This window comes from Panicum virgatum, chromosome 5K (assembly GCF_016808335.1).
Source record: "Panicum virgatum strain AP13 chromosome 5K, P.virgatum_v5, whole genome shotgun sequence".
Lineage (NCBI taxonomy): Eukaryota > Viridiplantae > Streptophyta > Magnoliopsida > Poales > Poaceae > Panicum > Panicum virgatum.
Genome location: NC_053140.1, coordinates 12,838,762 through 12,908,567, shown reverse-complemented (window position 1 = coordinate 12,908,567; position 69,806 = coordinate 12,838,762). Strand labels below are relative to the sequence as shown.

The 69,806-nt window shown below is 48.9% G+C and overlaps 5 protein-coding genes across 7 annotated transcripts; 2 read left to right on the top strand and 3 right to left on the bottom strand.

The window, feature by feature from the left end:
• Positions 1 to 7,506: 7,506 nt before the first annotated feature.
• LOC120706430 (peroxidase 49-like) lies at positions 7,507 to 9,634 on the bottom strand. Its single transcript, XM_039991078.1, has 2 exons — positions 9,189 to 9,634; positions 7,507 to 8,502 (listed from the first exon to the last, which is right to left on the bottom strand). Exons 1-2 carry the CDS (start codon positions 9,426 to 9,428, stop codon positions 7,729 to 7,731), a joined length of 1,014 nt encoding a protein of 337 aa, XP_039847012.1. The 5' UTR covers positions 9,429 to 9,634; the 3' UTR covers positions 7,507 to 7,728.
• Positions 9,635 to 15,284: 5,650 nt separating this feature from the next.
• LOC120706428 lies at positions 15,285 to 48,976 on the bottom strand. 2 transcript variants are annotated; one of them, XM_039991074.1, is made up of 19 exons: positions 48,665 to 48,976; positions 47,096 to 47,182; positions 46,859 to 46,962; positions 46,731 to 46,769; positions 46,547 to 46,609; positions 45,756 to 45,830; positions 37,915 to 37,980; positions 37,760 to 37,802; positions 37,071 to 37,119; positions 30,356 to 30,449; positions 30,233 to 30,285; positions 28,972 to 29,056; positions 28,112 to 28,214; positions 27,940 to 28,032; positions 19,900 to 19,966; positions 19,570 to 19,636; positions 19,436 to 19,489; positions 19,191 to 19,363; positions 15,285 to 15,512 (listed from the first exon to the last, which is right to left on the bottom strand). In XM_039991074.1, the coding sequence occupies exons 2-18, from the start codon at positions 47,145 to 47,147 to the stop codon at positions 19,229 to 19,231; spliced, it is 1,242 nt and encodes a 413-aa protein (XP_039847008.1). In that variant the 5' UTR covers positions 47,148 to 47,182; positions 48,665 to 48,976; the 3' UTR covers positions 15,285 to 15,512; positions 19,191 to 19,228. The 2 variants fall into 2 exon arrangements, with proteins under 2 accessions (XP_039847008.1, XP_039847010.1); XM_039991076.1 differs by lacking the exon at positions 48,665 to 48,976 and having other exon boundaries at positions 47,059 to 47,182.
• LOC120706429 (peroxidase 9-like) lies at positions 16,030 to 18,666 on the top strand. The gene is made up of 4 exons (XM_039991077.1): positions 16,030 to 16,662; positions 16,855 to 17,046; positions 17,239 to 17,404; positions 18,077 to 18,666. Exons 1-4 carry the CDS (start codon positions 16,366 to 16,368, stop codon positions 18,496 to 18,498), a joined length of 1,077 nt encoding a protein of 358 aa, XP_039847011.1. The 5' UTR covers positions 16,030 to 16,365; the 3' UTR covers positions 18,499 to 18,666.
• A 1,250-nt stretch (positions 48,977 to 50,226) lies between the features above and the next one.
• LOC120706426 lies at positions 50,227 to 59,304 on the top strand. Of its 2 annotated transcripts, XM_039991071.1 has the most exons (8): positions 50,227 to 50,700; positions 51,227 to 51,369; positions 52,071 to 52,124; positions 56,558 to 56,829; positions 57,119 to 57,273; positions 57,401 to 57,663; positions 58,409 to 58,471; positions 58,826 to 59,292. In XM_039991071.1, the coding sequence occupies exons 1-8, from the start codon at positions 50,439 to 50,441 to the stop codon at positions 59,081 to 59,083; spliced, it is 1,470 nt and encodes a 489-aa protein (XP_039847005.1). In that variant the 5' UTR covers positions 50,227 to 50,438; the 3' UTR covers positions 59,084 to 59,292. The 2 variants fall into 2 exon arrangements, with proteins under 2 accessions (XP_039847005.1, XP_039847006.1); XM_039991072.1 differs by lacking the exon at positions 52,071 to 52,124 and having other exon boundaries at positions 50,346 to 50,700; positions 58,826 to 59,304.
• A 133-nt stretch (positions 59,305 to 59,437) lies between these two features.
• Positions 59,438 to 61,100, bottom strand: LOC120706427 (TLC domain-containing protein 5-like). The gene is made up of 4 exons (XM_039991073.1): positions 60,538 to 61,100; positions 60,290 to 60,430; positions 59,929 to 60,144; positions 59,438 to 59,820 (listed from the first exon to the last, which is right to left on the bottom strand). Exons 1-4 carry the CDS (start codon positions 60,778 to 60,780, stop codon positions 59,689 to 59,691), a joined length of 732 nt encoding a protein of 243 aa, XP_039847007.1. The 5' UTR covers positions 60,781 to 61,100; the 3' UTR covers positions 59,438 to 59,688.
• Between the last annotated feature and the right edge of the window lie 8,706 nt (positions 61,101 to 69,806).

The following is a 69,806-nucleotide window of genomic DNA, read 5'->3' as shown; positions in this document are numbered from 1 at the left end:
TTGGGCTTGTTCACTTGTAATGTGCGTGTCATCAAATGGAAGTTGTTCTTCAACCACTCGTTCATCTCGGGCATCATGGAGAGGAGGTGAGGCATCATATTCTTCATCGGATGACTCATCATGGTGATGTGATGGTGTAGACTTGTCTTCATCCTTTGAGTCATCCTTGGAAGTGACTTCAACTTGAGTGGATGAGACTTGTAGCTCTTCTACCTCCTCCTTTGGCTTGACTTGCCCAATAGTAATGTTCTTCATGACTTCTCGAAGTGGTTCATCACCTACATCATCACAAGAGAAAACTTCCCCTTGGGAGCCATTAGTCTCATCAAACTCCACATCACAAGTTTCTTCAATCTTGCTAGTAGCACTATTGAATACTCGATATGCTTTGGAGTTTGATAAATAACCAACAAGAAAACCAACATCACATCTACTTTCAAACTTGTCTAGGTGCTTTATTTTCTTGAATATGTAGCATTTGCAACCAAACACCCGGAAGTAGGAGATGTTGGGCTTCCTCCCAATGAGAAGCTCATAGGGTGTCTTTCCCAAGAAGCGGTGGAGATAAACTCGGTTGGATGCATGGCATGCAGTGTTGATTGCTTCCGCCCAAAATCTTTGTGAGATGCCATAGTCATCCAACATTGCTCTTGCAAGAGTGATTAAAGTCTTGTTCTTCCTTTCTACCACTCCATTTTGTTGGGGTGTGTATGTTGATGAAAACTCATGCTTGATCCCCATGTCGTTGCAAAGCTCTTCTACTTGAGTGTTCCTAAACTCCGTGCCATTGTCACTCCGAACCTTCACAACACTTGACTCAAATTCATTTTGAGCTTGTTTGACAAAAATCTTGAAGATCCCCATAGTCTTGCTCTTGTCCTCTAAAAAGAAAGTCCAAGTATATCTAGAGTAATCATCAACAATTACAAGACAATAGAGATTACCGCCAAGACTTTTGTAGGTGGTTGGCCCAAAGAGATCCATGTGTAGTAGCTCCAAGCTTTTTGATGTTGACAAATAAGCCTTCATGGGATGTGATGATGCAAATTGTTTCCCGGCTTGACAAGCACTACACAATTTGTTTTTGTCAAAAGTAACATCTTTGACACCAACCACCATACCTCGTTTGAAGGTCTTCTTGAGTTGGCTCATGCCAATATGAGCAATGCGGCGATGCCAAAGTCAACCCATGGAATTCTTGGAGAAGAGACATGTCGCCAAACTTGCTTGTCACTACAACCTCACTATCACTAAATGTTACTCCAAACTTGCTTGTCACTCCAAACTTGCTCATGGAATTAGATGAGAAATCAACAAGGTAAATGTTACCATGTCGAAATCCTTTGAATATTAAGCTCTTGTCCTCCTTGCTTGTCACTACAACCTCACTATCACTAAAGGTGCACATTAGTCCTAAATCACAAAGTTGAGCAATAGATAATAAATTGAAACTAACCGACTCAACAAGCAACACATTAGAGATAGAAAGATCCTTGGTAATGGCTACCTTACCCAAACCTACCACTTTTCATTTTGAGTTATCACCAAAGGTGACATGTTCATAATCGCCCACATCTTCATCTAGTGAGGTGAACATATTTACATAGCCGGTCATGTGTTGTGTACATCCGCTATCAAGCACCCAATGCTTGCCACCGGCTTTGTAGTTCACCTACACACAAACGAATCACTTTTGAGGATTGGGAACCCAAGCAAGTTTGGGTCCTTTGACATGAGTTACTAAAGCTTTAGGAACTCATAGTTGGCGTGGTAGCTTTCCCTTCATGTGAGTGCCAATAAACTTTGCCTTAACTTTGCCACTTTTAAGATTGTTTAACAAGAAATGATGTTCATTGAATTGAGACTTGTAATTAGGAGGCAAGGTAGGAGTTGGACGAGTAGGAATTGGACACTCCCTTGTGTGATGCCCGGTGATTTGATAATGTTGACAATATGAGCCAACTTCCTTGTTGAAGCATGCCTTGAGCTCCGGCGACTTGGGACAACTTTCCGGAGGATTGGGAAATGATCCAAATCCATTTGTCCCAAAGTGCCTTGCATTGTGGAAGAGAATCTCCTTATGCAAATATTCTCCCCTTGTCACATTGAACATGCATTTGGTCGTGCTCTCAAGTTCCTCCTCAAGTTGTTTCTCCCTATCATGGTTAGTCTTTGAACAAGAAGGAGAAGTATAATAACAAGTAATAGGGTGAGGCAACTCCACAAGATCATCACAAGAAATAGCTATATTGACTTTGATGACTTTCTTTTGAGTTTCTTTTAGTTCTTCATCCAAGGCATCAAAGGCAAGGTCAATTTCTTGATACATCATACTTAAGTTAGCATAATCAAGCTTAAGCTTCTTGTTGCATGAAGTAAGTGACTTGTTAAGCACAACTACTTCCTCATATTTAACATTCAATTTATCATGCTTAACAATTAGCTTGTCATGCTCCTCTCTAAGTTGCTTGCTAGGAACAATGCTTGTATCATGAGTTTCTATTACCTCATTGTTCCTAACAATCAACTCATCATTTGAGGCCTTAAGCTTGGCATATTCAATTTCAAGAACTTTACATTTTGATTTGTACTTCTTGATCACTTGTTGGTACTCATCTAGGATGTTTTGCACTTCATTAGGAGATAAGCAATGTTCACTTTCATCACTAGAGGAGTCGTCATCACCAGTCACCTTAGAGTTACCTCTTGCCATGAAGCACATGGGTGGTGGAGGTAGAGGTGCCTCATCACCATCATCTTCATCATCATGCATGGCAATCCCCACAATCTTTTTCTTGGATTCTTCATCACTTGAGTCATCACTTGAGGATTCACCATCCGTGATCCATTCTCCAAGGAAAGCCTTGACCTTCTCTTTTCTTGTGAAAGATCCTTTCTTCTTGTGGTCCTTCTTCTCATGACTTTTCTTTGATGCCTTGTGTTGATTGTCATCATCTTCTTGTTTCTTATTGAGCTTTGAAGGCTCTGGACAATCATATGAGAGATGGCCATATTTGCCACAATTGTAACAAATTTTCTTGACATTGTCCTTGCTTTTCCGGGTACGAAACTTGTTTTTCTTGGGGTCATAGTTGTACCCTCTCTTGTTCAACCTTGACATCATCTTGGAGGTCTTCCTCATGAGAAGTGCTAGCTCAACATCACCATCTTCATCACTTGAATCTTCGTTAGCTTCATCTTCGCTTGAGCTTGGTGATGGAACTTTGCACTTGTTCTTTTTCTTGGACTTATGATCACTCTTAGCTTTGAGTGCAAGATCTCTCTTGTCTTGCGGTGGATCAACTTCTCCCAAGAGGAACATCTCATGAGACCGAATCTTCCCAACAACATCACTCACTTCAAGTGTTTCAAGATCCTTCTCATAGAGCAATAAGGTGACGATGTTGTACTTGGGCTTGTGTAGACAATGAAGGATCTTCCGGATGATGTCACTAGTAGACAAAGGAGAAATTTCAAGAGCGTTAATGTCCTCAATAAGCACATTCAATCGAGCATACATTTGTTCAACCAACTCATTTGGAAGCATTTTGAATTCATTAAGTTTTTCCTTAAGCACTTGATATTTTTCTTCACGGAGCTTTTTAGAACCAACATAGATAGCTTCAAGTGCTTCCCAAATTTCATGAGAGGTCTTTTTGCTGTGAACACGAGCAAAAATCTCCTCACTAAGAGCATCAAACAAAACATTCTTCGCTCTAGCACCATATTTGATTTGATCTTCATTCCAAGGACCAACAATAGGTTTTTCCGTGACCGCCCAAGCGATGGGATTAATAGCCTCAAGGTAACCCACCGTGCGAGCTTTCCAATAAGCATAGTTTCTCCCATCGAGTTTGGGTGGACCACCACTCCCCCCGGCCATTCTCTAGGATTTTAAGCCTAAAAAGAGAGCCCTTGCTCTGATACCAATTGTAAGGATCGTGGCCCAAGAAGTGGGGGTTCAATTGGGATTTTTTTCAAATTTATACCTAGTCCTTAACCTAGACTAGTAATGCCCAATCTATAAATTTGAAACCTAGTCACTAGAGCACGCTAGCAAAAGGTCCTTAGGTAGGTAAACACACTATCATGGTCATTTTGTCTAGATGGTTGCACACTAGCAAGATCAAAACCTAAGCAAGAGTTCACACTACCATACAAGTTGTCCTTGTCAATCTATAAGCAATAAAAAGCAAGAATAACAATAAATGGATTTAATTGCTTGAAATAAAAGTAAGAGACACGAGACAACCGGATTTTTTCCCGTGGTATCGAGGAGTTGACGCTCCCCCCTAATCCACGTTGGAGCACCCACACAAGGGTATAGCTCCCTTGCTTCACCAAGGAGCAAGTGATCACTAAGAATGCTCCTTCTCCATCTCCGGAATGGCGAGGTTCACACCGTGTCCAATCTTCTTGTCTTGGGGCTCCCACAAACTCCAAGAGCTCACCAAGAACCTACCGATCACCAAGACCGGTTAGGTGTCGTCAAACACCAAGACTAACAAGCTTCTAAGCCTTCACTTGACCTACACTCAGTTGGCCCTAACTCAAGCACACTTGCTACACTTGCAAAGGTTGAATTCTTCAAGGTTGAAGCACAATCAATGTACTAGATCTTCTCTCTTTTGCTCAAAGCACATCCTCTTCTTCTCAAGTGTGGCCTCGGGTATTCAAGGTGTCAAAGGCACTTCAAATGAGCCAGGGGGTGCCCTTATATAGAGTGGAGAGGGTCACATAGCCGTTGGAAGTTCACTGCTATCGGGTACCACAATTAGGGACACCCTAATCAGGGTACTAAGATCGCCTTAAAACGCAAACACATGCTAAGGCAACTAGGCCCACGAAGGCCCACGGCCTGCTTCCCACTCGAAAGAAAGGAAAGGACTCAAAGAAGCCCAGCATGCGGCCCATTCACATCCCCCTCGAACCCGCGGAACGATCTCCGCCTCGCTCGAGGGTCCCTCTCGGGCCCGCTGGACAATCTCCGCCTCGCTCGAGGGTAGCGGATCTACCCTCGAGCTGGTAAGTCATCTCCGCCTCGCTCGAGGCCACCCCTCGGCACAAGAGACAAACAGCCCTGCTGCCCAACCACTCGCCGTACGAAGGCATTAAAGGCCAGCCACTCCGCCACGGCGCCCAGGACAGGCGGCGTCAGGCCATCACTCCCACAGTAGATGTGACCGGGGTCCCATCCGCCGACTTTGGTCACCGCTCCGCCATCCCGGAGGCTGTAGCAGCACTGTAGGACATGCGATGCGAGACAAGACAGGCTCGGTACTGCTCCCATTACTGTTCTGCCGACACCGACTAGCCGAACTCGCCTCCCACTGGGGAAGGGGTCCGGCGACGTCACGTGTCCCTCCGAGAGGGACGCTCAGCACGCACGGGCGGAGCCCCGGACCTCCCCCCTTGAGGAGTCTGGGACCTCCACGCGTCCCCCGGACCTCCTAGTGTGCACGCCCGCACTCCGACTAGGGGGTCCGGGGCCGCCGCGCGCCCTACTGCCGCTGGTCCATGCAGGACCCTGGTCCGCAGGGCCCACCGAATGCCACCGCGCCGTATATAGAAGACCATACATCAGCGACGACCACGCCACCTGCAGGGACATTGCAGGACGATCGGCGCGATCTTCGCAGGACCAAGGACGATATCCAGGACGATGGCAACGCACGCCGCCTTCCCACAGTGTACTTGCTACAAGTGTCCGACCACTGTACCCCCGCGATTCAGGGGAAAACGACGACTTCCACGCCCACTCATGTGCGCCACCCCTCCTTGTGACTATAAAAGGAGGAGGCGGGCTACCGGTAGACGGGCTCTCGCGCGCTCTTACGCTCTCTCTCTCTCAGAGGGCACTCAAATGCTCCTAGCCGAGATCCATCATCACCAACGCTCCGGCATCCCTATTCGCCCTGTTCAAACCCTCTTCTAGCAGAGACCTGGGAGCCTTCCTCCCTCTTTCGCCTCGCTTGTGTCCCCTACTACAAGCACTCCAGGTGCAAGATAATACAGTGCCCTCGCACACCCCCTTTGCTGGACGTACGGCCACGTGGCCGGAACCAGGATAAACCGTGCGTTACTGTGTTGCCTCTTGCATCATCATCTGGGATGAGGAATCACGCAGCATTTTACTAGTTGGGATCCGGCCCCCCGGGTCGGGACACCGACAACTGCAGAAAAATCGTGACCACCGGAAGAACTGACGGATGACAAAGTTGAGGCGTCGGTTCAACCGGTCTCTCTGTGTCCAATTAGTAGCCGTTTGGGTTTCTAACAAGTATCCAGGCTTGCGTCATTGCACCGGTGCATGCTCCGTAGAGGCGTCGGTTCAACCGGTGCTGAAGAGATTCATTGATCAACTCAAACAAGCTCTCTGGAACATAGTACATCCAATGCACCGGTGATTGATTCTGAAGCGTCGGTTCAAACGGTGCTGAAGACGAGTTGAGGTCCACCAAAACATGCTCTCTGGAACATAGTACATCTAATACACCGGTGCTTTGCTTGGGACCATCGGTTCAACCGGTGCTATAGAGATTGTTGATTTGATTTCTGCTTGCATCCAGAGAGATAGACCGACAGGGGCGTCGGAACTTCCGCCAAGCGTCGGATGCACCGATGCTAAGGCATCGGTTAAACCGGTGCTGCTGTTTTTCTTCGTTTTCAACTGAATCGACTTGGATTTGAATGTAACTTCGATTGTTTCTTCTTCCAAGCGTTGTGTTAACTTCTATTGACCATCTTGGGTTGTTTTTGAGCGAGTGTGCAAGATTTCTAAGGCCAACTTAATTTCAGTCAAGCTACTAACTGATGAAACCCTCTTAATAGTACGGTCAAGAACTAAAAACTACAAACCCTAGCTAAATCAAGTGTCATTCATCTCCTTGTGACACTTGAGACTAGAAAGTTCCTTAATCTTTAAAATTGAGTCCTTGGCACGCATGGTTGTTCCGAATTGAGGGGTCTCCTTTCACATTTCATATGAGACTAGACTAATCACTAATTTCCTTTAAAACACACGTTAGTCGCATACGGTTGTCATTAATCACTGAAACTTACCATTAACATCTATCGGCCTAGATGCGCTTCAAAGTACCTGAAAGTACCCATTGGTACTTTACAATAATTGTAATTCAAAATAAAAAATTATGAAAATATTAGACACAACTACAAGCTACCAAATATTATGAAAATAAAAAAATTGGATCTGAATAACCGAAAAGTATCATGCCAATAGATAGGTTACATTTTTAGAAAACTTTTGATACCCATATCATATTTTTTATCCAAAATGAATTACTTATGAATTTTTGTTTACAATTAAATATTTTTAATTCTCAAAAAATGGAAAACCACCTTGAAAACCACCCAATGGGTCAAATTTGTCCGGTTTCAACAGTTGGATGGCCTTTATTATCCAGTTTTGTAGTTGAAAGTTGAAAATCAAAATTTTGTGATAATTCAAGGGTGTAAACTGGACTTGTTGAACCGGGAAAACAGAAAGGAGCAAGCTTCCATTTCTCTCAGCTTTCAACCCTTTTTTTTACACTTAGAACGACAAGCACTTTAGTTCCACTGTTACATCTATCGGTTGACAGGGTAATCTGGCACTAAGCCGTTCTTGTTTATTTAAGCAAAACATTTGACATGCACCACCATCACATACAAATCCGGCACTCAACACAAATAATAGGGTCAACAGGTCATCAGCAGCCTCAGTAGTGGTTAATTGCCGTTGAGCCTCCTGCAGTTCTTCCTGATCTCCCCCTGCGCTCCGGTCAGCGGCGAGATGTTGCCCATCTTCACCATCGACTGCGCGAAGTGCTGGAAGAAGAGGTCGACGTCGTCGGCGTAGGCCTTGACGAGCGCCGCCGTCTCGGCGCTCTTGGTCAGCAGCACCTCGTCGGAGCTGAGGAGGCCCTTGCCGACGAGGAGGTTCTTGAAGTAGAAGTTGTCGAACCTGGCGGGGCTGACGAAGTCCAGCGGGAAGAGGTTGTCGTCGCCGCCGGAGCGGGGGCAGCCCTGCCTCAGGTGCGCCGCGTAGGAGGCGTCCAGGGTGGCGTCCGCCATGCCGTTGCCCGACTGGTTGTACAGGCGCTGCCGGAAGCTGGTGCAGCGGGAGAGGCCGATGGTGTGGGCGCCGGAGAGCGCGACGAGGTCGACGACGTCGAGGCCCTGGCGCCTGAACTTGGTGGCGATGGTGGGGAGCGTGTTGTTGGGCGCCGGGATGTCGTTGTTGGAGCCCTGGATGCTGGCGCCCAGCGAGTCCCGCCGCCCCAGCGGCACGTCCCAGTACGGCCCGCCGACGAGGACGGTGGAGTCGCGGGCGGCGAGGGCGAGGATGTCGGCGCAGGAGACGGTGCCGGGGCAGGCGGTCTCGAGGGCGACCTTGATCTCGTCGATCACCTCGAACCCTCTGGCTGAGTTGCTGTTGGGGTTGGACCCTTTCTCGCTCACGATGCTGCTGCTGTTGTCCAGCAGCAAAGAGGCGTCGCATCCCTGCACACACACACACACACACACACACACACACACACAAAGAGTAGTTAGGCACATGAGAATATAGCAGTATGTACGTTGTTGTTGTTTAGTAGACTCGTTAGAGACATGACTCTAAAATTGCATAAATTTGGAGACTGTCAATTATACTTTTTAGAATTATTAAGTAGTCGTATTGTTTTCAGAAAAAAAAAGAAATAAATAGTGCATGTGTTCCTCTTGGAAAATGTATAGGTAGGCTATCTTTTGACTGGTACGGTAAAAGAAAAGTTATCCTAGAAACTACAGATATTCTTCCATGCTAACTTTTCCAATACGGCAATACCTAAGAACATATATAGAAAAAAATTGATGTTGTGTAGACTGCACTTTAAGCTATATGTATATGTATGTTTATGCAGTTAGTCAACATGCACAACTCATAATATGTTAGTTTGAAATAATTTTCGTATGGATCATGTTCATCAGTTTAATTTCGTTGTACTAAACACACAACTCATAATTAAACTTTGAGGTACGAAGCACTGCTGATTTGCCGTGCACTGGGGGAAGTACGTTCATCAAAGCGTCACATATAATTAAGTGCCTAATAAATTAAAGCATGCAAAAAATATATGGGACTAGTGCACACAGTATATATATGGAGCAGAGATCTAGCTAGCCAGGAAAGCAGTGTGGAAGGCAACCTGGACGAAGCAGTCGTGGAAATGCAGCCTGACCAGGGACGCCGCCATCCTGGTCTCCCTGGCGACGGCCTGCGCCACGACGGACCTCACGATCTCCTTCGCCTGCGGGCACGAGTGGTCGTAGAACGGCGGGAACAGGCCGCCCCACGGGTGGCCGCGGGCGGCGCCGGCGAGGATCACGACGGGGAACACGAGACACAGCAGGGCGAGGCAGCGGCCACGCGTGGAAGCGGCCGCCATGGCAGTAGTAGCTAGTGAACCAAGTGACCCTCCTAGCTAGTTTCTTTCCTGCACGCTGCTACTGATCGAACTCCCGATGCTGCTTCAATTCGGTCGGCCAGATAAATGAGACGGGCTCTGGGCTCTATATGTAGCCGGAGGGAGGCGTGTGTGCGCGCGACGAATGGAGGGTGTGGTTTGGAGCGAGGCGATGGTGTGGGTTGCGATGCAATGCAAGAGCGAGGCAGCTGGGTTGCCCTTTTTACAAAAGAAAAAGAAGGCAGGAGCACTGCCTGCCGTATCATTTAAGTAGGATATCGAATAAAGTTGAGAATATGTTGTAATTTTATTAATTGTGTAGTAAATTAAATATGAATTGAAAAAATTGTAAAATATTGTATATTATTAGCTCTGTATTGTTTATATCTAGGCTGGAAAAGATATTGATATATTGTTGACTTGACATTTTTACACCCGCAATAATTTATAAACATGTTTATTATATGAGAATTTTTACAATGATTGAAAAAATGAGAGCCGTCGATCTGACAGAGTCGTACGGTGGTCAAGGTAGGAAGTACATGAAAGTACCTAGGCTAAAATATCTGGTGGTACAAAAATGTGAGACCAAATATTAAAAAGAGTGGAACCAAACACTAATTTAATTTAATTTTTTTATAAATCAACTGCCAGAAAAAATTCAAGAGAAAAGTACAAAGTATCATCTGGTACTTTACAATTATTGTAAGAGAACTCTTATTATATTGGTGTCTAAAGTATTTAAATATTACTATTGGTCGGAAAATAATTAAACTTCATAGGCAGTTGTTGGGCGATGCTTATAGAGCAAGTGAAAGCGAATGCGAGAGCTAGGTCGACTCCACGCAGTACTGTTGTCCAACTTCTACAGTAAATTCAACCCAGCTGCAGGTGTGTGTGACTGCTGATGCTTCAGTTTTAGCGGAAACTTTCACGGACAACCACCGAGCTTCAGACCGATCATTCTCCTCCTGGTACAGCGCAGGCCGGCGCAGGCAAAGTGGCAAACCATTGGGGGGCGGCCGGGTCACTGCCATGCACGCGTGCTGGTTGGTTACAGCTCACTGGATGCGTTTCACATTCATCTACCCACATTTCACCTCGCTTGACACTGCTACTGTGCATGGGATGTGAAACCCAAGCAAGCAACCAACAGTTCAGAGAAGCTAGTAGTTAGCCTCGGCGAAAAGCATGGTTTCTCGCTTGGTAGTCCAGCTTCTTCTTTTGTTAGACACAAGTGTCGTTGCGGGTTGAGTTTATTTATTATGGTAATAACGACGACACGAAATAAAGATAGATTACGACATATTACTACCTCCGTTCTTAAATACAAAATATTTAGGATGAGCTAATAAATTATTTGTAGTATAATTAAGTTAATTAGCTTGTGGTAAACGTCATAAATATAAGAGAGCAGGTCGGGTTGCTGTTCAATCCATGGCCAGGGAAGAACTAAAAAACGTCATAAATAATCTAGGACCGTCACATCGGATGTTTGTACAACAATTGCGAGGATTGAATATATGCTAATTATAAAACTAATTGCACAAATGGAGGCTAATTCACAATTAAACCTAATTGATCAATCATTAGCATATGTTTATTGTAGCACAACATGGTCAAATCATGAACTAATTAGATTTAATGAATTCATCTCGTGAATTAGGCTCCATTCATGCAATTGATTATATAATTAGTCTATATTTAATACTCGTTTAATGGGTGCGGAAACATCTGATATGATGGAAGTTTTAATCCTAGACATCCAAACGCGAAAGTACACAGCACATCCAGGCGATGTGATGAACGTACCAACTTTGGGCACATGTTGCGTGATGATTAGCTTGTTTGGTGATCCCATGGCCTACGGATATTCGTGTCATCAGGAGGAGGTTCCTGGAAGGACTCGATGTTGTTGGAAAGATTCCAAACTGGTACGGGTCGAGAGGAGCTCTTGGTTCTTCTGTGCAGCACGTATCGGTGTCCAGTTCCACCGCGTGCTTGTCACTGTCAGTGGCCGTTTCAAAAGTTTATCATGAACATTGACAAAAAAAAAAGAGAGGAAAAAAAGAAATATATAGCAAGTTCTTGGTTTCTTGCATATATATGGTGTTCAAGTAAATTTATATAGCCCTAGCAACTATATGTACAAAATACAATGTCACACGCCTCAAAAGAGACCACAAACATAGCATCGCTACGGCTAACCTCTGGAGGAGACAGAGTGTGACATGGACAAGACTCAAGAGTACCTGCTCATTTGACTTGTGTGCTTTATTACCTACATTTCCCTGGAAGAAAGAAAGAGCAAAAGTTTTAGTAGGTCGCCACACATTATTTTTTAATGCATCAGCTGAAAATATTGTCTATGATTTCTTAGTAAGTCAGTGCAGAACATGAATAATTAATTACTTAACTGACCGGAGAGTTGTTTTATGTATATACTATTATTCTGATATGATGTTCCTTCTACCAACTCGGATCGGGTGTGGTGGCCTGATTTTGTGCGTCCTTCGCATGGATACGCTTGTGATTTGAAAGCAAGCATTGATTAAAAGAAGGCACCCGTAGGCAAATGCCTTTTAAATCACTTTAATTATGTGGTCCAAAACACTTGAATTAATTAGGTTCATATGTGTTGTATATTAGCTAATTTTACTGTTTTAATGAATTTGCCATGGTTATCCATTGATCAGAGAAGAAACGTCAACCAGCAATAATAGACATATGGCTAGACTCTGATGCGATTCTTTCTTTCTTTTTTTTTATGTTGTAAAACTCTTTTTTTAATATATAACCGGTAGGATCTCGCCCCTCCTATTTTATCAAAAAAATATCACCATTTAGCTGGTCAAAAGCTTACCAGTTTCCTCTTGATGTACAGTAGTTATATTTTTAGAAGATACATAGATGACTTTTTGCCTTATTTAATTTTGAATAAATCTATAGTGAGTACATCTTTATCTAACAACGCACTGTTATGCTCATGATGCTAGCTGCATGTGCATAGTTGATCGTTGAAAATGTTGACTACTGGGGGACTACCCTTGGCTTCCAAGGGATGGCTTAATTTCAATTTATATCCATGTGTTTTGTTTGACTTATTGCGAAGGTGGCATTGTGTTCGACAGGACTGTGCTGTTCTGTGAAGTGTGACATATTGTTGCTTAGGGTAGGGTCCAGATGGGTGTTTTTCCTAGGCTTCTGGAAAATCAACATCACTTTACGCAATCTCTTAAGTACGCGATTAACATCAGAAACTGTTTTTACAAGCATGCTATATATGTGATGTGATAATAAATGTACAAGAAAAGTTACAAAATAAATTATTAGATGAGGAAGTCTTTACTTAAAAAGACAGATGGAGCGAATCATAATGTAGAACAAGGGCATAGCTTATTAGGGATGAATAGAAGGATTTAAAACGGAAAATGTTATAAGTTATAATAAACAGCTCTTTCATTACATTAGCTATTCCAAAATGTCCTTTTTAGAAACAAAATCATAAATACCTATCAATTAGCTGAGTGACTTACGTTTATGCTTGGTGCAATTAATGGATGAACAAAATATTTATATATGTACACTCAGCCTATCTCAATGACTAGGTTTCGGTACAGCGCTCTTCTTATCTCTCCCTCCTACTCCCATTAACCAATTCGTTAAACCAAGGACAAAACCAACTCAAAACACATTGAGCCACGCGAGGACACATACACATAAACTAACCTTATCATCATCACCATTTTTATTAAGACAAATCACACCTATCTAGCTATCTACTCCATATATACAATAATAATCATAAATTCCCATAACCCTAAATTCACAAGAAGGAAGAAACACAGCCATGTAATCTCTAATCTCGAAGGATTATCTATAATAAGCAGTACTGTGTTACCAACTACACATGGGACCTGCCTATCGTAACAAACTCTTGCGTCGGCTTCCTCATGGCTGTACGGCCTTTTTCACCTGCCCCCTGAAGTCAACAAATCAGCATCGGCCACGAAATCTGGGCAACCACTCGACTTTTGAGATGGCGTCAATCATATGGGACTTATCTAAGTGGTTACAGAGTTACAATTTTGTTTGATCAGTGCACGTTTCTCATCTCTTCTTGGGTCAAGGTTTATCTTCTTTTGTCTATAGCAGCCTTTCAATGATCTACCACATCATGTTTCGTATGGGGAATTAAGATTACTTTGCAAGCAAAAGATAAACTCTAGTATTTTACTGGTACAATGTAGTAGTCATCATTTTTCTTGTTCTAGTATACATCATCTAATGATCGTGAGCGTGGAACAAACGTATTGATCATAATGCCAGAACCCTGCGGAATTATTGGTACTAGTTGCCATCAACAAGTAACCTAGTCCATCGGATACCTCTTTTCTTTCGGTTAACGCAAAAGTTCATGATGTGACTTTACAAATGGTAGTTAACATATTACACATGTTTGTACATACTATGTCCCCTCGACCCCTCCATCGATCGATGATTGCTGCAGTCCGTCTTGGCACGGTCATGAAAAACAAAGTTTGTTTTTTTCTATGTTTACAGGCTTGGATCTTTGTCCCACTTTGTGATATGAGTCAAGGTCACAGCGTTGAATCCTTGATGGGTGCATAACGAATGAGTTAGCTTGATCCATGAACGGGTATGTCTTAGCACACTGGGAAATGAAGCATGGTAAATAATGGAGTCTTATCCTATCAACATACTAAGAATTTTTTTTTGAAATAAAGGCAGGAGCTCTGCCGCTCAGTTAAGAACTTAAGATAAAAGAATTTACGTACAAGAACACACTAAGAAATTTTACACTCACAGTCACACCCCCCATAAACACCCGCACCCATAGGTCAGTCTGACTGCCATCCCTACACAATAGCACGACACGAGGGGGCCGGGCGTGGGGGAGCGAATGCGCGCTGTGGGGTGGTGCAAAATGCTCTGCTTTGGCTGCTAAGCTTGATCCAGGATTCACACGCTTCCTTTTGACAGCGACGGACGACCACCATCCGTTGACCGAGAAAGAACTCAAAACTAGCCCGTCAGTTACGCCCATGCTAACAACCTCACTCGCCAACCAACTCATCACTAACCCAGCTAGGCCCACTTCTTCCACGGACGGCGAGCAGGTCCCAAACGGTCAAACCTGATCGACGCAATGCTGGGCAGCAGCCAGATCGTACTCGCTGCAAGAGCCTAGGCCTGTGGGCTCGCACCAGGTTCTGCCTGCCCCGCCCAGGTACATCACAGCGTGACGCCGAGTGAGTTTCTGTTCAGTGTTCAGCACCTGTGACCTTTTCCTCCCGTGTGGGTCAAAATGTTTGGGAAGGGCCATTGCCGACAACGCCGGCCGATAACGACGCGACTGGCAGGTTGATGGCGAGAGTGGTTAGGTTGCAACTGCAATCATGCATGCCGCAGCTGAAAATTCCGGCGCGGCCTTAACGCCGGGCGTGGCCGGCCCGGTCGACTCCACTGGCTCCAAAACCAACCGACCATTTGGATCGTAGCCACTGCACACTTCTGCGAGTGACAAACGGCGTGTAACCTTTCGCCCTGACGAGAAAAGGTGTTTGTCAGATAACATGCCACCTCCAGGAAGGAAACTGCAAAACCAAGAACACCAGCTTGGGCTGCTTGGCAGCTTCTGTCATCAACGCAGGCTACCTGCTAGGTGCTAGTAGCTGCTTACTGGGGTTGTCAAGTCATTACTACTACTGACAGAGTGACTGTGTCCGACGACTTGGAACTGCTTGCAACTCTGCTGCAGTTGCAAGTACAGCAATGGCTTTGACAGGTAGGTACTATCGGTCCGTCACGCCCTAATTAACTACGATGAAGGAATTTTCTTGGATTGGAAGCGAGAAATTCCGTCCGGGAGAACGGAGAAGGTCTACAAACTGCTCTAACTACTTGCGGCTGGTAGGAGATCAATGCGTACTCGTACAAAAAATACACGATTTTCTGACTTCGTGAGAGTTGGATTCCTGATCTGCTTCTACGCCGCAGCAAGCTGGCTTCTTCAGTATTCTGAACCATCCAAGCACCAGGCATCTGCAGTATTCAACAAAATGGGAAGAGTTAGAACAGCCCGTGTGTTACTTGTCCATCAGCAACTCAAAAGGCACCACATCAAGTCTAGAAAAATAGGTTTACAAGGTGAAAGATCCAAGAGTTTTCAAAATAAAAATACAAATGCATGTTCTGCTTTACTCATTTGGTGCTGTAAGCGAATATACACAAAAGGTAGGGCTTTTGCCTACCCTGTTCAAAAAAAAAAAGACACAAAAGGTTTCCAATTATGCCTAATGTAATGATATCTTTCACACAAAAATTGAACCAACAAACTGCCCAAGATAGACTGCGAGAGCTCCCTAAATGCACAACTCAATTTATCTGTACCAATGCTACTCCCTGCAACTTTATCCATCCTACTACTGAATCATACAGGGGTGCGTTTGGAGTGGGTGGAGCTGCTGCTGCTGCTGCTACTACTACTACCACCACTTTCTGTTGTACATCCACAAGGATTTACTTAGATAGGTTGAACAAAGGCCAATAGTTTCTGTTCCCAGCATGTTTTTAGGGCACAAGCTAAGCTGAAAATCTCTCTCTAAACAAAACAGCAAGGAACAGCATATGACTAGATAGAAATAACCCTTAAAGAAGCTCAATGATCTCATGTGGAAGTGGGAATTAATAATAGAGAACGCAAGGTTTAGGCAGGTCACACATGGCAATAATAGGACATGAGATAGTGGCAACAGATAAGTAACCAAAAAAATCGACAAAAAGCAACCTCTAAATCAGGTACACCTGATGCAAACAGATGATGCTTTCCATAAGTGGAGCGGATGGAGTGATGCAGTTGAATCACATGAGTGTCTATAAATAGGAAGTAGAATGAATGAAACTAAAGCACAGCAGCATTCAAGAACACATGGTTTCAACTAAGATAGTTCTTGGTGCAATCTTCATTGCTTCCTTCTACTTATGTGCCTCCCTTGCCTACCCCCCTGGTCGCCATGAGGGTGCCTATCCAGTTGGAAATGCCCCAATCTCAAGTCTTTCTCCAGATTACTACAAGTTCACATGCCCACAAGCCGATGAGATTGTGGTGTCTATACTGAAGAAGGCTATCGCAAAGGAACCAAGGATAGCTGCTTCCCTTCTCAGACTCCTATTTCATGACTGCTTTGTTCAGGTTAGCACCGTTCACATCCATTTCTTTTTTCATCAGGAATGAACAAAATTCACCATTCAACAAGCATAGTTCGCCCATGGTTGAGTGCTAGAACCACGCTTTCATGTTCAGTCATCAATAATCTTGGTTATCTTGTGGTACACGTTTGTAGATCATAGTTATTTTCTCATCATTGTCAGGATGAAATTGCAGGGCTGTGATGCATCAGTTCTTTTGGATGACAGTGAGGAATTCGTAAGCGAAAAAAGTGCTATTCCCAATAAGAATTCAATTAGGGGATTTGAGGTTATAGATGAGATCAAAGCCGCACTTGAGGAAGTATGCCCACATACAGTCTCCTGTGCAGACACTATTGCCCTAGCAGCCAGAGGTTCAACAGTACTGGTAAAGTTCTGCTCTTTTAACTTTTAAGTGACGAGAACCTGTACTAGTTACAGACAGAGAAATACATAAATGATTTCTCACTAAATATATTTTATTTTCTTTAAAGACTAAAAGCTGCCATCCTCAGGAAGAACTTAATTTAGCTCCACTTGATACATTTAACACGCACATAATGATGTTATTGCCTGACAGAGTGGTGGACCATATTGGGAGCTTCCATTAGGAAGGAGAGATTCAAAGACAGCAAACATGAAGCTAGCAAATAAGAATCTTCCTCCCCCAAATGCAACGCTACACCGTCTTATCAAGTTTTTCCAAAGGCAAGGACTGGATAAGGTGGACCTTGTGGCACTATCAGGTATGCTATTGCTCATCTTCAATGCTCGAAATAAACCTTTAATAAAAAAACAGTGATAATAGGTTCAGTTGTTCATAAATTAGATTCTTGTTATAAGCTTGCATGACCCAGTCCATGTCGCCAAGCAATTAAAATTCCTCCACTGGCACCTATGGCAGGTAGCTCAAGAAAGTTGGTAAAATCAGACTCCAACACTGAGAGTAAAGTTCCTCTAGAAACATCGGCCATTTTCTTCTCTTGTAGACAAATTACATCGACTCAATTAGATGTAACCAAAGTCTGTACTGCGTCCTGGCGTGCTCGAGAGTTAAGACCACGCACGTTCCAACATAAAATAGTTGACGGATACATCAAAAAGAGGAAAGATGTCGACCTCAGAAAGGGAGAGGGCGATCAGCATGCTGCTGAAAGGACACTATGAAAAACATTGAAAACGGTGTAGTAGAAAGGCATTACTATCATCAGCAGGAATATCTGCCAGACAAGAATGAACAATAAAAAATAACAAAAGTAATAGTATTCATAATGGATTTATTGATGTTTCATTGATGTCATTAATCTAGCACTGAAATTAAATAGTACTCCAAATTGATTTCTAAGAACATAACTGTTGCTAGTGTATATGCATATTCTCTTATTTTCTTCTTAAAGAGTTCTGTTTTGAACTGACAGGAAGCCACACGATCGGAAAGGCCAGATGTGTCAGTTTCAAGCAGCGGCTCTACAATCAGCATAGAGATAACAGACCAGACATAACGCTAGAGAGAAGTTTCTACCACACATTGGCGTCGGCATGCCCACGCACTGGTGGTGATAACAACATACGATCACTAGATTTTGTCAGCCCTTCAAAATTTGACAACAGCTACTATAAGCTGATATTGGAGGGAAAAGGGCTTCTCAATTCAGATGAAGTTTTATGGACAGGAAAAGATCCAGAAATAGCAGGGCTGGTTAAAAGTTATGCAGAAAACGAGCCACTATTCTTTGAACACTATGTGAATTCCATAATCAAAATGGGGAACATAAATCCCCTCATGGGTCACAATGGAGAAATCCGCAAGAACTGTCGTAGGGTCAATCAGGAGGTCTAGCTGTCAAAATGCTTGTGTCCCAATTAGGTTCCTTTGCTTGTGATGAACCATTTACTTTGCATGTTACGTCAGTTTGAATGTCAGCATGCCAATGTGGGGGGGGGGGGGGGGGGGGGGGGGGGGGGCATAAGATGTAACTGTAACTTCAGTTTGTTTTTTTCCAATTTGTTAATGTAAGCCGACTACTTTCAATGAAATGTATCTCATTTTTCTTTTGCTCTAAATCAATACATAACTCCATGTTATGTAAAAGGTGGAAAAGGGGTGAGTCATTGCATATAGTTTCTAGTCCATGATGCATATATTATAACTAATTTTCCGAGATTGACACGTAAGCTCTTCAATAATAATAGTTTTAAGTAGTTTGCACTCTATTATACTACAATATGATAAGACACAACAGTTGCTAGCAAGTGTGGTATCGCAAGACGGTGAATGAGGTTTTGATTTAATGTCATGCATAAAAGAAAAATTAATTGTGCACATCGATGGATGCACTAATTCACTTGCACATGAGATGGTAGTTGAATGAGCAGGCCTAATTATGAAGAGGTGAAGATGATTAGCAACACTTCATAATCTCACTTGCTAGTAAATTGCAGAGGAAAAAGGTTTGAAAAAGAGGACAGTGGGTTGTAAGCATATATATGAGATTAAATAAAGCCTAGCATACTTGAGTACAGAATGCGAGCCTGCAAGAAATAATCCTCAAAACTACATATGCTTTAGTTCATATTGATCCATATGCTCTATCATTTGTCCTCTGTGCTGCTTGTGTGGTATCAGGTGTGTGTTCCCAAGAAGCCTGGCTTGCATGACTTTCACTAGGATTGTCTGCTGGCAAGTAGCCTCTTGGTCTACCAGCCTGATAAATGATTAGTTTAATAATAATCAATGGTTCGATGAGCCAACAAATTAAGACAAAATAGATACTCACAGCATCCAGAAAGGCAGATAAGAAGGCCATCCCAGGCAGTGCATCTAAACCATACTGCAGTTGGAGCAAACATATCATAAGCTTATAAATCTGATAGCATTGGTTAATTACTCAAATATTAAATTAACAAATACCAGATGCTCCATGCGGGTTTTGTAGATGAACCCTCCACAACAAAGTAGAGTTGATAAGACAATGAAGCTATATAGAAACAAGACAATAGTCAGAATAGTAAACACAAAAATGGCAACAAAAAATGCAGTAAGAGAAACAAATAACCAATGCTTAAAAGTTAACTTCAGAAAACAGTACTTAAAAGTTAAAATTCATGAAAGAAAATGCAGTTACCATGAAGACAACTTATACACAAAAAAACAAAATCAGGGAAATGCACTTCAGAAAAGCAACTGATCATGATAGACTTCGACATAACAAAAAAGTTATTTAAGTTCAGAAACACATACATGCATGAAATAATTCCAAATGTTGCCCAGCCTTTCATGGGATCACTCTCTTTTTCTTGTGCATAAACTACAGAGCGAGACAGATACAAAAACAAATCATATAACTAGACCACAACTAACATACTGAATAAATGAGGAAAAGATTGAACAATGACATAAGCATACTAATGTATTCAAGAATGAATTGATGAAGATTGTAAGACTGTTCTCAAGCATGGTGCACTTTGTAGATATCACACCGTTTGCAGTATGTATGCAACATGCATCCTTTGTGACTACCATGATTATCAGTTATCATGTTGTGATCATGATCTTACTATCACCAAAAACATGGCAACATCTTGTGATAAATGATTTAACAAATCTACTGTGTAACATTTCTCATGCTCATGAATCCGACGTTGCAATAACTTTTTCCATTCAACAACGTAAATCATCAGGTAATGCTAATGGACTGATTAATGCGAAATGGATTGAATGGTACTTTAAAGTCCAAAACTGCATTCACCTTTTGAATTTCTTTGGTCATAGTATCTGATGGAGTGAATAATTCCTGTATTCCTCCAACCCTAGAAGGGTGGGTATATATAATACCTACATATGAGCCTCTAGATGGGCATCTATACACATGAGCTCAATATACTCCAACACCCCCCCAGTCTGAACTACCGGCGCAGCGGTGTTCAAGACTGGACAACAAGAAAGCTAACACCCCCGCAGTCTGAACAACCGACGCAGCGGTGTTCAAGATTGGACAAGATGAGAGTACAAATAGAGTACAAAGGGCAAATACCCCCCCCCCCCCCCCGCAGCCACAACTAGCCACCGGCTACGTTGAGGCTGGATCGAAACTCCGAGAAGGTCAACGAGGGCAGGCCCTTGGTGAAGATGTCAGCAAACTGGGAGGTAGTCGGGACATGGAGTACCCGAACATCGCCGATGGCGACTCTGTCGCGCACGAAGTGTAGGTCGATCTCCACGTGCTTCGTCCGCTGATGCTGGACGGGGTTGGTGGAGAGATACACGGCGCTGACGTTGTCGCAGTAGACGAGCGTGCTCTTGGCGAGGGGGCCGTGGAGCTCCGCCAAGAGCTGTCGTAGCCAGGACGCCTCCGCCACGCCGTTAGCGACAGCCCGGTACTCCGCCTCGGCACTAGAGCGGGAGACAACCGGCTGCCGCTTGGACGACCAGAATACCAGGTTGCCGCCCAGGAAGACGGCGTAGCCGGAAGTGGAGCGACGAGTGTCCGGGCAGCCAGCCCAGTCAGCGTCGGTGTAGACCACCAGCTCAGCAGAGGACGAGCGGTGAAGCACCAGGCCGAGGTCCACAGTACCACGGACGTACCGGAGGAGACGCTTCAGCGCAGCAAGGTGTGACTCCCGTGGATCATGCATATGGAGACAGACCTGCTGAACAGCGTAGGTGAGGTCCGGCCTGGTGAAGGTGAGGTACTGTAAAGCGCCGGCCAGACTCCGGTAGGCAGTAGGATCAGCCACCGGATCACCCAGGTCAGCAGACAGCTTCGCCTGAGTGTCGACAGGAGTGGAACCGGGCTTGCAATCAGTCATCCCAGCCCGCTCCAGGATATCGATGGCGTACTGCCGCTGGTGAAGGAGAAGACCAGACGGGCGATGCTCAACAGTGACGCCCAAGAAGTGGTGGAGCTTACCAAGATCCTTCATAGCGAACACCTGCTGTAGAGAGGAGATGACACTCTGAAGTAACTGCTGACTGGAGGCTGTGAGCACAATGTCGTCGACGTATAGCAGCAGATAGGCAGTCTCATCCCCACGGCGGTAGACGAAGAGGGACGTGTCATACTTGGCCTCGGTGAACTCCAATGTCAGCAAGAACGTGGCGAACCGAGAGTACCAAGCCCGAGGAGCCTGCTTCAGTCCATAGAGAGACTTGTTGAGCCGGCAGACCATATCCAGACGACTCGAGTCCACAAATCCCGCTGGCTGAGAGCAGTAGACAGTCTCTGACAATGTGCAGTGAAGAAACGCATTCTTCACATCCAGCTGGTGCACAGGCCAAGAGCGCGAGAGCGCAAGCGATAGGACCGTGCGCACCGTAGCAGGATTCACGGCCGGGCTGAAGGTCTCATCATAGTCCACACCAGGCCACTAAGTGAACCCCCGGAGAACCCAGCGAGCCTTGTAGCGCTCCAGTGTGCCATCAGCCCGACGTTTATGCGTCCAGATCCACTTGCCAGTCACCACATTGCAACCAGACGGACGCGGCACGAGATCCCACGTCTGGTTGGCAAGAAGAGCCGCGTACTCCTCTTCCATCGCGCGACGCCAGTGAGCATCCACCAAGGCGTCGCGGATAGAGGAGGGTACCAGAGAGACCCGCGGCTCTCCCTCGGTGGCGGAGAGAGTCGCGGCCTGAGACGCCATCCGCCGAGTCACCATGGGATGGATATGCCGAGGATCCCGATGGATGATTGGCGGGTGGTACACCTCCGGCTTGGCTCGAGAGGGAGCCAGAGGAGGCGGCGGCGGCGACGGCTCCGGTGTCGGCGTCGGCATCACAGGAGCCTCCGGAGCAGGAGGCGGCACCGGTGTCAACGCCGAACGACGCCGGTACACCTGCACCGGCTCAGCGTACCGCTGCGGCGCCGGGGTCGGCGGCGAGCGACGCCGGTACACCTGCACCGGCTGAGCGTACCGCGCAGGCGCAGGGGAATGCACCGGGGCCGCGCGTGGCGCAGTGGGAGACACCGGGTCCGCGCGCGGCACGACCGGAGGTCCGGGGGCTACGCGTGGCGCGATCGCGGGCACCGGGGCCGCGCTCGGCGCAGCAGGGATCACCGGAAGTGGTGCCGGTGCGCCGGGAAAACCTGCAGGAAAAGGACAGACAGGTAACGGTGGCTGAACCACCGGGTCAGTCGGAAACAGAGACGCCAGCTCGGGATCAGAAGAAGGTGTGGAGGAGGTGGAGTAGGGGAAATCCGACTCGTCGAAGACGACGTGTCGGGAGATCAGAACGCGGCGAGAGGTGAGGTCAAAGCATCGGTACCCCTTGTGGTCAGGGGCGTACCCGAGGAACACACGAGTCGAGCAGGGCGCCAACTTGTGAGAAGCGGTGGCGGAGGTGTTAGGGTAACACGCACACCCGAAGACCCGAAGGTGGTCGTAGCGAGGAGGGGTACCGAAAAGAGCGTGGTGTGGAGTGGGAGCAGGAGAAGCAGTGGACGGAAGGCGGTTGAGCAGGTAGGCAGGGTTAACCGAACCGACCGGTCCGGTCAAACCGCCGCCCTCCGGTAGCTGTTTACCGGACCGGTTTGACCGGTAACCGGTAGAAACCGGTTGAATTCAAATCCAAATTCAAATAAATTCAAAAAATCCCGTGCAACCGGTTCCGACCGGTTTACCGGCCGGTTTGACCGGTTTACCGGTCGGTTTGACCGGTTTGAATTCAAATTCAAATTCAATAGCTCCCGTGCAACCGGTTTACCGGCTGGTTTTACCGGTTTACCGACCGGTTTGACCGGTTTACCGGCCGGTTTGACCGGTTTGACCGGTGGGCTTTAATGGGCCGGCCCATTTTTTTCTTTTTTCTTTTTTGATTTAACTTTAAATCCCCGCAAACTATACTAAATGAACGAATTTTTGAGAAAATTTGACACTATTAGATTCATTGCACCTTGAAGTATTTTTAGAAATTTTTAGGGAATTTTTCATTTTTTGAATTTAAATTTAAATTTTGAATTTTGGCCGGTTGGGTACCGGACCAAACCGGAACCGGGCCGGACCGGTTTGACCGGTAACCGGTCAAACTGGACCGGTTCCCACCGGTTTGGTGAACCTTGCAGGTAGGTGGCAGTGTGGAGGCTCTCAGCCCAGAAGCGCGGGGGAGAGAAGCCTGGATCAGAAGGGTGCGCACGACGTCGTTCGTCGTGCGAATCATCCGCTCAGCCTTGCCGTTTTGAGGAGAGGTATACGGACAAGACATACGCAGCTGAACACCCCGAGACAGGAAGAAAGACCGGGAGATGGAGTTATCGAACTCCCGCCCGTTGTCACACTGGACGGCCTTAATGGTGAGGCCGAACTGAGTGGACAACCAGGCAAAGAAGTGGAGAAGGGTAGGGAAAGTCTCAGACTTGACGCGCAAAGGGAAAGTCCAAGAGTAATGAGAAAAATCATCAACAATGACCAGATAATATTTATAGCCCGACATACTGAGTACATGAGATGTCCACAGGTCACAGTGAATGAGATCAAAAACATGCGCAGCATGCGAAGAAGAAAAAGAAAATGGAAGTCTAACATGACGACCTAACTGGCACGCATGACAGAGGTGCTCAGCAGGAGCCCTAGTACATGGAACATCGGTACTACGGCTGAGCTGAGCCAAAACGTCGCGGCCGGGGTGACCAAGCCGGCGGTGCCAGGTGGTGGAATAAGTCGTCACGTCAAAACCAGTAGACGAAGAAGCCGAAGGCGGAGCAGCGGAAGCAGGAAGCCGAAGAGTGTAAAGGGGCCCCGGGCTGTCACATCGGAGGAGCGGACGCCGGGAAGCCGAATCCTTCACAGTAAGACCAGAAGAGTCAAATTCGATAGAACATGAGTTGTCAGCAGTAAACTGGCGAATAGAAAGAAGATTGTGAACCATTTGAGGAGCAACAAGAACATTAGGAAGACGAGGAGCATAACCCACAGCGGTGACAGGAAGGCAAGACCCATCACCAACCATGATAGAAGGACAAGCGGGGTGTGGGGGTCGGATAGAAGAGAGAATACCAGCATCTGGAGTGGTATGGAACGAGGCACCCGAGTCGGCGATCCACTCGGTGCTGGCCGGCGGCGTCAGTCCCATAGTGCGGAAGGACTGCGCCAGTGCGGCCTGGTACCACCCCCCAGGCCAGGTCGGCTGCTGGCTAGGCTGAGCGGGCGGAGTCCAGGACGGCGCCAAGAGAGGAGCAGCGCCAGTGAACATGGCTGCCGGCTGGAGCTGAGGACGAGGCCCCCCTCCCGGACCCTGGAACGGCCACATCGAGATGCGCCCTGACCATGGGTTGCTGAAGGATGGCCAGGGCGTACCTCCAGAGGCAGGGGCAAGAGCGGGAGCCGGAGTCGGCGCGCCCCGACGGCCCCCACCGGTACCGGCACCCCCAGAAGCAGGGCCACCAGTACCACCACCACCACCCCGAGGCCCCCGCCGGCGACGGCGACGGCCCCCCCACCTCCTGTCTGCCCGGCGGGAGCAGCACCAAGGAGGGAGGCGGCGGGAGCAGCCGAGGAGGCCGGTGGAGCAGCAACGAGCGCGGCGGGGGCGGGTGAGGACGATCCGGGCGCGAGACCCCTGGTGATCTCCTCGAGGGCGAGGTCGTCCCGGACCTGCAGGAAGGTGGGGAAGGGCCTTTGGCGGGCGATCCAGCTCTTCAGGTGGTCGTAGGTACTGCTCAGGCCCCGCAGGACATTGAGCACCAAGACCCGATCGGACACCGGATCCCCGAGGTCATGAAGAGCATCTGCCATGCTCTTCATCCGCCGGCAGTACTCACCGACAGAGAGGTCCCCCTGCACGAAGGTGCGGAAGGTGGCGTCGAACTGGAGGGCGCGGTACTCGGCGTTGCCGAGGAACTGCCCCTCGAGTGCCACCCAGGCCTGCCTCGCAGTGCCGCCGTGGGTCCTGACGAGGTCCTGGAGATCCAGGGAGATGGTCCCGAAGATACAGGACAAGGCGACGCTGTCGAGGCGCAGCCACGCCACGTCCCGCGTCTCGATCGGCGAGTCGACGAGGACGTGGTCGTCGAGGGCGTAACGGCGGAGGGTGAGTAGGACCTGGTCCCGCCAGCGGCCGTAGGAGGAAGACGCGGGGTCTGTAACGACCTACCCTGGGATAACGGCTAAGATCTACTCTTCATTTTGAGTAAACCACACCTGTTAAATAACTCTCTTGCGCTTTCGTCCTCGCTTCGCGCAAAAAGTTGCAACCGGAGTTATTTAGCTTCCTTGGGCCTGGTATTTAAGCTGGTCTGGATTTCTTTCAACTCTCAGTATGGGACTAAAGTCCCGCCGTGCTACAGTAGCACGTCGCTACAGTAACCCGGCCCAACTGGCTTCCGGCCCGTTCTGTTACAATCATCCCCCCTTAGGACTCGACGTCCCCGTCGAGTACCAGACCAACCTAAATACCACCAGGATCTCCTCTCTTGGCCACGTCCCATACGTCTAGTGCTAACAGTCTCATGTGCCACGTCCGTGCGTCCAGTGCCAACGGTCCCTGTGCCACGTCCGTGTGTCCAGTGCCGGCGCATCCTCGATGCCCGCGCATCTGCGCCCACACGCGCCCGTCCACATGCCTGTGGCATCTGCGACCACGCGCCCGTGCTCATGCCTGCGCACTTCTGCCCGTATGTGGCGTGAAACCGCGAGAGTCGGCTCTGATACCACTGTAACGACCTACCCTGGGATAACGGCTAAGATCTACTCTTCATTTTGAGTAAACCACACCTGTTAAATAACTCTCTTGCGCTTTCGTCCTCGCTTCGCGCAAAAGGTTGCAACCGGAGTTATTTAGCTTCCTTGGGCCTGATATTTAAGCTGGTCTGGATTTCTTTCAACTCTCAGTATGGGACTAAAGTCCCGCCGTGCTACAGTAGCACGTCGCTACAGTAACCCGGCCCAACTGGCTTCCGGCCCGTTCTGTTACAGGGTCGAGGAGGACGGAGACCAGAGCCCTGATGTTCTGGACGCCGGCGGCCTGGAGGTGGAGCTGGGCGACCATGGGGTTGGTCGGGTCATACCGGGCTCCAGATCCAGCGGGCGGGGCCTGGTGGGAGGAAGAGGTGCCGTGCTCTGGGTCGACGGGCTGGCCGGAGGAGACGCGGAGGAAGCGCTCCGCCTCGGCGACCCGGAGAGCGAGGGCATCGGCCGTGGCGCGCTCGCGCTCCCAGGCGAGGGCAGCCACGCGGACCCGCTCCTGGACCGCCGAAGCTTCCGACTTGGCGGCGAGGAGGGCCGCAGCGAGAGCGGCGTCGGCCTGCGGACCACGGAATGCGGCGGCGGAGAGCGGCGCATCCATGGGAGGCATCCCGAGCTCGGGCCACGTGGGATCGGCGGCGGCCGCGGCGGCTGCGGGCTGCTTGCCGGCAGCGATCGCGGCTCGGTGGGCGGCGATGGCGGCAGCAGCGGCGGCGGCGTCGTCAACCGCGGGCACCAGAGGCAGCACCGGAGTCGTGCCCGCACCAGGGACGGCCTGAGCGGCGTCAGTAGGCCCACCCGCGCCCGCGCCAGGTACGTCCTGGGCGGCGGCGGCGGTGGTCTGGGCGGTGCCTACAGGGCGGATCTGGGCTGCGGCGGCCGCAGGCCCGGCCTGTGCGGCGGTGGCGGCCCCACCCGCGGCTGCGGCGGCGCCAGGGCTCGCCGGGGCGGCCAGGGCAGCAGCAGCAGGGTAGATCGGAGCCTGGGCGCTGGGAGGACCCGCGGCTCCGCCTGCGCCGGGAGGACCCGCGCCGGCGGCTGCAGCCATCGCGACGGCGCCGTAGGGCGGCCGCGGGGCTCCCAGAGCACCCAGCGCGGCAGCAGCAGAGGAGGAAAGGGGCCAGGCGGCGGCGGCGCCCAGCGCGCCCGGCGCAGTGCCCCCTGCGCCCGGAGCAGAGGAGGAGGGAGGGAGAGGAGGAGAGGGGAAGGGAGGGGGCCGGCGGCCGGCCGGCCATGGCCGGCGGCGGCGGCAGCTGCGAGCTTTGTGGGTGGGAGGGAGAGAGAGGAAGGAGAGGAACCCTAATCCTAGGCTAATGATACCATGATGGAGTGAATAATTCCTGTATTCCTCCAACCCTAGAAGGGTGGGTATATATAATACCTACACATGGGCTTCTAGATGGGCCTCTATACATATGGCCTCAATATACTCCAACAGTATCGAAACCTAAATCTACACACACCTATTTAGGTGCAATTGTGCAAAATTATCCACCTCTCCTGTTTTCCTTATTAGAGGTCTAATAAGGCGAAGCAGGAAAATTCCAAATTGGAAGGAACAAAGTCTATATGCACATTTAATAATTGTATGGCTAGGACTAACCACATTCTTTGGTAAGTGTAAACTCAATTGGATCGTAGCCCTCAACTGGGATCAAAATATTGACCTCATACGGACTGCTTCGAGCAATTTCACCTACAAAATATTGAAGACGGTTTGTTTTGTTGCATGTTACAAAGGGCATCAATATTGGGGGCACAATGAAGCAACTAACATCTCCAATCCACATTCAGAACTGTAGGAGACAGGGTAGTAGGCATGGCACCATTGAGCCCTGATCCTGTAAGTGTAACACTAAGCCCTTTCACCGGATTAACCTGCATACAAAATAGTTCAATGTACATGGTGTACAACTGGACCTTTTAATTAGAACTGATGATGATAGCAGTCTCTTAGTGATTTTTACAACAGTGAGCTCGTTTGTGAAAGTTTTGTGTTAGTTCAAAATAACATGGATATGTCTATGAACATTTGGTCACTAGCATAACACCAATAAAGAGATTGAATGAACACAAGTTAGTGCTGTTTTTCAGTGATAGTTTGTTTGGTGGCAGATTTTTTTTAGTGGCATCTTTATTTGAGAAAGATAACCAAGTTAGAAGGTCACGTTAAACTACTTAGAACAATGATGTAAAGAAACATTCCAATCCCAGGCATAATACCATTATAGTTGATGGAAAGGCCCTTGACGTACAATGAACAAAATCATAAAGGCGATCCCTGGTCATGTTGGTGGTTTGGCTTCTTTGGCAGCATTGTAATGAGTGTTTTCAGGGATAGGAACCCTAGCCCTCCTCAGGTCATTCTCAGATCCATGAAGAATCCACTCTATGGTGCTCAGCTGGAGCTAGCGAGTTGAAATAACTTTAGTCTCAGATTGGTCAATTAGGTCATGTTCGATCCCTTAAGCTGGCAGATATGTAATATGAGCTATATGTGGGTGGTTTTGTTGGTGCTCTGTGTGCTAGCTTAATATATCTTTTATTTTCTTAATACAATGATTGGCCGCTCTCCCGCCAGATCGAGGCAATAAAAAATGAGTGTGTTGTTTTGACAGTCCCAAATCTATTTTACCTTGAAGGTAGGTTTTCCAACCAGGTCTGCGAGGGAAGACATAGCAGTAAGATACAGGGACACATGAAGCTGCTCAGTTTGAAAGCTGCATAGGTAACAGAATAGTGCTTAAATCAATACAGAAATTTATATATTCTTTGCTTTTTTAACGTGGGGAATGAATCAGATATAATTTTTTGGTAGTGCAAGGACTAAAATAAGAGTGCTACCAATCACGGAGTAATAGTGAAGTATCGCAGGCTTTGCAATAAGATTCCAAAAGGAACCCGAGAGACACAATCAATTTGACATATCCAAACTGTTCCAAACTAATGTGGATACTGAACAAGTATTAGCTTTGATCACCAACTAATTTGCATTTGATATGTTCTAATACTATTCACATCCACTAGCATCCGTATTTATATCAAGCTTGAAGTTGAGAGGGATTTGAGAGGAAAAAAAAAGTTGACAGGGACTTCTAGAATATATATTGCTTTTAGTCAGTTTAAGTGCCATGAGTGATGACATGACAGCATGCCTAAGAGTTAATTTACAGATACTGCGCTGAATTCCACAGTGTTTATTTTCGTAGCTTCTGTGTAAAAAAAAATTTGTAAGGAATCGCAATCAATTTAATCTAGACAACATCCTGTTGTTGCCTTTTGATGCTGCATTCATGGGCCCAATTTCTTCGAAACGGGCAACTCATTTCCATTAAGTCAATGACAACTGTCATACTATCATAAGATACAAGCAGACTCTTATTGTCTAAGCTCCTTTTTGATGCTGCATTCGATGGCCCCTATTCTTCTTTGAAAAGGGCCACTCATTTAAATTAGGTCCATGGCACCTGCCATACCGTATCAGGCTCTATTTGGGGTCTTATTCCAATATCCGTGAAACTTCACTTTATTGAAATGCAGATAAGCTGATGTCACAAATTAGGATTTTTTTTACCTATCATGTAGTTCTTCCATACTCTGTATGATTAAGCTAGAATTTATAGAAGCAACTTAGTGGATAGGTTGTAATAAGTAACAACCATACAGAGTTCATATAGACACTAAAATTTTACATCTTACACAAACCCGATGTAGAACCAAGTGCAAGTGTGCAACTTCTACGAAGCTGCAAGTAATATTTTGAAGATGATTTGCATGAACACAGTTTACATTTCCCATTTCATATTGGCATGGGCTTATATAGATAACATAAAGCTTCACACCGAACAAATATTTGCATATCACCAAATTTGAACAGCACTTTGACAAAATCGTACCTAAATCCATGATGGAGTTGCTCAAATCCCAGCTGAGTCAATCCATTATAAACCTAAAAAGACCATAGTGATTTGTAACACTAACTTAAGCAATATAATAGCCAGAAAACAGGAGGAACTTACAATTTCTGATGATCTGGGATGGAATCCCACAGTGAAACCCTTGAATACTCTTGGACCACTTTTAACACAAGGAATAGCAAGTTCAACAAGCACCCTGAAAAAGAAAAAGGAAACATGTATTGAGGACAGACAAGATAATAAAATAACTGCAGCAGTTGCTCATTAAACAAAAAATGAACAGTAATGAGCAGAGCTATATTCCTCAATCATACAGTATACATATCAAGAAAAGGTTTTCAGGAAAGGATACAGAAAAACAAATTTTATTTAGAAAGACCTTAAGTTTGTATTTGGATCATCCCTAATTAATTCAGTTTTTTTGCCTGCAAAAAAAAGAGAGAAAACTAATTCAGGTTTTCAAACTTAGGTTGACATCATCTACAGTTCTACAATCTACACTGCTTAGACTTTGTCTTTACAACTAATATGAAATCCGCAATTCTAAATCAAATTATATCCCTTCCAATGTTGAAGTATAGCAGGCGCGATTAAATAAAATGATTGCATCCAACTCCTAATTTCCACGTTTGAGGCCTGAGGGAGCCTGCACGTGAGGAGGAGTGTTGAAGTATAAGTGAATCGCCCACCTCTTCCCATCAGCTTAAGCTTTTGGGTTGAATTGGTTGGTGCATGCAACTCAATACTTAACTCAAGGAAACAATAACACCTCCTCAAACAACTTGCAGGAAACTCTTAACAAAATTTAACTCATCCAACCAACTCTTACAAATTTCATTTCAAAATTTAAACCCAGCTAATTCTATCATATCTCTTTGCCTACCTCCCCTCTCTCCCCTTAAAATCGATTTTCTTCTCCCAACCCCCTCATAGTGGACTGCAAAAGAGCTCAGCGAAGCACCCCTACAGACTACAGAACAGTGGGGCTGTGCAGGCCAATCAAACCCAGCAGTAGTGGCTCGACAGGGGCCAATACGAATATTGTAATGCGTAATAATGCATGGGCATTCAGCTAGTCTGATGGGGTAGGGAAGTATCCAGTATTTCCATGGAGCCAGCTTCCTTCTGAGCATTGCCTTGTATACAGTTCATCTCTTTCATATTTATATATAAAATGTGGCAGACTGTTGGTTATACCCCGGATCTCTAATATTTGATGTCAGTTAGTGTTACGGGCCAGGGGCAGCCGGCCCAGGCCCAGCCGGCCCAGGCCCCGGCGTGGATCACGTACCAACGCTGGGGGCGCTGCCCAAGTGGCTAGGAAAGCCACGATTTATTTCCTTAGGGTTTCATTTGCTTTCCTAAAGTGTGGGACAATTTGTAAGTTAAATACTCTCCTCTAGAGGGAATGAGATGAGGCTGGGAATTAATTCCAGTTGGCCTCACGGGCCGCCCCCTAGCTTCCGCGATCTCTCTCTCTCTCGCGACTCCCTCGCGCACGCCGCCCTCCTCGCACGCCGCCGCCGCTCCCTGTTGCAGCCACGGCGCCTACTCACCGGCCGCTGCGCAAGTGTCCTCCTCCCTCCTTCCATCCATACGCGCTACGCAGTCGCGGTAGGATCAACGATCCTATCAACCTGGTATCAGCTATGCCAGGCGACGAAGGGAAGACTCCGCCACCGACGACCATCGACGGACTGGCGGCCATGATGACCAAGGTCCTCGGCCGCCTGGACGCCTTGGATGACATCAAGGCGCGCCTGACTTCGTTGGAGTCGCAGCGCGCGCCGACCTCCACCGCGCCCTTCCCCTACGGGCTGCCAGGGTTTGGATCTACGACGCTGGCAGGCTCTTCCTCGTCGGCCGCCGCCGCCACGAGCGCGGCGCCCACTATGTCCACTACGGCGCCGTCCCTGCCGATCGCCTGCATCCCGTTCCCCCACTCGCCATCGCCGATCCCGGATGGGTTCACCATGCCCTCGTTCGGGGCGTCCGGGGCGCAAGGGCATGGCGGTGCCAGCGTGCGCCTGGGGATTCCACGCTTCAACAAGATCGACTTCCCCTCCTACGACGGCGCTGAAGACCCGCTGAACTGGCTGCACCGCTGCGAGCAGTTCTTCCGCGGTCAGCACACCCTGGCTTCGGATCATGTCTGGCTCGGCTCATACCACATGACGGGCGTGGCTCAGACCTGGTACTACGCCCTCGAGCAGGACGAGGGCATGCCATCCTGGGAGCGCCTCAAGGAGCTCGTCACCCAGCGCTTTGGGTCGGCCATCCGGGCCAATCGTCTCTCGGAGTTGGCACGACTACCCTGGCACGGCGCCGTCCAGGACTACTAGGAGCGCTTCAACGCCATGGTGTGCCACACGCCGGAGCTGTCGCCGCAGCAGAAGGCAGACCTCTTCGTGGGTGGCCTGCCCGACCACATCCGCGTCGACGTCGAGTTCCGCGCCCCCAGACACTTCAGGATGCCATGCACTTGGCACGGGCGTTCGAGCGTCGCGCGGCGGCCACTGCGACCGCGCTGCCGCAGCGCTCAGGGCGCCTTCCCCAGCGCCTCCCCCTGCCGTCGCCCCCGGCGGCGCCTCGCCCGACCGCCCCAGCGCCGGCCCTACCAGCACCGCCGCCCAGGACGTTTCGCCGCCTGACGCCGGCCGAGATGGCGGAACGCCACCGCTAGGGCCTTTGCTACAACTGTGACGAGCCCTACGTCCGCGGGCACTAGTGCCAGCGCCTCTTCTTCCTGGAGGTCAGCGACTACACGTCCGACGGCGAGGACGACGCGGCGGCAGGCGACGCCGACGCCCTGCCAGCAGAGGAGGCCGCCCCGGTGGTCTCCTTGCACGCCATCGCCGGCATCCGCACTGAGGACACGATGCTGGTACCTGTCTACATCCACGGTCACCGCCTCACGGCCCTACTCGACAGCGGCTCGTCGCACAACTTCGTCCACGTCGATCTGATGCGTCGCATGGGCCTGGCGACATCGACAACCAGGACGCACGTGACGGTGGCCAATGGCGACCGCGTGCCTTGCGGGATGGTGGCCCGCAACGTCGCCTTGCACATCGGCAAGGAGTTCACCATCAGCTGCCTCGGCATTGACCTGGGCGGCTTCGACGTCATCCTCGGCGTCGACTACCTGCGAACCTTGGGCCCCATCCTGTGGGACTTCGAGGACCTCTGCATGGCGTTCACGTGGCACGGGCGCCGCGTTTTCTGGCGGAGGATTGGATCCCCCCGCGACGACATCTTCGAGCCGAGCCTGCGGGCTTTGGCTGCCGACCCCGAGCGCCCCCTCCTCGACGTCCTCCTTCAGCAGTACGACATCTTCGCCGAGCTGCGCGGGCTGCCTCCGTCCCGCCCCTACGACCACAGGATCCACCTCCTGCCGGGCACGGCGCCGGTGGCGTTCCGCCCGTACCGCTACCCCCAGCTGCAGATTGACGAGCTCGAGCGCCAGTGCGCCACGATGCTCTCTCAGGGCATCATTAGACCCAGCACCTCCCCATTCTCGGCGCCTGTGCTGCTGGTCAAGAAGGCGGACGGCACTTGGCACTTCTGCATCGACTACCGCGCGCTCAACGACAAGACCTCCAAGGACAAGTTCCCGATCCCGGTGGTCGACGAGCTGCATGGCGCCAAGTTCTTCACCAAGCTGGACTTGCGCTCCGGCTATCACCAGGTGCGCATGCACTTGGCCGACGTGGAGAAGACGGCGTTCCGCACACACCACGCCCACTTCGAGTTCCTCGTCATGCCGTTCGGACTCTCCAACGTGCCGGCTACGTTCCAGGCGCTCATGAACGACGTCCTGCAGTCGTTCCTTTGGCGGTTCGTGCTTGTATTTTTTGATGATATCCTGATCTACAGCTCTTTGTGGTCCGAACACCTGCAGCACGTCCGCCTCGTCTTCGACGCACTCCGCGCCCACAACCTCCACCTCAAACGCTCCAAGTGCTCCTTTGGCTCCAGCTCGGTCGCCTACCTCGGCCACGTCATCTTGGCCGGGGGCATCGCCATGGACAGCGCCAAGGTCGAGGCTGTGGCGTCCTGGCCTGAGCCTCGCTCGGCCCGGGGCATCCGCCGCTTCCTGGGACTCGCCGGCTACTATCGGAAGTTCATCCGGGACTTCTGGGCCATCGCCGCCCCCCTAACTCGCCTCCTGCGCAAGGAGGCCTTTGCCTGGACCGCGGAAGCAGCGGAGGCTTTTGCGGCGCTGAAGCAGGCGCTCTCCACCGACCCGGTTCTGCAGATGCGGACTTTGAGCGGTAGTTTGTGGTTGACTGCGACGCCTCCGGCACCGGGTTTGGCGCCGTTCTCCACCAAGGGTCCGGACCCCTGGCCTTCTTCAGCAGGCCGCTCGCCGCCCGCCACGTCAAGCTGGCGGCCTACGAGAGGGAGCTCATCGGCCTGGTACAGGCTGTGCGGCACTGGCGCCCCTACATGTGGGGGCGCCTCTTCCTGGTCTGCACAAATCACTATAGCTTGAAGTACCTCCTCGACCAGTGGTTGTCCACGATCCCACAGCACCAGTGGCTCAGCAAGCTGTTCGGCTTCGACTTCGCCGTGGAGTAACGACCGGGGCGCCTCAACTCCGCGGCCGACGCCCTCTCTCGCCGCGACAGCGAGTCCAGTACTGACGATGCAGCGCCGCTCCACGCCATTTCCGGGCCATCTTTCAGCCTCATCGACGACATTCGGATGACTACCTCCACTGACAGCGAGGCCGCACAGCGCCAGGGCGAGGGCCTCACGGCTCCTTGGCGCTGGGACGCCGGGCTCCTCCACGCCAAGCGCATCTTCATGCCTGCCCAGGACGACCTTCGCCAGCGGGTGCTCTCATTGGTCCATTCAGCAGGCCATGAGGGCGTCCAGAAGACCCTACAGCGTCTGCGCGCCGACTTCTACGTCCCCCACGACAGGCGGCTGGTGCAGGAGTTTGTCCGCGCCTGCCCGACATGCCAGCGCAATAAGACGCCGACGCAGCGACCAGCCGGGCTGCTCCAGCCCCTCGAGGTCCCCTCTCAGGTGTGGGCTGACATCTCGATGGACTTCGTCGAGGGGCTGCCCAAGGTCGGCGGGAAGTCGGTCATCCTCACCGTGGTGGACTGCTTCTCGAAGTATGCGCACTTCATCGCCCTGAGCCACCCGTACACGGCGTCGTCGGTCGCCCGCGCCTTCTTCGACGGCATCGTACGGCTCCACGGCTTCCCGGCTTCCATCGTCACCGACAGGGACCCTGTCTTCACGAGCCGCATGTGGCGCGACCTATTCAAGATGGCCGGCGTCCAGCTCCGCTTCAGCACGGCGTTCCACCCTCAGACGGACGGCCAGTCGGAGATCGTCAACAAAGTGCTGGCCATGTACCTGCGGTGCGCCACGGGAGACTGCCCGCGAGCCTGGGTGGACTGGCTCGCGTGGGCGGAGTACTGCTATAACACCTCGTACCACATGGCGCTTCGAGCGACGCCGTTCGAGGTGGTCTACGGGCGCCCCCCCCCCCCCCCCCCCCCCCCCCCCGCCGGCGCTCCTGCCACACCGCCGGTGCGGCCCAGACAGACGCGGCCGACACGCTACTCCGCGACTGCGACTCCTTCCTCGCCGACGTCCGCGAGCGTCTCCTCCAGGCTCATCAGCATGCCAAGCACTACTACGACGCTCATCACCGCGAGCTGGAGTTCGCGGTGGGTGACTGGGTCTGGCTTCGCCTGCTGCACAGGCCGACCCTCTCACTGGAGCGCCGTCCAAAGGGTAAGCTCGGCCCCCGCTACGCTGGCCCGTTCCAAGTGATCGAGCGCATTGGCCAGAGGGCCTATCGTCTACAGCTTCCGGAGGGGTCCTGCCTCCACGATGTCTTCCATGTGGGGTTGCTGAAGCCCTTCCACAGCGACCCCCCTGCGTCCACGCCGCCATTGCCGCCCATTCATGATGGCTGGGTGGTCTTGCCTCCTGCTCGGGTGCGGCGGGCACACGTCCAGCATGGTGCCTGGGAGATCCTCGTGGAGTGGCAGGGGCTCCCTCCTGATGATGCGACCTGGGAGCCACGGGAGTCCTTCGTCGAGCGCTACCCCGACTTCCAGCTCGAGGACGAGCTGTTTCCCGAGGAGCGGAGAGATGTTACGGGCCAGGGGCAGCCGGCCCAGGCCCAACCGGCGGCCCCGGCATGGATCACGTACCAACGCCGGGGGCGCCGCCCAAGTGGCTAGGAGAGCCACGATTTATTTCCTTAGGGTTTCATTTGCTTTCCTAAAGTGTGGGACAATTTGTAAGTTAAATACTCTCCTCTAGAGGGAATGAGATGAGGCTGGGAATTAATTCCAGTTGGCCTCACGGGCCGCCCCCTAGCTTCCGCGGTCTCTCTCTCTCTCTCTCGCGCGCGCGACTCCCTCACGCACGCCGCCCTCCTCGCACGCCGCCGCCGCTCCCTGCTGCAGCCACGGCGCCTACTCGCCGGCCGCTGCGCAAGTGTCCTCCTCCCTCCTTCCATCCATACGTGCTACGCAGTCGCGGTAGGATCAACAATCCTATCAATTAGCTCAATTTTGAGCTAACCGACATCAAATATTAAGGGATGAAGTAAAATCTAAAATATAGTCCAAAATGAAGAGTTCAGCTGGTGATCAATTGGATTGTAGATAGTTCATCTCTTATTCATTGTTTTAGTCATTCACAAGAGAGCAATGCTGTGTCTCATTCCCATGACATTTCTTAGATGAAAAAAGTTCATACTGCTGTCTAGTTCATAAATCCATCTAATTCCTATTTTTCACAGTACTGAAAATGCATAATAAATTAAACATTTCATTATTACCTGCACATCCTTTCATCATAAGATATGCTACAAATGCATCCTTGCTCATCTGTACAGTTGTCAGTATTAGCATATGCTTTCTCACGACATATGCAACTAAAACAGAACTTTGTGATATCTTTGAATTCAGGGCCAAACAAAGTGGCAGGTTTATGACTATTTGACCAATTATCACCCTGGCAACAAAGCTAACAATTCTTGACAACCATTGACGGGATATACACCCCAATACATACAGAGCATCTATGTGAACTCGTCATTTGATAAGAATTATGCTTTAAGTAATGCACCAACTTCCATCATATTTGCAGATAATATGAATAACATCTGGGAGTTGAGGATAACAGAAAACTTTGCTTATAGGCTAATTTCTCTTGCAAAGGGGAAGAACGAAGTTCAATTGAGCCAAAGTAGTCAACACTTCTCCCCAAAACAGTGAGTTCTGAAGAAAACAAGAAATTAAATCCACTAGTTGGCACTAGTAACAAAGTTAGATGAAAGTAAGAAGACTACGTCCCAGTTCCTACTACACTGATGTAGTAGGAAGTAGCCTTTCCACTCCCTAAATAGGTATTCTTTAAGAACACAGTACTTAAATTTTTATACTTCAATCGGTAACATGCGCAAAAATATTTAAATTGGTCACATGAAGGTGTCATGAAACTTAGAAAAATCAACAGGCAACAGACCTCTGCGCGCTTTATTTGGGCAATGTCCACATATGATGTTTACCTGAAATATGTTAAAAAATATTACACAATAATGTTAAAATAGGTCCTCGATTTAAAAAAATCTACACATTAGTTAAAATAACAAAGAATTTCACCAAAAAATAAACACAAACCTGTGCTGTACGACCCATCTTTTCAAATGTAGTTTCACAGTGCACTAAATCTCCATCATGGAATTTCTGAAATTGTGAGTATGGAATTAGAGAATGGATGCTGATTAAGTTGAGCTATGAAGGTAGAGAACTCCTAGAAAGAATGAACATAACTTTAATTCTGATGCAACCTAAATACCATTGCTATATGATAAAAGACATTAAGAATCATAAGTCAATAGTTGAATTCAACAACCATCACATGCGGGGAAACAAAATAACCTAACCAATATTGTGATTATTCAGGCAAGCTCGGAAGAACCCTGTCAGTATTGATTTTTTTTAATAAAATACTTGTTATGAACTGCAATGTTAAGTATATCCTGGATTAACAGGCTGCAAACAGGAGTGGTGCTTAGCAGAAAAAGGTGGAAAGGGGAGGTGAAATGCCCCCTTTGTGGGGTCCCAGAAATGGTTGATCACATCTTTTTTGGCTGAATTGTCTCTAAATTTGTTTGATCGTGTTTCAAAGAGGCCCTCAGCTGGGACAAAATACTGAGCAGCCTGCCAGGGGTCTACATGGAGTGGATCCTGATAGGGTGTGAGAACTACAATTTCAAGATTTTCTCCTTTTCTATAACTTGGTGGGCGCTATGGATAGCGAGAAATAAGATGCGGGTGGAGAAAAAATTCTTACGACATCCTGGTGACGTTATACACTGTATACTCTTTCTCATGCAGATGGAGTGTGTTGTGGACTTTCTTCTATAAGCATACGTATAGCAGGAGAAGGAAGGGTGAGTCCACAACATCGACGACTGCACGTGGCTGAATAAAAGCAGGCATCGGACTTCACGGGAGAGAGGAGATTTAGTTTGTTAGGCAAGTTTGTTAGTTTGCTTGTTAGTTAAGTCTTGGCCTGATCTATAAAAGCAATTGCTAGTTTGTATTTAAGCATCGAAGAAATAAAGCTCTCCCTGTTGGGTGGAGCTGTTCATCGACGGTGGCTTCCACGGCCACCGGCGACAACAGCTCGCCGCCGCGTTACGTGCTTCGTTCCTGCTCTCAAGCTCAGTTGTGTTAGAGAGTTTATCTCCTCCTTTAGAGTTTATCCCTTCCCCTGATTTAGGTCAGGGTTGAGTGTTTCCCGTGACCTTTCCTTGTGCGCCTGATCTCCCTGATCCTACTCCTATAAATCAGGTAGAGGGTGATCCTAGGTAGAGCTCTATATATTGTAATTCCTGTCATTCAGTTGAATACAATCAACATTTGCACTATCATGGTATCAAGAGATCATCACGATCCCGTGCCAATTCGCTTCCGCTAACCCATCGTGCCCGCCTGCGCCGCCTCCCTGGTGCTCCCGCCGCCATGGCTGACGAGCAGTCGCCGGCCTCCACTGAGGACACCGCCGCTCAGGAGAAGGCCCGCCAGGTCCTGATCGACGCCGCCACCGAGGCTGCCAAGGCCGCCGCAGCTGCTCAGGAGCGGGTCCGTGCCGCCCAGGACGCCCTTGCTAAGGAGCGCCAGGCCGCCGCTGCCCTCGAGCGCGCCGCAGCCGCCGCCCGCGATGCTGCCTTCCCATCTGCTGATGGTAGCGTCGCCGACAGCGCCGCCGGCGACCTCAACACCACCGACTACGAGGCTGCCGTTATCGCCAATCTCCACGCGCAAGCGGCGGGCGTCCAGAACATCCGTGCCCTCGTGCCCGTGGTTCTGGACCCCCTCTCCTCCCACTACAACCACTGGCGTGACCTCGTCCTCCTCACCCTCGAGCAGTACGCCCTCGCCGACCACGTCCTCTCCAACGCCGCCTTCCCCACCGGGCCGTCGTGGCGGTGCATGGACGCCGTCGTCCTCTCATGGGTGCTGGGCACCCTCACCCCCGAGCTGATGGAGTCCGCCCGCACCCGCCAGGGCAGGGCTCGCCGTGCTTGGATCACCGTCGAGGAACAGTTCCTCGACAATCGCGAAGCTCGCGCCCTCCGCCTTGATGCCAAGTTCCGTGTCTTCGTGCAGGGCGATCTTTCCATCAGCGACTACTGCCGCAAGATGAAGGGGATGGCCGACGATCTCGGCAACCTCGGTGAGATCATCCACGACCGCACCCTCGTCCGCAATGTGTTGCGCGGCCTGAACAAAAAATTCGCCCACATGAAGGCCCGCTTCAAGCGCACCAAACCGTTCCCCTCCTTCGATGAGGTCCGCAACGACCTCATCCTCGAGGAGATCGACTCCAGCACGCCCACACCGCCACCAGCGACCGCCCTCGTCGCAGCTCCGCCGCGGCCTGCTCCCTCCGGCACTCCCTCTGGTGGCTCCGCGGCGCCCCAGGGCGGCTCTGGCCGTCCACCCTCCACCAGCAACGGCGGCAACTCCGGCGGGGGACGCAGGCGCCGCCGCGGTAACGGCAACGGCGGAGGCGGCGGCGGCGACAAGGCCGCCTCTGCTCCATGGCCCTCGATCTACAATCCGTGGACCGGGCAGATCACCATGTGGCCCGGTCCCACGGGGGGGAAGCACCGTGGCGGCCCAGCGCCGCGCGCGCCGTCGCCCTAGGCCATGTCTCCGCAGCAGGCCATGGTGGCCGCCCCGCCGGCCCACTTCGTGCAGACTGCTCCTGGGCCGTTTCTGCCGTACATGCCGGCCCTGCAGCAACAACCTGGAGCGCCTCAGCAACATGTTCAGCAGGCGCAACCATGGACACCGTGGTCTGGCTCTTGGGATCAGCAGTCCCTTGCTAGCAACTTTAGCATAGTGAGCCTCAACCCTCCCGCCGTCACTGATTGGGTCATGGACTCAGGTGCCTCCAGTCACATGACTCCAGATTCTGGTAACATCTCTTTGTTCCGCCCCCCACGCTCCTCATCCATTGTTGTCGGCAATGGATCCACCTTACCTGTCACAGCATCAGGCCAATCTGTCCTACCGGGACCTTTCTTTCTTAATGATATCTTAGTTGCTCCTGCTATAATTAAGAATCTCATATCCGTTCGTCAGTTTACAATTGATAATAATTGTTCTGTCGAATTTGACCCTTTTGGCCTCTCTGTGAAGGATCTCAATTCCCGTAGCGTGATCACCAGGTGCAATAGTCCCGGGCCTCTATACACCTTCGCCTCCCCTCCCTTGGTGTCCTGGCCCTTGTTGCAGCAGCTCCCTCCATCACCTGGCATCGTCGTCTTGGGCATCCTGGGCACGAGGCTCTGTCCAAACTAGCTAGCACTTCTGCCATCAGTTGTAATAAAATTGCTAGTGATTCCCTTTGTCATGCATGCCAAGTTGGCCGCCACGTTCGATTGCCTTTTGGAACCTCCTCATCGCGGGCTCTTAAGAACTTCGATTTAATTCATTGTGACCTGTGGACCTCGCCCATCACTAGTGTGTCCGGTTACAAATATTATTTTGTTATTCTTGATGACTGCTCGCACTTTCTGTGGGCGTTCCCACTTCGGCTTAAATCTGAAACCTTTCCCACCTTGGCTAACTTTTTCTCTTATGTAAAGACACAGTTCAGTTGCACCATCAAGAGCATTCATTGTGATAATGGTCGCGGGTTCGATAACTCCTCAACGCGCACCTTTTTCCTCACCCATGGCGTCTTGCTTCAGATGTCGTGCCCGTACACGTCTTCTCAAAATGGTAAAGCCGAGCGTATGATTCGTTCCATTAATAACAACATTCGTTCCATGCTCTTTCAAGCCTCCCTCCCACCCTCGTATTGGGTCGAGGGCCTCCACACCGCCACATACCTCATGAATCGCCTCCCCACCAAAACCTTGGCTTTCAATACTCCCCACTTCTCCTTGTTCGGTTCGCATCCCACCTATGCCCACCTTCGCGTGTTTGGCTGCGCATGTTACCCTAACATGTCCGCAACAGCACCGAACAAGCTCGCTCCCCGGTCAACCCTCTGTGTCTTTCTAGGCTACTCTAGCAATCACAAGGGTTACCGCTGTTTGGACCTCTTGTCCAAAAGAATTCTGATTTCTCGCCATGTGGTGTTCGATGAGGCATCCTTTCCACTCGCTGGCTCTCGAACATCGTCTACTGATCTTGATTTTTCGTCTGAGTTTGAGGTCTCGATCTTCCCGATCGGGCCCTCCCCTGCAGGTGCTCACCACGCCTCGCCTGGCGTCGCACCTGCTCCGGCCGCTGACGCCCCAGGCCCGCAGCTCCTGGTGCCGCTCCGACACTCCGCGCCACGCGCGGCCTCCGCTCCTTCATCAGCGCCACGCGCGGCCTCGGTCTCGTCACCACCGCCCGCGCCACGCGCGGCCCCATCGCCAGCGCCATCTCCCGCACCACGCACGGCCCCGTCGCCAGCGCCACGCGCGGCCCTGTCGTCAGCGCCGTCTCCCGCGCCACGCGCAGCCCCGTCGCCAGCGCCACGCACGGACCCCTCGCCATCTCCCACGCCACGCACGGTTCCGCCCCTCCTGGTGTACAGCCGCCGTCCGCGTCCGGCCACTGCGCCTGCACCACCTGTCGCCACTGTCCCGGCTCGGTTACCACCTGGTGATGTCCCCATCACACCGGTGGTTAATCAGCAAGGGATGGCTACCCGTGGCAAGTCCGGCTTCCGTCAGCCGGCCGCGTACACCGGCACACCGCCACGATCCTCTCGCCGATTCCGAAGACCTATCGCAGCGCCTTCGCCGATCCTAATTGGCGCGCTGCGATGGAAGAGGAGTATAGCGCCCTGCTCTCCAACAACACGTGGGACCTTGTTCCACGTCTCCTCAGTGCCAACGTCGTCACCAGCAAGTGGATTTTTCGTCACAAGTTTCATGCTGACGGCTCTCTCGACAGATACAAGGCTCGCTGGGTGCTTCGTGGCTTCACACAGCGCCCCGGTGTTGATTATGATGAGACTTTCAGCCCAGTCGTCAAGCCTGCAACTGTTCGCACTGTTCTGTCTCTGGCTCTCTCTCAGAACTGGCCGGTTCATCAGCTCGACGTCAAGAATGCTTTCTTGCATGGCACCCTCAGCGAGACAATCTACTGCTCCCAACCCACAGGTTTTGTTGATCCCGCCCAGCCTCATGCTGTCTGTCGTCTCAACAAATCGTTGTATGGCCTGAAGCAGGCACCCCGTGCATGGTACAGTCGTTTCGCTGCACATCTGCTCTTTTTGGGATTCACAGAGGCCAAATCAGACCCCTCTCTGTTCGTTTATCGTCGCGGGAATGACACGGCCTACTTACTGTTGTATGTCGACGATATTGTTCTCACTGCCTCCAGCCTGGACTTTCTTCGTCGCATCATCTCTGCTCTCCAGAAGGAATTCTCCATGAAGGATCTTGGTGTCCTTCGCCACTTCCTGGGTGTGGCGGTTCAGCAATGTTCCGAGGGCCTCTTTCTTTCGCAGCGGCAGTACACCCTGGATGTTCTTGAGCGAGTTGGTATGATTGACTGCAAGCCGTGCAGCACCCCTGTCGACACTCATGCTAAGGTATCCTCCACTGATGGTGCACCTGTCAGCGATCCTACTCAGTACCGCAGTCAGTCTGGTTGGTGCTCTGCAGTATCTCACCTTCACCAGACCCGACATATCGTATGCAGTTCAGCAGGTGTGCCTCTACATGCATGATCCTCGGGATGTTCATCTCTCTACGGTTAAGCGCATCCTGCGCTACCTGAAAGGGACGCTGGGACATGGTCTTCTTCTGCGCCCGTCTTCGACCTCGGCTCTCGTTGTCTACACGGATGCTGATTGGGCTGGTTGCCCGGACACTCGAAAGTCTACTTCTTGATACGCTGTGTCCCTTGGCGATAACCTAGTGTCCTGATCCTCCAAGCGGCAACCCACTGCCTCCCGGTCCAATGCAGAGGCAGAGTACCGTGCTGTGGCCAATGGCGTGGCCGAGGCTTGCTGGCTTCGTCAGTTGTTGCAGGAGCTATACAGTCCCTTGACGACCAGCACACTGGTCTATTGTGATAATGTCAGTGTTGTCTACCTGTCAACCAATCCGGTTCAACACCAGCGCACGAAGCATGTCTAGATCGATCTCCACTTTGTCCGCGAGCGTGTTGCTATTGGAGATGTCCGTGTTCTTCATGTCCCGACGACGTCCCAGTTTGCTGACATCTTCACCAAAGGGCTTCCGACTTCAGTTTTTTCTGAGTTTCGCTCCAGTCTGAACATCTGCTCCATAGACGTTCCGACTGCGGGGTAGGGGGGGTGTTAGAGAGTTTATCTCCTCCTTTAGAGTTTATCCCTTCCCCTGATTTAGGAGGTCACGGTTGAGTGTTTCCCGTGACCTTTCCTTGTGCGCCTGATCTCCCTAATCCCCTCCCTGATCCTACTCCTATAAATCAGGTAGAGGGTGATCCTAGGTAGAGCTCTATATATTGTAATTCCTGTCATTCAGTTGAATACAATCAACATTTGCACTATCAAATTGCTCTTGCATTCTCCCTTGTGTTCGTCTCGTAGACCCCCATGTCATAACAATTTGGTATCAGAGACCAGTCGTGGGGCATCGCATGCCATGGTCGGCCCTGTCGATCCTGAGACTGACTCCGCAAAGCTCGACCGCATTCTCGCTCAACTCACCACCATCAACAAGCGTCTCGACTCCCACGACCAGCGCATCACCCGTACAGAGAAGTTCCAGGTGGGCGACGATTGCCGATGCTGACGCCGACGACACGTACACGAAGGACACGCTCAAGGACCGCCGTAACCCTGGCGGCAGCGGCGGCGGCAGCGGAGACGTTGGTCGCGGCGGAGGTAGCAGCGGCGGTCCCTACCGTCCTCGTGGCCCCCCAGCATGACGACAATGATTGGCGCCGCCCGTGGGAGCCGAAGTTGTCGCTCCCCAAGTATGATGGCGAGACCGATCCGCTGCCATGGTTGAACCAGTGTGACACATTCTTCCGAGGCTGCCGCACGCTCGAGGAGGACAAGGTGTGGCTCGCTTGCTGAATCTCGAAGATGTAGCGCGAATTTGGGATCGTTTGCTGGCCGCGATTCGCCGAGTTCGTCAACATGCGCTTCTGCCCTCCCGTCTGCTCCAACGTGCTTCGTTCCTGCTCTCAAGCTCAATTGCTCTTGCATTCTCCCTTGTGTTCGTCTCGCAGCCCCCACGCCATAACAGAGTGGTACGCTGAAGCCGAAGGACAGAGAGCTGCTCGAAAACCAGAAGGTGATACTTGAGACCTGGGTGAAGAGCTTTGCTCAAGTGTACAAGGCGCGACGACAAGCAAGTATGAACCGGGAAGGAGGGCTGTAGGGGTAGTCCTTTTGTTCCTTTTTCTTGTTTCCTTTTAAGAGGCTGCGACCTCTTTGAACTCTCTTGTTGAGCTGGTGCCCCCAGCGTGTTGTTTGGTGTGCATGAGTTTGTATCAAATTCTATATGCTTTCTCTATAAGCAGGATGAGTTCTCGATCAAAACTAAAAAAAAACTAAAAAGTTCAAAACGTTAACCAAGTCAGGAATTGTACATCCTGCATCCTGGGTAGACCACTTGACCTTTTAAATGCTGCGATGAGCACACAACTTGGTCAAGACATTCCTCTATTTCAGATTATATAATACCACTTGTCAATGAAATGCCTATCAAAATTTATGCTGACCCTGAAGCATATGATAGTTTTCTTCCATCTATGATTTGTGCACTCCAAACTTGATACTATGTTTAAAAGTTGTGATCATGTTTCACAGATGGAAACTGTGGTTGTTACTTCTATGCGCCTTACACTAGTGTCTACACGTGCAGAAGGAAGATAGCTTGTACAGAACACCCCAACTCCACTGACCCAAAACCCCCCTGAATAAAGTACAAAGTAAAAAAAAGGTACACAGAAAAAATTGTCACAATTTTATCATAAAGAACTGATTAATATGCGAGTGTTACCTGAATATAGTCAGTAGGCCCTGAACCAAATAGAAAGGAGCGAGAACTAACAAAACGTCCAAATTCAATGTAGCCCTGAAAAGAATGAAAAAATGCATTACATTTTCCAGATGGTGACCAAGTCGCAGATTTTAACATCTATGGAGGACTATTTAGATCAAAATAGCAAAAGAGACAATTGGCGTGAACCCAAACTATGTGCTGACAAAGTAACAGAAGAATTATTTAAATATAATTAGTACATAGAACAGTGAGGCTAAAGCAGAGTGTGGACAAACATATTAATTATGGACAAAAAGAAATGCTGGAATGGAATGACGTGTTGAACTGCAAGGCTGCTACACTGCTTCAGCTACATAAGGATTGGTTTCTACCTTTACCGTAATGCTGGGGTTATTTAGCTTTTACCATCTTTCCAGTATGCACTATTTACTGAGGATGTGGTATTATAATGATAACTTGTTGCCTTGTTCAGTATGAAAGGGTGGTGCATTATGAATAATCACTACATTCAAATTTTACTGGCTGTGTCGGCACAGCTTACCCCACGGTTTATACTCCTCACATTTTTCAGATTGCCACATAAATATATAAAGTCTGTGCCCTTGGAATACACACTTGCACCTTAATATATAATCAAATTTTACGAAGTACAATTATGCAAACAACGTGCTGCTACACCAACTTTCAAGAACATAACGAGTAAACCTTCATGACTTTAAATTTGATGGAGATAATACCATAAATTGACGATAAAGAGTTGAAAAAAGTTTCATGTCATATTCCCGTACCTCTTGAGATCTTCTCTGCACATCTTTGCAGAACTCAACAACCAAATCAGGTGGTTCTGAACCCTGAAAATTACAACAAAATGAGTTGTTAGTGTATAGTGGATACACTTACGAAAAACTAATATACATGTAACGGTGCAGAAACTAATTTTCGATCATGTTATAGTGGATTTAGGATATTCACCTGTTCATGGTATTCATATTCCTTTCCGACCAAATGTGTCTGAAGCTGTTTAGGAGAAAGAACTATGAAAGAATTTTATCTAGTTTCAAAGTACACATGCCTAGAGAATAGCATGACTGTAAGGATACAAAATCAATAAGGCGGCTCTCGTTATCAAAGGTATAACAATTAGAACTTGGAACCATGATGATAGCAGTGCCTGGTACATGCATGTAGGTAGCTGCCAGCAAAACTGCACCAAATGGCAAAAACTATAAGGATCTAACAGACCAAATAATTTCTAATAAATTGAAATTAGCAAACAAGAGATGAAAGTAGAAGTTCATACAGTATATTGAGAAGCACCACATGTGTGCAAAAAATACCTACGATCCATAGATGAATGGCATGCATAGGACAGGAAGCCACAGGACTCATGGCAGAACGGTAGTTTAGGTGTAACCGGCGATTCCCTGTTAGATGTACTGTCAGCATTGTATGACAAGGTGACTAACAATTAATTGTCCAGCAATTCGATACACAAACCAGGAAACTAGTGTGTCAGTACCCCAGGACTGGGGTACCCCCTCTTGCTGTGTCCAGGCAAGGATCTTGTAGTTATCCTTAACTACATCCAAACAGCCGGACCCCTGCGGTCCGGAGTCCTGTTCTCCCAGCAGCGGCCCGGACCGTTCCACAGTTGGGAAAGGTCCGGAGACACCACGTGTCCCGGAAGAGGCAGGAACTCGTGCGCAAGCAGCCGGGGCTCCGGACCTCCCAAGGAGACCGGACCCCCGCAGGGTCCCGGACCCCTCATGGGGTCCCGGACCCCTGTATAGTAACCGGACCCCTCACTAAGGGAAGAAATCGGCACCCCGCGTCGGGGTGGTCTGGGGACGCCACGTGTCTGCAAGATATGGCCGTTTGGGTTTCCTTACTAACGTTCACCCACCATTGCATTCATTGCGGTTGGTGGACGTCTGCATTGATATGACAGAAGCTGAGGCGTTTCATTGACCAAGGGACACTATTGATCGCGTATTACCAAGGCAGTGAAGCCGCTGGCGCCGCCCATACCGCATCTGCCAGCCTGCCGTGACAGATGGATACGACGGCTCGGCTTCGCTCATTATGACGCTACATAATAGCCTCAGCAGGCCACGCCGCAAGCTACGCTACTCCAACGGGCGCCTAGCTGACGGGACAAGAAAAGACTCCCCTGAGTCAGAAGAGCAGCAGTGTGCATATCGGAGGAAAGATTCGCTACCACTATAGCCACAGTCACGTTGGGCCCACCTGTCGGGGCATCAACGTCCTATGTATCCGCTCCCCCTTGATCTATAAAAGGGGGGGCCGCTAGAAAACCTCAGGCTGGGCAAGAGCCAAGGCCAGCAGAGGATAGGTTCATACACACCACCAAGAACAATACATCTCCCAGTGGACGTAGGGTATTACGCTCCGGCGGCCCGAACCACTCTAAATCGTGTGTTCTTGAGTCCTTGTCTCAGCGTAGATCCAGCCTCATCGCCTAGTACTCCCTCACTGGGAATAGGCGGGTGCGTTCCGCCACCCGGCTGTGGGTACCCCTAGAACCGCACAACATAGTGGCATGCGTGTACACGGGCGCGCCATGAGAGCTAGTTTCAGCGGAGCAGAACGATTTCGGATTTCGCATTACCGATGCTAATGATTGCAACTTGGTATTGGAACGGTGGCACCGGACCAACGGGCCCGAGTGGAGTGGAAAGCCGCATATCAGCCACTCTAAACCTGAAGCAAGTCTGCGTCGCTATATTCAGTTTCGTCTCGGACCGCAGCCCCCCGCAGACGGAACCGGAGGCGACAGGCGAGGCAACCATCCAGCGCAAACAGAGCTCGCACCGGAGAAGAACCGCGGGGATTGCTGGGAGGAAGGACGCGGATTTGACGGGAGAAGCGGGACGGCGAGGACTCACCGAGACGGGGTCGGACGGCTGAATCTCCGAGGGCGGCGGGCGGCCGTCGGCGTGGGAAAGCACGGCGGGGAGCCTTCGGCCCGCTCCCGAGCGAGTGCGATTACCGTGGGACGGGTCGCCTCGTCGGTTCGAATTTTCAGAGGGGGGGGGCGTCGCCGCGTCGGGCCGGCGGACGGGGACGACGGTGCGCTTTGCGCCGGGGACGGTGGGCCCGGGTGACGGAGGTGGATGTCTCGGTTTCTCCGGAGGGACCGGTTTGGAAGACGAGTCGCCGTGGAGTGTGCCAGTGTGGACTCTGGTCGACATGGCGTTGAAATTGCTTTTTTTTTTGCGGGTAGTTGAAATTTTTTTGACCTGCTGACGTGGCAGCTCGTCATCTCTTCCCTCGAGCCTAGGCGACACCGCGTGGCTGGTGATTAAAAGCGACGAGCCTTTTTTTTCTTCTGAAAATCAGAGGAATCGTTTCCGATTAAAAGTGGATTTTTTTAAAAAAAAGTGGATTATCATTTATCAATTTGCGTTGGAAGTTTGGGGAGCACGAAGTAATTGTTATCCTCGCATGATTGCTACATTGATCCACAAGTTTCTCATGCAACTGCTTCCTAATCTTTCAACTTTGGTCGTCGAAATAAACGAATAGAGTTCGAGATGTACCATCGATCCCGCAGGCTATTTCCAAAAAATAGAGTCTCTTGTGAAATTTGAATATTTGATTTGATCAACATATTTGAGCTAGTCTCATGTGATGCTTCCACGCAGTGACGCTCAAATTCGCTCGCATTTTTTAGATCGAAGAAAGAATTGTATTATATCAAAGTTGAGTACATCATCAAGTTATACAAAGCATTCTCAAAGCACTCACGTACTAAGTTGCTCCAAATCTCAATCCCAAACCTGCGTAAAAAAATAAATAAAAGATCACACAGGCATACACTTAGCAAACAGGCTGAGAACCACCGTCCAAAGAATAGCGACCAACATCCCTGTAGGCTGGAATGAGTAAATCTTCTTCATTCTTGCGTTTTTCTTCTTCCTCTTTTTGCCACCGATGAAGAAGAGAGACAAATTCCAATCTATCCAATCCAAGACTAATCGACATTAACTCGGGGGAACAGATTTATTCTCACAATTCTTTCACCGTGGTTACATTTAACCACGATAAAACAGAGAAGTGATCAGAAAAAAATTATTCCACAATGATGGCACCATCTCTGCCTTAATAACGTCATCCGAAAACTTAATTTTTCATGTCGTCGCCTCAAGAAAGTTGCTGACGTTGTAGATGTCGCCATCTCCTTCATTGAAGTCGTCGTGAAGAGACCCAATCCAATCCATTGTATCTCTTCAGTGTTGTCGGAGAGGAGGAGGAAACATATATTCCATATCACAAAACATGGTGCGGAGAAACTCTAACCTAACCTAAACTCGATCTATTAGAGATTATTGAAAGAGATGGATCTTCACTTCCTCCTTCCTTCGACGAGATGTCAGAGGTGGAAAGGGAGAGGGACCAAACGGTGCAGGAGGGGAGAGCCGGTTGATCGGCGGGAGGGGGGCGCGCCGCCCGTGTCGCCCTCGTTTCGGAGCGAAAGCTATGGCAATTCGCTCGCACTCTTGCACGCGTAAAAATGAAAGGAGAAAAACACAGCTAAATACTACTTCAGGCTGTGAGAGAAATAGCATAAGCAAAATGCCTGAGCAAATCCAGGCCGTTTGATCCGAACCAGATCATCTGACCCAACAGCCGCCCCTGTACCCGTGCCCTCCGCCGGCGATGGCGAAGGCCCCGTCGTCCTCCGCGGCGGCGGCCGCCGGAGGCCGCGGCCCGGCCCACCACCGGACCCGGCTCCTCCTCCTGCTCCTGGTGGCCGTCGCCGCCTCCGCCTCCACCGCGGGGTTCCTCCTCCGCGGCGCCCTGCGCGACCCCTGCGACGCCCGTGGGGACCGCGCCACTGTCGCCGCCGCCGCGGGGAGTCCCCTCGAGTTCATGAGGTCCAAGCTCGTGCTGCTTGTCTCCCACGAGCTCTCCCTCTCCGGTAATTTGCTCACTTAGTGGTTCGCTTTGGAATCCATTCATCACGGAGTGGTGTGATTATTATTTTTTTGCTGGTTTGAGTAAATGTACTATGATCCCAATATTAATAGCTTATTACCATGTGTGACGGTGATCTGCACACTGAGATCGGTAACTCTAATGCTTGATTGTGCTACACGGGAGTTGGGCTACTAGGTTGTGTACTTGCGATTATTGATAATGGGAAACTAAACAGACACATGAGTGAAATTTCTACTTCCAGTGCGGAATATGAGAGTAGATCTCTGGAAAAGGCTAGAAATGATGACGATAACAGTTTTGTTCTGCTAGTGAAAATAGTTAATCTGAAGCTGTTGAGTACTTCACAATGTTCAAGTTGTGCCTACGCTTCCTGAACTGGAGGATTCGAGTTCTGAAATGGTAACATGTATTGAAAAGATATCTGAAAATAAAGCATCGTTTGTTTGTTACTGGCATTCATTTTAATAGCCAATCAGTCTCAGTGAAAATACTCCTAATTGATGCAGGTGGCCCACTTTTGCTGATGGAGTTGGCGTTTCTTTTGAGGCATGTTGGTTCGCAAGTGGTGTGGATAACAAACCAGAGATCAGAAGAAACAAATGATGTTACATATAGCTTGGAGCATAAGATGTTGAACCATGGGGTGCAGGTATGATGCTTCAATGGATGTGTAGCTTGGAATTTCAGTCTTACATTTATGCATATTACTCGGAATTTGGATATGTTGATATGATAAAGTTATATAGACACTATAGGGAGCTAGTAGTTTGTAGAAATCTAACCAAATTTTGAGAAATGTCAATAGCAAAGGACGGCAACTACCATTGGTTAAACTAGGCCATCAGTTCTGTTCTCTGACTTGTGGTAAATTTTCTGGAAGGGTTGTGCTCCACTTTTCCTAAATAGATGTCCTTCTAGAATTTTGCATAACCAAGGGCCAAGGCACACTAAAAAAAGATGATTTCGCCTTCACTCAAAGCCATCAGCAGTTGTTTTTTTTTTGGTTCTCTTGGAATGTTGTATGCCCTCTGGGACATTATACTAAATGACCTTACAAACTGATCATTTTTTGAGGAAACAAATAAAAAAATCACCGCCAAAATCATAGAGCAACATGTAATTTTTTAGAAGACATTTTGATTTGTTCTAAGTCAAAGTAGTCTAAGTTTGACCAATTTATAGAGTTAATATTAACATCTAACACATCAAATAAGTAAATCATGAAACTATATTTCATAATGGATCTAATTATTCTCATTTTACATTCAAAATATTATCACTCTTTTCTATAAGCTTGGTCAAACTTAGAACAATTTGACTTAGGACATACCAAAATGCCTTATATTTCAGGAAGGAGGGAGTAGATCATATTTCAAGCATCATCCAATAAGATTATTGAATAAAGTTGGTGAACAGCATGAAGTGAATTAATAACATCTACTCCTTTTTCTAAGTTAGGCCTTTAGATATTTGAAATTCATGGAAGTTACTCTCTCCATTCTGAAATAATGCCATTCTAGTTTTCAAATAACATTTTCGAATGTATGTTATTCGACTAGGAATAACTTTTTAACATTTTCTCCTATATATCATTCTTATTTAGAGATCAAGTTTTACTCACAAGGGCCTTTGCTACTGTGGACTAGAGTAACACTCAACACTGCAAATAGTAATAACTAACCTATGAGGGCTTTGTATGATGGTAATATGATATTTTGTAGGTATCCCCTCATTATTGTGCAGTATCCTAAAATTACATATATTCAGAAACTGAGAAGCACGCCTCTTGCTTCCTTATTTAATTTTTCTCATATCATAAACTACTGATTGCCAAGTCCTGTAAATTGAAATTCATGCTAAAGAGGCAGGGTTTACTTTAAAGAGATGTTAATGTATATCTTTCTGAAAATCCTAGTATAACAGAAGAAACACTTCTCAACTCTTAAATGTCAAGTACAAGAAAAATGCCGAGTAATATTCTACTTTTTTTTCCTCGAACATGTAGGAGAGCCGCCCACCATTATATTAAGGAGTGAAAAACAAAACCTAACACTCTCACCCAAACTGAATCCAAGCTGAACAAAGGGATGAACAAAAGGACCAGGACCAACTAGGAGCACGAAGAATCCAAGCTATTCTGAAGGATAGCTTTTTTGAGAGAGAAGAAAGATAATTAATTTGTACTACTTTTCAATAAAACCTCATGACCTAGAAGAAGTGCACATGGACAACAACAACAACAACAACAACAACAACAACAACAACAACATAGCCTTTTTTCCCAAGCAAGTTGGGGTAGGCTAGAGATGAAACCCGAAAGAAATAAGTTCAAGGTTCAGGCACATTGATAGCTAGTCTCCAAGCGCTCCTATCCAAAGCTATCTCTTTAGAGATATTCCAATCCTTAAGGTCTCTCTTAACCGACTCATCCCACGTCAGTTTAGGTCTACCTCTACCCCTCTTTACATTATCGACCCGCTCAAGAACCCCATTACGCACCGGCACCTCAGGAGGCCTTCGTTGGACATGTCCAAACCATCTTAACCGATGCTGGGTAATTTTCTCCTCAATTGGTGCCACTCCGACCCTATCCCGAATAACTTCGTTCCGGACTCTATCCCTCCTTGTGTGCCCGCAAAACCACCGCAACATCTGCATCTCTGCTACACTCAGTTGCTGGACATGTCGCCTTTTTGTAGGCCAACATTCAGCACCGTATAGCATCGCCGGACGAATTGCTGTCCTCTAGAATTTGCCTTTTAGCTTTTGTGGCACCCTCTTGTCACAAAGGATGCCAGAAGCTTGCCGCCATTTCAACCAGCCAGCTGAAATTCTATGCCTAACATCTTCATCAATGTCGCCATCCTTTTGTAGCACCGATCCTAAATACCGAAAAGTATCCTTCTGGACCACCACTTGTCCATCTAGACTAACGTCTCCCCCCCTCATGCCTAGTCGCGCTGAAATCACACATCATGTACTCGGTCTTGGTCCTACTGAGTCTGAACCCTTTCGACTCTAACGTGCGTCTCCACAGCTCTAACTTCCTATTAACCCCTGCCCTACTCTCGTCAACTAGCACCACATCATCAGCAAAGAGCATACGCCAAGGGATCTCACCTTGTATATCTCTTGTGACCTCATCCATCACTAAAGCAAATAAATAAGGGCTCAATGCTGACTCCTGGTGTAGGCTTATGTTAATAGGAAAGTCAGTGGTGTTGCCATCACATGTCTGGACAAACGTCGTCGCATCCTTGTACATATCCTTAATGAGGGTAATGTACTTAGTTGGGACTTTGTGCTTCTCCAAGGCCCATCACATGACATTTCTCGGTACTTTGTCATATGCATTCTCAAGGTCAATGAAGACCATGTGCAAGTCCTTCTTCTGTTCCCTATATCTCTCCATCAATTGTCGTATTAAGAAAATCGCCTCCATGGTTGACCTTCCAGGCATGAACCCAAATTGGTTTTGGGTCACACTTGTCACTCTTCTTAGGCGATGCTCGATAACCCTTTCCCAAAGCTTCATCGTATGGCTCATCAGCTTAATCCCACGGTAGTTAGTACAACTTTGAACATCACCCTTGTTTTTGAAGATAGGTACTAATATACTTCTCCATTCTTCCGGCATCTTGTTTGACCGAAAAATGAGATTAAAAAGCTTAGTTAACCATACTATTGCTCTATCTCCTAGGCATCTCCACACCTCAATGGGGATACCATCAGGGCCCATCAATTTACCTCCCTTCATCCTCTTCAAAGCCTCCCCGATCTCTACCTCCTGAATTCTCCTCACAAAATGTCTGTTGGTATCGTCAAAAGAGTCATCTAACTCAAGGGTAGGGCCCTCACTCTCCCCATTAAACAATTTGTCGAAGTACTCTCTCCATCTATCCATGATCTCCTCATCCTTCACTAGCAGTCGATCTGTCCCATCCTTAATGCATTTGATTTGGTTGATGTCCCTTGTCTTCCGCTCGCGGATCCTAGCCATCCTATAAATGTCATTCTCCCCTTCTTTCGTGCCTAGCCGCTGATACAGGTCATCATACGCCTTACCCTTTGCTACATTCACAGCTCGCTTTGCAACCCTCTTCGCTAATTTATAGCCCTCGATGTTGGCTGCACTCTTGTCAAGGTGGAGACGCTTGAAACACTCATTCTTCTCCTTAATAGCCTTTTGCACCTCGTCATTCCACCACCAGGTGTCTTTCCCCTCCTGTTTGCCTCCCCTACTCACGCCAAACACCTCTGAGGCCACCTTCCGAACACATGTTGCCATCTTTAGCCACATGTCATCTGCGTCTTCTCCTTCTTCCCAAGGCCCCTCACCTAGCATCCTTTCGTTAAACGCTTGTGCCGCTTCCCCTCTAAGCTTCCACCACTTTGTTCTCGCAATCTTGGCACGTTTGTCCCGGTGGACACGTACCCGAAGATGAAAGTCCGCCACCACAAGCTTTGTTGAGGGACAACACACTCCCCAGGTATCACCTTACAATCTAAGCAATCACGTCTACCCTCCCTCCTAGCAAGGATAAAGTCGATCTGGCTCGAGTGTTGTCCACTACGAAACGTCACAAGATGGGATTCCCTCTTCTTAAACACGGTATTCGCTATCAACAAGTCGTAGGCTAACGCGAAGTTCAACACATCCTCCCCTTCTTGACTCCTGCTACCGTACCCAAAACCCCCGTGCACTCGCTCGAACCCTACATTAGTCGCACTCACATGGCCGTTGAGATCTCCTCCTATGAAGAGTTTCTCGCTGGTAGGCACGGTACTAACCATGCTATCTAGATCTTCCCAGAACTGCATCTTGGTGCTCTCACTAAGGCCTACCTGAGGGGCATAGGCACCGATCACATTCAAAACCGAATCTCCAACTACCAACCAGATTAGGATAATCCGGTCGTCTTGCCTTCTAACCTCTACGACTCCATCCTTAAGGCTCCTATCAATCAAGATGCCTACACCATTCCTACCCGGAGTTGCTCCCGTGTACCAAAGCTTGAAGCCAGTATCCTCAACCTCCTTCGCCTTCTGGCCCTTCCATTTAGTTTCTTGAACGCATAGAATATTTACACGCCTCCTAATTGCTACATCAACTAGCTCTCGCAACTTACCCGTTAGGGACCCTACATTCCAGCTACCTATACGAATCCTAATTGACTCGGCTAGCTTCCTTACCCTTCGCACCCGTCGAGGGAAGTGCACATGGAAGGGCAACAAAATAGTATTCCGTGGTGAGGGTAAATATAGTTTTGGTTTCATACCTGCAGTCGCTAATGTGATTAAAACTTCAAAGAACAAACAGGGAAACTAGCTAGGAAAAAAAACCGAAGCTCTACTGAAACTTAGTATGATGTGCTGGGTCTTATTATCTGTCTATGTTCGCTGGAGGGCAATTTTTACAATTCAGATGGGGGTTTAGAAGTTCAGGGAGAATATTGAAAGGTAGGAGGCAAAAGTACAGATTGGAATAAGTTAGAACTGGGATGGAGACCGGTTCCACTGTTTTCTTTGTGGACACCTAGCACAAGGTTGCAAATGGACTACAATTTAAACTCTCCTCCCATACATTGACATCAGGTTCATGATTGTCATTGCAAATTTGAGATGGCTGGAATTACTAATTTTCTCCTAGGACTTGGTGCAATTCACTAATCCACTTTCTTTTTTGTGCACCTCATTTGGCTTTATGGTGCTAATATTTAGCATAATAAAATGAAGTGCGAATGAAACAATGGCTCCACAAGCTCTCTGTTGACAGACATCAAAATGGAATTGATTCCTTGTTTACTCTAATATACTCCAAACTACTTGCTTCACAGGTTTTACCAGCTAGGGGGCAAGAGGCAGTTGATACTGCTCGAAAAGCTGATCTGGTTATCTTGAACACTGCTGTCGCTGGCAAATGGCTTGATCCTGTTCTAAAAAACCATGTTCCTGAAGTCCTTCCGAAGATTTTGTGGTGGATCCATGAAATGCGAGGGCATTACTTTAAGCTTGAATATGTTAAACATCTTCCATTTGTTGCTGGAGCCATGATTGATTCTCATACAACGGCTGAATATTGGAAGAGCAGGACTAGCGACCGTCTGAAGTATGTGCATAATTGTTAATACTCTCTGGGTTTTTCCGGTATATTATTGATTGCTGGGTTCTATATATAACATTGAAGAGGCTGGTGTCGTAGTTTTCACTCTGTATTGCTGATATGAGTTACCTGTCTAGAAGACAATAAATTCTCTGCCACCTGGCTATATATATTTTTTGCTATGCATAAACTTTTATTTGTGAGCTAAACATCTTTGGCAATGGTTGACCGTTTCTTGCATTTCATATTGAGTTTCTAATTCATTATTATGTACCTCTAATTGCTTCATATGAAGAATACAGATGCCACAAACTTATGTTGTTCACCTCGGGAATAGTAAAGAACTAATGGAAGTTGCTGAAGATGACATTGCAAGAAGAGTGCTACGGGAACATATTCGTGAGTCCCTTGGAGTACGGAGTGAAGATCTCCTGTTTGCAATAATAAACAGTATGTTTCAATCAATTAGTTCCACAATTTCAAATCACATTGTTATTAAGAGACAATATTCACTTGTCAACGTGAATTGTGTCTTATTATTGCATCTTCCTTTTTCGGTAAATATTCTGTAATCCAGGTGTATCACGAGGAAAAGGACAAGACTTGTTTCTTCAGGCATTTTATCAGAGTTTGCAGCTCATCCAACAGCAGAAGTTAAAAGTGCCTACGATGCATGCTGTAGTTGTGGGAAGTGATATGAATGCTCAGACCAAATTTGAGACTCAGTTACGTGACTTTGTGGTAAAGAATGGGATTCATGACCGTGTCCATTTTGTGAACAAGACATTGGCAGTGGCTCCTTATTTGGCAGCAATTGATGTGCTTGTTCAGAACTCCCAGGTGAGTCATACTGTGATCTATGGTCTATGTTTTTTGTCCTCAAAACTGTATGTCTCTGTTAATTATTTGTCATGCAGTATCTTTATAGTATGCAATGGCTAGGTAATAAATAAGCTGTTTCCATTCTCTATTCGGTAAATCCATATTTTCTTGTATCCTATTGCTTCAATTTCCAAGAATTAATATTGCCTATCTTACGGCATAAAGAAGCTAGGGTAATTCTTTATTTGAGATAACCTTTTGGTGACCTTTTACCTTGATTTGTCATATTCTCACCTAAGGCCATGGCTTAAAATTTCTTAAGGACTAGTGATTCCTTTCAGTCAAATGCTAGCGTACAATCTTTGCAATTGCTTGCGAAAGGTTGGCCATTACTTATGCTAGTACGATGCTTTCATGGCCCCCCTCCAGGTCACTATTACTTTTTGACATTTAGTCCACTTCATTGGTGCATTGAGGAACTTAGCTTAGAACAGAAGTTGCTTCCCATATATATGTTTGGTCTGCAGCCTGGCTAAGAAAACAGTGTAAATACCCTTGCGCAAATCAGGTTTTATTTCCAACTAGTAAAATTTGGTAAAAGCCCTGTATTAGTAATACACCTGTAGTAAAAGATTTGATTTGCAATATACTGAATGTCAGTGACCAAGTAGAGTTGCTACACAGCCAGTGTGAGATGCTTATTCGCAAGCTGATTTGTTCTGCTTTTTACTTCAAGTAATACCTTTTTATTTTCTCAACCTAGGCCCGTGGCGAATGTTTTGGAAGAATAACAATTGAAGCAATGGCATTCAAGTTGCCAGTATTGGTAAGGCTCACTCCCTACTCTCTCCTGTCTGTGTAGGCCAGGGGACTGGCAGGCAAGTCAGTCAAATTTTTGGTGAGGGCACTATATTTTTGCATTTATTTGGAGTATATGAATGACCAAACTTTCTACAAGGCAATCAACCATGCTGCAACATTCTGAAACGTGGGCCAGCAATTTTCTGAATCTGGAGACCAGAGTTATTGCTGTGAATCACTGAGTACGGAGTCACACTGCAAACAATCATGAGCTCACATTAAGCCTCGAGCCCCGCCATCCGCTGTCTTCGCCTGCATTCTGTCCCATGCTGTCAATTTACTGACCTGGTTTAACGACGTCACACCTTTGCTATATCAGGGCACGGCCGCCGGAGGGACCACGGAAATCGTCCTGGACGGCTCGACTGCCCTCCTGCATCCCGCCGGGAAGGAGGGTGTCGCGCCCCTCGCGAAGAACATCGTGAGACTTGCGAGCCACGCCGAGCAGAGGGCCTCCATGGGGAAGAAAGGCTATGACAGGGTGAAGGAGATGTTCATGGAGCACCACATGGCGGAGAGAATCGCCTCGGTGCTAAGGGAAGTTCTGCAGAAATCGCGGGAACACGCTCGTTCTTGAATCTTGAACGTTGCCATGCCCTGCCCACCCCCGTGCTAACATAGAATCCTATTCCGAGGTTCGGACATCAGACTCGAGGTAAACTGTAGATTACGGCCTGTTCTACCTGTTGTTCTGCTTCGCGGTTTACTGTATTCCATTCATTTCTGTACGGTTTCACCTATTGGGGACAGTAACGACGGTTTAAATTTCACACTGAAGTGCCTGCACGACTGTACCCTCTTCTTGGTGTGCGCTCTGACGATGCCTTTGATGAGGCTTGACGACGTTACAGTGATGATAATTATTGTGCCACATGCAATGCGACACGGCAGTCGCTTTGGCACGCTTGTTTGTTTGCACTCGTCAGATTCCTGAACTTCAATTCGCTGGACAATTTTGTATTGCCGATAACAGTTGGTAGAGTACACGCACGGCGCGCCGCCAGTTTGCGGCGCCCTTGCCAATGGACAGCATGTTTACATGATCAGAGGCAAAGAACCTCGCAGACCACGTGTATATATGTACAGCACTCGGTCTCGGATCGAATCCAACTCCTAATCCGCCGTCGGCAAAGCTTGGGCTCCGGTGGCTCCTGCAGGTCGCCGGCGTACGATCGCCGGAGATCAGTCGGTGGCGAGCTTGCCCGCTGCGGACGGCGGTGGCTTCTTCTTGTTCTTGCCGAGCTTGTACCTGACCATCCTGAGGATCCGGAGGAACCAGTAGGCGCTGACGAGCTGCAGCCCCGTCGCCATCGCCTGGCGATCGAAGCGGACGCAACAGAGCATGCGGTGCGTCAGAGTTTGTTGGGATTTCGGGGGAGGAGGTTGCTGAGAAGAAGGTTGGTTTGGCCAACGGATTCGTACCTTGATGAGGATGGGGTTGTCGGCCGTGACGGTGGAGTAGGTGAGGTAGGGGCCGAAGCCCATCCGGGCGACGGAGAAGGTGAGGGCGAAGAGCACGTCGACGAGGAGGTTGAGGCCGGTGTCGCGGACGCCGAACTCCTTGAGCATCTCCCGGAGGTGCAGCAGCGGGCTCGAGATCTCCGTGACGAACTGGCTGGCCACCATCTCCGTCCCGCACTGCAACCAGCCACCACCGCCGGCAATCAATGAGCAAGCTCGCTGAGTCGCTTCGCCCAACGAATCGAACCACGGCACGGCCGGTCAAGTTAGGCCGCCGGCGGCTGATCGGCCGACGAGTGAGTACGATTGATTATTGACTCACCCTCTGGTAGGCGAGCCCGGCGCCGATGCCGACGATACTGACGAGGTGGTGGACCGTGTTGTCCAGCCGCACGTCGCCGTTGAGGTGGCAGCACGCCGCGTCGTACACCATGTACGAGAGCGTCACCGCCAGCGCCTTCATCTGCCATAGATGGCATCGCAACGCCACGGTCAGGTCATCGCTCGGCTCGGCTGTAAGGTCACCGGTGATACGGAGGGAAAGAGGGAAGGCGGCGACGGGCGGGGTACCTGGCTCGGGGACGACGCGGCGGCGAGCGGGCAGACGGGGCAGGACCAGTCGGCGACGGAGAGGCAGGCCAGGCAGACGGCGGTGACGGCGTGCATGGTGGAGACGGCGCGGTTGCAGAAGTCGTAGGAGCGCTTGGGGAAGAGCGCCCGCAGCAGGACGAACGCCGTCGACCACAGCACCACCCCGGACGCCACCCAGCTCGCCACGGTGCCGCCGCTAACTACAACCCCAGACTCCTCCATGGCCGCCGCCGCAATAAAACCTCTAACCCGCCGGTGGTCAGAGGAATAAGGAGGAGACGAGAGATCTAGGAGGAGCGGGGGATCGAGCAATGATTGGGTCCAAGAAGGCGCGCGAGTTTATAGCCGGATCGGAGGAGAGGGAACGCAGCAAGGAGGACGGGGCACGATCTGTCACGGAGCCAGCGTGACTGGCAGGGTAGACAGGGCCGAGTTATATAGGGAGTGACCTGGCCGGGTGGATAGCATCGTGACTGTGGAGGTGGAGGGGGGAGAGCGAGGCGGATCCATGGGTGGATTCAATGGGGGGCGGTTGGGGACTCGCCGGGCCGGTAAGGGTCGGACTCCAACTCTCCAAGTCTCCAACTCGGTGGCGGAGCAGCGGCGGCAGCTGGGGAGGGACTAGGAAGAAGACGTGTCCGAATCGTTTCTGGTAGTGGTTGACGCACGTACGGGGCTGCCGTCGCGCTCTCTCTGTTTCGTTTAATGTCTTCTTCTCATACAGAATTTACGATTTTTTTCTTGAAAAAAAAACATCTCTTTGGAGTAGAGGTTTCTGTAATAATGAGTACTCCCTCAGTGCTCTAATATAAATCATTATAGCCATTCTGAAACAAATTAAGAGAGAACAAAATATACATGTACCCCTGAGAACTCTTTCTTTACCCGTTGTAGGTAGGAGGAAGAAGAGCCAAGAAAAGCTAACTAATTTCTTTTAATACTTATCCAAAAATCCTATGACACCTTATATTCGACTGTGAATTTTGAATCATTCAATGCTTTATTTTTTTAGGAGAGGGAGTAGTAATCTGTTGCCCTGGTCCTGAGAGAGTGATGTGAATATAGCTCAGTTGCAATTACAAGGTCAACAGAATAATAATTGGAACCGAATCATAAAAACCCGATCTGCCACCAAATCATAAATATTTACCCTGCCCTGTTGGAGACATGAAATTGATATGAAATTATTAACTGCCAGGGCCACGTCGAAAACCAACAATCCAGTTTCCCCAGGCGCGCATGCTGGCGCCGAAGTTGTGGGGGGATACTGAACGGACAACTTGCGGACTCTCGAGGCCAAAGTTTAATATAGCAACTGCCGGAGCTACGTTGGGGGCCATACTGGGCCCTGTTTGTTTAGAAGGACTTATGCAAAAGTCCTAGAGACTTATGGAATTTAAAAAACAAATAGGTGGGATTTTTTAAAGGCTAAAAGTCCCTTAGAGTCTAAAATAAAAAAGACTCTCAAGAGGAGTTTTTTTGGGACTTTTTTCTTTGGATTCCAGCCTACCCTGCGGGACCCACTCCCACCCCCTCACCCGTGACCCCCACCCCCTCGCGAGTCGCGACCCGATTTCCCCTCCTCTGCGCCAGCCCCCCGCCACCGCCGACACCGCACGCGCTACCCCCTCCTCCGCCGCCGCCGGCGCCGCATGCGCATCCCAGCACGGCACGGCATCCCGTGGAGCTCGAGGGCGCACGGCACGGCGGCGGGTCCATGGCGGCGGCGCCGCCCCCCGCGGGTCCGCGGCCGGCACCCCGCCTACTCCGCCGGTGCCTCCAGCGAGGAGGAGGAGGAGGGCGCCGAGAGGGAGTGGCTCGAGGGCAGCCACTCCGGCCAGCCACTCCTCTTCCTCGTCCTTGGCGCCCTTGGGGGCCACATGCTCCGCGGCGAGCTCCTGGTTGGGGTCGGTGGCACGGGCGCGGCGGGGCTGGCGGCGCGACAGTGCTCCGTCGACGGCCGCTTCGCCGCGTGCGACGGCGAACGCCCCACGGAGCGGCCCCGGGGCACGTGTCGCGGCGGCAGCGAGGACGGCGAGGCCCGCGCACTGCGTGAGCAGACGCCGTAGGAGGCCGCGGCGGCGCGGTCCCGCGACGCGGGGCCTAGATTGGCGGACACTGGGCGCTCCTGGCCGACGGCTTCCTCCCGGGCTTGTTGGCGCGGAGAGGTGGTTGGAGGAGCAGAGCTTGTTGGTGAGGTGGAAGGAGAGGCGTATTTGAGTCCTTTTACCACTGCAAATAATGATTTCTAGTCCCTCTAGTCTCTCAAACCAAACAGGGAGGAACTTTTTGTTTTAGCCCAGAGACTAAAACTAGTCCAGGGACTTTTAGGAACCAAACACCACCTAGGCTCCCTCGCCCCCAAAGAAACGCGAGCACCGAGCTGTCTGATGCCCTCGGTTCCTCCCTCTCGCATCTGCTAGGGTGCCCTGCTTTCCAGTCTAGCATAGTAGCATCTGCCATGGCCGTCGGCTGCCAGCCCTTGCTGGGAAGACATATGACATGAAGCAAACATATACTCTCGTGCTTGCCGTATTGCAGGATGGCTGTTGGTATTACTATAGCGTCTGCCCCCCCGGATTGACGGCACGCTCCGCCACTGAATATATAATAGCGATCAATTCTGAAATTTTCAATTTTGAAAATATAGCCATCATCATGGAACTTTTCTTGGAGACATTCGCATGGAGGTTTGTGGCCATATTTTTGGCTAACTGATAGAGTGACAAAATTATGAGAAAATGTCGAGTGAGCGGAGCGGTTCGTCCTCCTCGCGCACGCCGCCCGACTCCGCCCATCCCCTGCCGCCCCTTCCTGCCGCCGATCGTGGCGGAGCAGGGCCATCTGCGAGTTCGGCTCCGGCTCCGCTCCGGCGGGCGGAGGAGACGACTGCGCATCGCGAGGGCTGGAAGAGGCCCAACGTTCCGGGCCACCACGCAAGGAGACTCACCCTTGTTCCAGGTGCGTTGGGGTCCGCCAATGATTCGTGCACAGGAGAACTCCCTCCCCATCAACTGAGGAAGTTGGTGCGAGTTGCGTAGATGTGGCGAAGGAGGCGGTGGTGCTTGGTGCGCGAACCACGTCGCTGGTTTTCGGCTTGCCCAAGCATTCATCGCCGAGTTCGAAAGTGATTGAGAGTAGAGTTAAACATATGTCGATTCCTCAGGTGATTGCCATGGATTCGAATACCCTCAGATTACCGGACTCGCCATTACAATTTCGTTGGCAGAGCTGTGAATCCACCCATCAGAATCAATTGCTCGAAGTAGAGCAATCCCCGGAGTCAGGCGCGAGAGTGAAGAGATTACAAAGGATACAGGGGGCGGAGAAGACAAAGGTAGAGACTGATTGGGCTGGTGGTGATGTTGGGCTGCGAGGTGAGCCACGAACTGGGCCGGCATCTGCGGATCGGCCCAGTTTGGGACTCGATATACAGGATCTGTTCGCCCACTCCTACACTCCCCATACATCTTCCACTTGCTCAGGATGGTTTTGGATCCAAACCTCTAGGGTTTGGGATCCAGCCCCCGAGCGGTTTCCAGCGCGCCCCAGTGAAGTTCGCAGGTTTGGTGCCAAATCTAAACACCTCAGGAGAGTGAAACCCTCGTCCACAGATTCGCGCTCCTTCGCAGAGGTGGTTCGTGAGGAAGCTATGGATCACCGTCCCCAAGAAAATCGGGATGGCCGTGAGAATCAGCGAGACTACTGGATGCAGAGAGGTCGCAACAATTTTCCCCGGGAAAGTAGAGATATGAGAGGGACTCGTGATGGTAGAGATGAGATCCCTCGAGCTGCGAGTGGAAGAGATCAGAATCTAGCGGGATTGAAGAGGCAAGGAGAGGGGGAGAACAGCCGTGAGGTCCGCCAGATGACAGAGGAAGACCTAAGATTCAAGCTGAATCGTGAACATGAAGACCGGCGCCGAGGGATGCCACCCCCACTGCAGCCTGCCAGATGGGACCAAGGGCAAATGGAAGAGAGATGCCCACGCAAGGAAACAGTGACTGATCAGAATCCAGGTATGCTGTGCTACAACTGCCATAAGTTCGGCCATCACAAGTCACAATGTTCAAACCTATCTTTCTGCTATGGTTGTAAGCAAACTGGTCATATTGCGTGTAAATGCCCCAATGCTAAGCCAAATAAAGGTCTCAAATTATGTGGTTTTGGCATGCTTGGGCAGTTGTTCTATAGTTTAAATGTCTCAGAAGATAAGAGTGAGGAGGTAGAGGATTCAGACAAAAAGATCAAAGCCATTGTTACTGTTCATGAGGGGAGGGGGACTAGGTTTAAGATTTCCACGGAATTAAACTATTTAGTGGGCTCTGAGATTGACTGGCATGTGAAGAGATTGTCATCAATTGAGTTTATAATTGTTGTGCCTTCCCCTGAAATTCTAAATTTGCTTAAGAGAATGGGAAAAATCAAATTCATGTGTTATGATCTGCTTGCTTCAGTAGAGGAAACTGATAGGGACCCTGAGTCCTTTGATACTTTGCATACTGTTTGGGTGAGAGCTTTGGAGATACCTAATATTGCCATGGAAAGAAGTTTGGATAAAGGTTGCATGTAAAGACCCAAGGAAAATCAATGGCACCTCTAATGTGTTTATCAACAAGCAGGGACACAAGATATCCTGGTTTGTGGTTGATAAAGGTCCTGTGAAACCACCACATGTGCCATCTGATCAGGGGGGATGATGATGACTTGACTGATGAAGAAAAGCCTGAATCTCAAGATAGCTTTGGAAGTATAGACTCTGTGTGGCTGAAATCTGGTCCTCCACCTCTACAGAGTGGGGATGGGAGCAGTAAAGAGCCATGTTGCAAGAATAGGGCCTGTCTGAGTGTAATAAGGATCAGATAGAGAATGATGAAAATGCCAATCAGCAGGTGTCATCAAGAAGGCCAGAGAAAAATCTCCTATAGACAAGATATTGTTATCCCCTGATCAGACTACTGAAAGAGGTAGACATGGTAGGTGTGAATGTGACAAACCTTCCCCAAGTTGGGATGCCCACTGAGAAGAGTGTGAGTCTGTCTGAAATTGTGAATCTGGTTACGAACATTGAAGCTTTGAGTGAGCAGCAAGAAGAAAAGGGGTCTGGCTCTCAGCATACTGAAACTCTATCTTCTGAATTCAGTGCAGCCAAACCTCAACCTGTCCTTCCAGAAATGGGACTTCCTCCTAAAGCTAGCAGGCATAGTAAGAGGGTTAAGAGGGATAGTCTACCTGTGTATGATGCAACTATATTCAAGCCAAAACAGCAGGACATGAATACATGTATGTTTTCTAATCCTTTCTCTGTACTACAGAATACTGATGACTCCATTTTGGAGGAAATTGCTACTAACTTTGGAGTGGATTTGGGGTATGACAATGTGAGTTCTGCAAATATCTCCTTGATTAAAGGTAAAGAGCTAGCCCAAGAAACCCTGCAGAAAGCTGCTGAGAAGAGAAAAATGCAGAAAATGTCAATAGTAGAGAGTGATATGCAGAGTGGAGAAGAGATGGATACCTTAGCCCATGAAAATGATGAACCCTCCTCCCAAAATGGTGGGCAAGGAGGGACAATAGACCAGGCTACATGAAGATCCTCTTCTAGAATATAAGAGGTTTGGGTGGAGTGGGTAGAAGAAGACAACTTGTAGAGTTATGCCAACAACAAAACCCCCAGTTCATCTGTCTGCAGGAAACAATTAAAGATTTCTTTAGACCTAGAGAATTGGACAGCCTTGCCAGAGGTTTTTCTTTTTCTGGTCCCGGATTCCATCTAACGGTCACTCTGAAGGTTTGTTGATTGGGGCTTCCAAAGAATGTGTAGAGGTAGAGGGAGAGGAACAAGGAACTTTTTACCAGAGTCTGCAACTAAGGAATTCTGAGGATGGAGAGGTGTGGACCTTGATCAATGTGTATGGGCCTGTTCAGGATGAGAGGAAAATCCCCTTTTTGCAAGAAATCCTAGACAAGATTAAAAGAACCCAGCTTCCTTTACTTATTGGGGGTGATTTTAACCTGATTAGAAGAACTGAAGACAAGTCCTCTGGTAATGTGAATCACCGGTTTATGGATGCCTTTAATGACATGATAGATGAAGCAGAGTTAAGAGAGTTAAATAGGGGGGGTAGCAGATATACCTGGACAAACAAACAACTGCACCCCATTCAGAGTGTGCTAGATAGAGTTTTTGTGAACAACTCATGGGAGGATATGTTCCCACTGGTGAGAGTGCAAGCCATGGTGAGGATTGGATCTGATCACAATCCACTATTGGTGAATTCTGGCCCTCCTGAAAGAAAACCACCTCATTATTTCAGGTCTGAACCTTCTAGGATTTTACATGAGGATTTCACCCCTTGGGTGCTTTCCAAATGGCCTCAGCGCCATAAGCAGAGATGTCTGGACCATTGGCGTGTGGTCTCCTCAAAACTAAGAAGAGCTATGAAAGGGTGGGGAGCCAACTGTGATAGTGCAAGAAGGAAGCATAAACAAGAGATTTTGTTGGAAATTAAAAATTTAGATGGAAAGTCAGACCTTATGCAGCTGTCTGAAGAAGAATGGAAAAGGAGGTATGAGCTTGAGAATGAGCTGTAGGAAATTTATGTGGTTGAGGAACTGTACTAGCAAAAAAAGGGGAGAGAAATGGATCTTAAAGGGAGATTCTAATACTTCCTTCTTTCATAAATGTGCAAACGGCCGTAAACGAAAATCTAGGATCACATCTCTGGAAGATGGGGAGAGGGTGATTTCTGATGATGAAGAGCTGAGAAGACACATTACTGATTACTACAAGATGCTCTTTGGACAGGAGGTGACAGCTGACATTCATCTGTGAGACGAGCTCTGGAGTGCTGAGTAATAGGTCACTGAACCTGAGAATGAGAGTTTAACCCGACCCTTTACTCTAGAAGAGGTAGATTCAGCGCTGAAAGAAATTAAGAATGGAACAGCCCCCGGCCCTGATGGGCTGTCAATAGAATTTTTTAAACACTTTTGGCCACAGCTGCGGCATATTATTCTGGAGATGCTGGATGACCTACACAAGGGATCACTGGACCTTTGGAGGCTGAATTATGGAGTGATTGTGCTAATCCCAAAGCTGAAATTACCCAACAATGTCAAACACTTTCGCCCAATCTACCTTCTGAACATGGTATACAAAATTATCACCAAAGTTCTGACCTTGAGGCTGACGGCAGTAGCTAGTAGAATTATCAGCAGGAATCAAACGACTTTCATTCCTGGGAGATCAATTCTAGATGGGATAGTTATTCTACAGGAGGTACTCCATGATTTGAAGAGCAGTAAAGAAGAGGGAATCATTCTAAAACTGGATTTTGAGAAAGCATAAGACAGGGTGAGTTGGACTTTCTTAGAAGAGGTGTTACTCAAGAAAGGGTTCTCCTCAACTTGGGTGAGCTGGATGATGCAAACTGTCAAAGGTGGCAGAGTTGCAATTGATGTGAATGGAGAGCGAGGTACTTTCTTTAGAAGCCATAAAGGACTGAGACAGGGGGACCACTATCCCCCTTGCTCTTTAATTTAGTAGGGGATGCTTTTTCAACAATGTTTAGGCTTGCATGCAGGAGAGGGGAGTTGGAGGGGCTGGTGCCTCACTTGGTTGAAAATGGGCTTTCTCATCTTCAATATGCAGATGATGCAGTGATCTTCCTTAGGAATACTCAAGTTTCTAAGAGGAATTTAAAGTTTATCCTGTTCTGTTATGAGGCTATGTCAGGTATGAAGATAAGCTATGAGAAGAGTGAGGTCTTTGTGATAGGGATAGAGGAAGCAGAACGCCAACAGATTGCAGAATTCTTTGGATGCAAAATGGATGTGTGGCCAATGACTTATTTGGGGATACCTGTGAGTGTCAACAAGATAACTAAAGCCCAACTGAATTTTGTGGTAGATAAAGCAAAACGACGCCTTGGAACTTGGAAGTGTGATACTCTGTCCTCAGGAGGGAAGGCAGTGCTGCTGAACTCATGTTTGTCAAGCATACCGATGTATAGAATGGGAGTATATATGCTATATGAGGGAAACTACCAAGCGCTTGACTCAGTAAGGAAGAAGTTCTTTTGGCAGGGCACAAACAAGAAACGTAAATATCATATGGTGACACGGGAAACTTTGATCAGACCAAAACAATATGGTGGTGTTGGCTTCCTAGATATCAGGGCTATGAACATTTGCTTGATGGCCAAGTGGATTGAGAGATTGGAGAAGAGAGATGATAGCCTATGTGTTCAATTATTGTGTTAGAAATATTTGGGAGATAAGAGCATCTTTCAATTGACCCAAAATTTTGGCTCTCAGTTCTGGAAATCTTTACTTTCTGTGCGTCAGTGGTTTCAGTGGGGTAGGAAAGTCCAAATAAGAGAAGGCAAGCAAATCAGATTTTGGGTGGACCTATGGATTGGAGATTGCCCTCTAAGTGTCGAGTTTAACCAGCTGTATAAGTACTGTAGATATCCCAACATTTTGGTCAATGATGTATGCGGCTCTGGGATGACTCACATTGAGTTCAGACGCTCGTTAAATGATGAAGAATTGGAGGAGTGGGCGCGCTTAGTAGAGCTAGTGAACCAAGTCACACTTACTCCAGGAAGAGATGAATCATTTTGGGTGCTGGAGAAGAAGACAAAATACACCACTAAATCCCTTTATGCTGCAATGACTTTTGGCGGGGTAAAGGATAGTTTGATGATGAAAGTTTAGAATTGCAGAATACCTTTGAAGATTAAATTCTTTTTTTGGATGGCCTTCCATGACAGAATTCAGTCTTCAGTCCAACTTAGAAAAAGAAAATGGGCGGGTCCAGAAGAATGCAAACTGTGCGGAGAGAGGGAAACAACTGACCATAACTTGTTGATGTGCCCGGTAGCAAACTTTGTGTGGATCCTTATCAGAGATATTTGAGGGGGTTTTTTTTGAGAATCGAGATATTTGAGGTTTAGTGTCTGCCCCAACTACCTGTGCGGAGCTAGCAGAGATTTTGTTACATCGACGAGCCTCACGTTTTGGCGCTCTTTTCCTATTTCTTTGTGCAGGTGCGCTCTGGGCGATTTGGAAAACGAGGAACGCCTTGGTTTTCGACGACAAACTCATGAAGAACCTGGCGGAGCTCGTCTACAAGACGAAGGCGTTTCTTCTAAACTGGAAGCCGTTGCTGCGTCAGGCAGACAGGGCGAAGCTGGACGACTTGCTCCAGGCGATGATGGCTATGTAATTTCTCTAGTGTTCTC

Coding starts and splice junctions, on each gene's coding strand:
- LOC120706430 (XM_039991078.1), bottom strand. CDS start 9,428: ATGGCGGCCGCTTCCACGCGTGGCCGCTGCCTCGCCCTGCTGTGTCTC. Junction 8,503..9,188: donor TCCACGACTGCTTCGTCCAG/GTTGCCTTCCAC, acceptor GTGTGTGTGCAG/GGATGCGACGCCTCTTTGCT.
- LOC120706429 (XM_039991077.1), top strand. CDS start 16,366: ATGAAACTAAAGCACAGCAGCATTCAAGAACACATGGTTTCAACTAAG. Junction 16,663..16,854: donor TTCATGACTGCTTTGTTCAG/GTTAGCACCGTT, acceptor ATGAAATTGCAG/GGCTGTGATGCATCAGTTCT. Junction 17,405..18,076: donor GGACCTTGTGGCACTATCAG/GTATGCTATTGC, acceptor TTGAACTGACAG/GAAGCCACACGATCGGAAAG.
- LOC120706428 (XM_039991074.1), bottom strand. CDS start 47,147: ATGAGTCCTGTGGCTTCCTGTCCTATGCATGCCATTCATCTATGGATC. Junction 37,981..45,755: donor GGCCTACTGACTATATTCAG/GTAACACTCGCA, acceptor TCACAATTTCAG/AAATTCCATGATGGAGATTT. Junction 19,490..19,569: donor AAACCCGCATGGAGCATCTG/GTATTTGTTAAT, acceptor CTCCAACTGCAG/TATGGTTTAGATGCACTGCC.
- LOC120706426 (XM_039991071.1), top strand. CDS start 50,439: ATGGCGAAGGCCCCGTCGTCCTCCGCGGCGGCGGCCGCCGGAGGCCGC. Junction 51,370..52,070: donor TGTTGAACCATGGGGTGCAG/GTATGATGCTTC, acceptor CTTATATTTCAG/GAAGGAGGGAGTAGATCATA. Junction 56,830..57,118: donor AGGACTAGCGACCGTCTGAA/GTATGTGCATAA, acceptor CTTCATATGAAG/AATACAGATGCCACAAACTT.
- LOC120706427 (XM_039991073.1), bottom strand. CDS start 60,780: ATGGAGGAGTCTGGGGTTGTAGTTAGCGGCGGCACCGTGGCGAGCTGG. Junction 60,431..60,537: donor CCGCGTCGTCCCCGAGCCAG/GTACCCCGCCCG, acceptor CATCTATGGCAG/ATGAAGGCGCTGGCGGTGAC. Junction 60,145..60,289: donor CCGGGCTCGCCTACCAGAGG/GTGAGTCAATAA, acceptor GGCTGGTTGCAG/TGCGGGACGGAGATGGTGGC.